The 72,089-nt window shown below is 35.0% G+C and overlaps 2 protein-coding genes and 3 long non-coding RNA genes across 6 annotated transcripts; 1 reads left to right on the top strand and 4 right to left on the bottom strand.

The window, feature by feature from the left end:
• Nucleotides 1-12,504: 12,504 nt before the first annotated feature.
• LOC110874617 lies at nucleotides 12,505-13,430 on the bottom strand. Its single transcript, XR_002556088.2, has 4 exons — nucleotides 13,374-13,430; nucleotides 13,223-13,290; nucleotides 12,915-12,957; nucleotides 12,505-12,794 (listed from the first exon to the last, which is right to left on the bottom strand). It is a non-coding gene; the product is annotated as an uncharacterized LOC110874617 (long non-coding RNA).
• Nucleotides 13,431-13,441: 11 nt separating this feature from the next.
• Nucleotides 13,442-16,166, bottom strand: LOC110874618. The gene is made up of 4 exons (XR_002556089.2): nucleotides 15,820-16,166; nucleotides 15,570-15,703; nucleotides 14,684-14,908; nucleotides 13,442-13,639 (listed from the first exon to the last, which is right to left on the bottom strand). It is a non-coding gene; the product is annotated as an uncharacterized LOC110874618 (long non-coding RNA).
• Nucleotides 16,167-31,963: 15,797 nt separating this feature from the next.
• On the bottom strand, nucleotides 31,964-34,632 carry LOC118482075. Its single transcript, XR_004867089.1, has 2 exons — nucleotides 34,397-34,632; nucleotides 31,964-32,203 (listed from the first exon to the last, which is right to left on the bottom strand). It is a non-coding gene; the product is annotated as an uncharacterized LOC118482075 (long non-coding RNA).
• A 1,166-nt stretch (nucleotides 34,633-35,798) lies between these two features.
• LOC110878457 (ACT domain-containing protein ACR6) lies at nucleotides 35,799-38,514 on the top strand. Of its 2 annotated transcripts, none has more exons than XM_035977546.1 (9): nucleotides 35,799-35,963; nucleotides 36,083-36,122; nucleotides 36,215-36,266; nucleotides 36,333-36,378; nucleotides 36,479-36,599; nucleotides 36,811-36,878; nucleotides 36,994-37,587; nucleotides 37,679-37,783; nucleotides 37,852-38,514. In XM_035977546.1, the coding sequence occupies exons 3-9, from the start codon at nucleotides 36,217-36,219 to the stop codon at nucleotides 38,167-38,169; spliced, it is 1,302 nt and encodes a 433-aa protein (XP_035833439.1). In that variant the 5' UTR covers nucleotides 35,799-35,963; nucleotides 36,083-36,122; nucleotides 36,215-36,216; the 3' UTR covers nucleotides 38,170-38,514. The 2 variants fall into 2 exon arrangements, with proteins under 2 accessions (XP_035833439.1, XP_021982453.1); XM_022126761.2 differs by having other exon boundaries at nucleotides 35,800-35,963; nucleotides 36,479-36,593.
• Nucleotides 38,515-40,319: 1,805 nt separating this feature from the next.
• Nucleotides 40,320-42,954, bottom strand: LOC110876238 (GRAS family protein RAM1). Its single transcript, XM_022124415.2, has 2 exons — nucleotides 41,962-42,954; nucleotides 40,320-41,639 (listed from the first exon to the last, which is right to left on the bottom strand). Exons 1-2 carry the CDS (start codon nucleotides 42,940-42,942, stop codon nucleotides 40,521-40,523), a joined length of 2,100 nt encoding a protein of 699 aa, XP_021980107.1. The 5' UTR covers nucleotides 42,943-42,954; the 3' UTR covers nucleotides 40,320-40,520.
• Nucleotides 42,955-72,089: the final 29,135 nt, after the last annotated feature.

Consider the following 72,089-nt stretch of genomic DNA (forward strand, 5'->3'; position numbering starts at 1 on the left):
AATCTTGTATGCTTTTGCAAAACTTGCATGTCTTTCCCGCCAAAAAAATTGATAAAAATGTAAAGCTGTAAAAATTGAGGGTCATGAACTCACCTTGATATTCTTGTGTAAGATAAATTGACTTGAGTCATAAGCTCGTTGGGTGTATGAAAATATAAAGGCATCCCTAGTAAATAGCAGAAAGATAAGCTTTTATCGGAGGGGATATGGTTATAATGTTCGTCACCGAGCTCTACCGAATCATTAACCAAACGACTCTATGAAGGTGTTATCTTGATTTGAAACAATAATGCAATACTTGTTTAATCCCATTTATAGTCGGGATATATACTAAGTCTTGGAAACAACTTAGTTTCCGAGAGATTAAGGATATATATATATATAATGGTGGAAAGTGTGAGAACGGTGAGAACGCTTATGGATCGTCCTATCAAAACAATCTATGGACTAGATTGGCGCGGTGGCGTTTTCGTAAATAACATCAATTTTATTACGTGGACGCGCTTCATTAAGGGTAAAAGCGTCTTTTGACTACTCCAAACAAAACGCCATCTCATGAAAATAAAACGCCAAACAAAAATCACACACCATTCTAACTAAAAACGCCATTAGATATAAAACGCTAAATTTAATTATAATAAAATCCCGCCTAAAAAAACGGCCAAAAAGTCCTATATATACAACAACTCAGACCTTCAATTAAAAACACACACAAAAACCCCCAAACGCCATATTTAATATATACCATTCGTCTGATAAACGCCAGAAAACCCAAACATCAAATATCTTGTTGTCAATAAAGTTTAGCTGTATGGGGTGGACAACATTGTCAGTTATCTTTCTTAAATGAGGATTAACAATGTTGTCCATCACTATACAACAACACTTTATTGATTTTAACATTATCAAATTTACAGTTTTAAGATGGTTTGTTTAGTGGCGTTCTTTTTCTCGGTAAAACGCCAAAAAAGATAACATTTTGGCTGAAAGGGTGTAAACTCAATAACATTTTGCTGCATGAGATGGACAAATATTATAGAAAAAGAGGCTGATTTCAGACTTTGTGTTTCCAAACAGCAACAAAAAAACTACTTTAAAAAACAAAAATAAAAAAAATCATACGAAAGTCGAAACAGCCAGTGAAGATGCTTCAAAAGAAGAAAGAGACCGGTGGCAGTGAAGATTTGGAAGATCAATATTTATTTTGTTTAATTTTCTTTTTCAGTTGATTGTTATATAATAACAACGCCATATCTAATAAAAACTCCAAAAAGCCAAATGCTTGTGAAAACGCCAACATGCCATAAAACGCCACAAAATTACCAAACCATCATAAAATTACTTTGGACAAGTATTATAAAAAACCAAAAAAATAAAAATAAAATAAAATAAATAAAAAACAAACTTGAAAATGTAACTAGAAACAGTAACTACAAATTAGTAATACCGAAGATAGGGAAAATTTATTATATTAGAATCTAAAACGCCAAACTTGAAAGATGAGACGTGTTACAGACTTCAGAGATAAAGTTTGTCAAAAACAATAATTACAAACAGTAACTGAAAAGACGAATACTTTATTATAATAATGTACCGTCTAACTTAGGAGCCAAAAAGACATCCTATAAAATGATACGTCTCAGCAACTTCCATTTGATCAAACCAAAAAAACAAACGCCAATACTACTAAATACCACTCACTGTAAAATGCCAAAAAATATAAAAAAATCAAAGATGGCTAATATGCTTTCTTGGATATTCAGTATTGTTATTCGTGAAGTTTTTCACTGAATGAATTATTAGCAGAGGCGAGTAACTCAGTAAGATTTTGCTGCATGAGATGGACAAAAATTCAAGAAAAAGGTACTAATGCCAGTCATATGGCATTTTGTATTTTTTGTTCTTGAAGAAGGCTTGGATGAGGAGAAGAGATCAATGACACTGAATAGTGGGATGATTATAAAGATGAAGATCAACATGAAGAAAAAGCGAAAAACTCACCCACACGTCATAGATCTATGTCCCCAAACATCCACAAAAAAGCCACTTCAACAGACGAGCAGGCAAAATAATCAAACCGATGGGTTTGTTAAGTTTTACATAAAACGCCATATTTTTGTGACAGTTCTTATAATATTAAAAGAAGAGAGATACTAATGACAGTGAAGATTGTGAAGAGAGATCCGATTACGATTTTTAATTTATTTTCTTCGCTTGTATTTTTTTCCTGTGGCTGAAATATAGTCTAACAATTGTAAAACACCAAGATACCACAAACGCCAAAATGTATATAAAAATAATAGAACAATGGGCCATCTTGTTTAAAACGCCTTGAAAAACGCCATTCAGATACATTTCCTGACCCCCCCTGGGTTCCAATGGCATACAATTTGAAAAACGCCATAAACGCCAAAATGTTAATACGATGAAACCATTAAACGCCATTAATTATTGAATTTGGTTAACGCCAAAAATCTTAAACCCCAAAAATTAAAACAATATTGGGAAAAGTGGAACTGGAAAAGCAGAAGATGAAAGGACAAAAAAACCCCTCCGCCCTTCTCTATGTCGCGTGACACGTGTTGGGTCAGGATGCGTTCTCACCGTTCTCACACTTTTGAGCGTTTTCTCCTGATCCCGTTTCTCTCTCTATATATATCCAATACTAATAAAAGGAACTACTTAATGGCACATGTCATTTTCATACTAATAAAAGAGTCTACATAATGCCACATGGCATTATCCTCCCCTTCAATTCACTAATATTATTATTATTATTAATTAATTAATACAAAACAATGAAAAATTCCTTAACAACTTAATACTAATAAATGTTTTATTGTCTACTTAGATATTGATCATTTACTTTTGAATTATCTAAAATATATAATTAGTTATTAGTAACAATTGTGCTTATAGTAAACAATTTCAAATAATGTTAATGTGACAACACCTTCTTATTCTTTAAAAGGAATTTGTTTACTATATGTTTAAAACATCTATTAAATAAATTATTATTTTATATTATAATAATAAAAATGGTAAAGAATAGGTTAATCCGATATATGAAAACCGGTTTACTTCCATGCTTTAAAAACACTTTTAGTGTTATTAGAATCGTGTAATACATGGGTTTAAGGATAGAATATCTTCATAATAATTTTGATGCAAGTCTACACTCACTGGATGTCCTAAATGGAGTTATATTGATCGAAAGAATAGTTTATGTAATGGAACTCTACTACAGGTCCTATAACTGGGTGATTAGTTTACTGAGGCGCTCGTATTATCCAAAAGTAATACTGGCACTCGAATGTTTATCCCTAGATTTCGTTTAATACTGCCAAACTGAAGGATTACATTTAAATTGAAAAGAAGACAGTTTCCTCTCGCCCTATGTTTTGCCATGACGATAAATAAAAGTACAAGAAAATTTCTATGTAAAGTTGGTTTGTTTCTAAAAGAATTGGTTTTTATGCATGACCAACTCTTGCATCATCTGTGGTAAAAAAAAATCACTTATATAAATTGTTGGGATTGAACCCTAACAGAGGAACAGATAATGTAAAGCCAAAACCGGATCCCATCAGTGGACTCCTAATAAGCAGCAGTTTACTCTAATCTCTCCCCTTGACAGTGGTTATCTAACAGCTGATAAATGTTAAGTGCTGCTCAAATACAACAACTGATAAACCAAACTCTGATGATTACCTAACAACTGCTGAAGACAAACTCTGTTGCTCTATCTACTGCTGTTTCCTAAGTGCTGCTGAAGATTCAAGCACTGCCCTCTCAAAGACTAATCACCTTTGAAGAAAGCACTGAAGACTCAACATCTGTGCTAAGGCTACAACAGTGGAACGTGAAGCAGTAGTTTCCTTATGTTTTGTATGTTAGTGAATATCAGATGTTACATAACAGTAGTTTGTATAGGACAGTATTTGTAGTTTGTTAGGTCGTTAGATGTCACTATCATGGTGACGTCAGCTGAAGTATATCAGTAGTTTGGTTTGCCTATAAGTATGACAGTACTCTGTACTGTTACACTTGATCGTTTTGAGTGAGTTCTTCTCCTCAATTCATCCTTTCATCTTGTGCAACCAACTCTGGTGTATCAGGCTAGGGGGAGTTTAGATTGTAAGCTTTTACTGTAATATTTTGCTTATTTGTAAATCATTTGACTCAATGAAAAGCAATTGTTTATCAATCTATACTTTCCTTTGTTTGTGTTTACAAAGTTTGCTACCCATTTCCGCTGCACTTCATCATTTTATGCAAACTAACACAAATCATGACAGCCTCAGATCCTAACAATTGGTATCAGAGCTTGGACAGTCAAATTCGATCTAACAATCAATTTGACATAACAGTTCAGCTCAAAATTCATTGATACTAAGGTTGGTTGCATTCAGTTGAAAAACAGAGTAATGAGCAAATCATGATCAAAATGGTTATTCAAAAACTCTGTAAATCAACCAAGGTGTCATATGACACACAAATCTCACACAACAAATGTTTTCATACATATGTCACTTATAGTTTTCAGATTTGCAAAATATCTGATAAATTATGAGTGTTAAATGTTTAAAAATGACTTACAATTGTTGTTTCGATATTTGTGATGTGTGTTTTTAATAAACACTAAAGTATGTACCTCAGATCAGCAAAACTTGTGTTCATCTAAAACACCTGCATACTGCTGATATCAAAAAGAGGGAGAAAAACTTTAGTCAAAATCTCTCATGTGTTCAAAGGCATGTTGAGTGCCTACAAAAGGACCAAATCAACCTTGTCTAACACATATTGAGAAAAATAAAATGTCAAAACAGTCCTAATCATAAGTAATGTGAAATCTGAACTAAAACATGTTCAAACATGGTCAGATCTCTTAAAACATTGCTTCAAAATGATTATGGACAAGGTATGTTCAAAATATAATCTCCTAGTGAGTATTTCTGAACATATGAATAATAAAGGTAAAAAGGGAAAAGGGATATAAAGATCTCAAAGTGTGGCTATCTCAAAACTTTTGAAATCAAAAGAAAAGAGTAGTAGCATAAAACACTTGAGAGGTTAGAATTAGATCTTCTGTGGTCATCATACAACTGTGTGCATTCATCAATACAGAAATTGTTCTGGTAACAATGGCATATCCAGTGATGGTGCTTAAAGGAAATTTACAATCAATTGACAAGAAAATGACCCAAACAATGGTCTGAATAACTTGGGAATAACTTGATCATTTACTTGAAAAAGCTGTCAGATCCTTTTGATTATCTCCAAAACATCCTTTAATTTTTCTAAGGTGTTTTGCCTTTTTAATAAAACCAGATGCATTTTAATTTCTATAAAATGTATTTTGTACTTTTACTCATTTTTAATAGTAAAAGTTCATCTCTGGTCAGGATGTAATCTCCTTATTTTTTTGTGTGAAATTACTATCCTTAAAACTGGTCAAAAGGAAATGACTCACACATCAAGGTCATGTTAAGCTCAAGTTTAGTTTGTCACGGATCAGAAATTGATTGTAAATTCATTTTTAAACTACTAAGACACTCATGTTCTAGTAATTAGACATAAAATGAGTTGTTCTAAGTAGAGCAAGACTTCATAATCTGGGATGCTAAACCACTGTCTGAAATAATAGACAGATGGCAAAACCTTGAACAAAATTTCTGAAAATAACTGCTGACAACTTAATCTTGATATAATACATCTAAAATGTATTTTGTTAAGAATAGCATTTTTGGTGCTCAACAGATGATAGATAAGATATTGTGTTTCCACAAAGACAAAAATCAATATCTACATCTAAACCAACAGATGCTAAAATTATTTGTCAATAGTCAAAACACTGCTGCACAAACAGTTGTTAAACATATGATCTTCATTTTTATCCACTGCTGTATCTAAAATGCTGTTGTGCCTTAACATCTGCTCTCTAAAGTCTGTCCACTGCTAAAGTGTCAACCTTATTCTTCAAAAACACTGATGCTCAAAATCATTGTTTTTTCCACTGCTTCATTTTATTACCGTTGTAACTACTGATGCTTGATTCATCAGTAGTTGTTAAAACAACTGTCTTCCATCATTTACCATTCCATCAGATGTTTGACACGTGGTCCGTTTTTAGCCTTCAGATCAAAATAACCGCTGCCACATCAGCAATCACTTTTTCCCTAAATAAAACCCTGATTAAATCCAAACAGAGGATTACACTGTCGAATTAAATTCCAAACATTCTCTTCACAAAACAGTTTCCCTCTCATAACTCCAAAAATCTTCTTCGATATTCATCATCAAAAATGACGAAGCCAAAATCGAAATCAAAAACAAAACCAGCATCTTCTTCCACAACAGCAGATGCCACTCAAATGGCTGCTGAAACACCGAAGATTCGCTACAAATCTCCACACAACTATGTAGGTATACTCAGAAAACCTACCGATAACCACACCTTCGATTCCATCCTGGACATCCTTTCTGCATCAAAGTACAAAACTTTGATAACAGCAGACGCTCATAGTTACCTTGATACCCAGAGAGAGTTCTGGAAGAATGCCACCCTTGAAAAACAAGGAGATATCATCGCTGCCATCAATTCCTCGAGACAGGGTAAGAAGGTAAAAATTTCTCCGAAATCCATCTCTGAAACCTTTAAACTCGATGATCTAAATGGAAAAACCTCTTTTACAAAAGACGAGTTAGTAAAGGATTTCATGAACAGGGGTTATGCAGAACAACCAAAGGTAGATACCCTACAAAAGGGTTACTTCCCTTCTGCACCCAGATTTTTATTTCACACACTGCTCATGTGTGTTTCTAATAAAACAACGTCCTTCAATGAGATACCAACAAAAATCCAATGCCTGGGGTATGCAATTTTAAACGATAAAAACTTTAATTACTCCCAGGTAATATTTGATGATTTGGTAAAGAACGTTGATAATAAAGCTTTTCTGCTCTTTCCGAGATTTCTAAGCTATTATTTTGAACAAACATTTGTAGAGAAAGAAGCAGAACTGCCCAAACAAGGTGTCTCATTCAAAATAAACTTTTTAACAAAAGAAACTTTTTCAAGAATGATGGCACCAATAAAATTAAAAACAAAAGAGGCAGAGCAGGTTTTAGAAACTGCCATTGACCCTCAAGAAACCACTGCTGAGCCCACTGCTCCAGGTGATCAGAGTAGCAGACCCACTGCTCTGAAACCCACACCTGCCACCACCAAAAAGACCAAAAGAAAACCATCCAGAAAACCCACCAAACCCAAAACAAAGGCAACTCTGGAAGATGAGATCCCAGAGCAACTGCCAGTGATAACACAAAAGTCACCGAAAACCACTGCTGCTACTTCCTCACAGCAGTTGGTAGAAAGATCTCAACCCCAGCCTCAAACTCCTCTTGCATCCTCACAAAAGGATCAAGTTGTAAGCACAGGGACACCACAATATGAAGCTCTAGGTCCACTCGGATCTATCTTCCACAGTCCTGATCCCAAGGACATGTCTCTTTCTACCCCCACACCCTCACCAATAATATTACCACAATCAATAATGCCCCTGTTGCATGCAGTTGATCTGGCACAGACACAAACCAGTTCCTCTCAATCACCTATTACTGAGAGTATACCTCCACAAGTGACTGGTTCTGATGTGCATACCTCTGCTATCCCAGCAACAGTTGAGGAGGTTACACCCCTTGAGTTACAAGTAACTCTTGGTGGTAGTTCAAGTGGAGCAGCAACTACAACTGATGGATCAACAGATCTTCAGTTGGACAGTTGTTTCATTAGTAAGACTCCCTTGAAGGCAATTTCTTCCATAGCACCAATAAAAGCCACCAGTGAGTATGTTTTACCTACTGGTATTTTCCAAAGGCTAACAAGTGCTGAAGAAAGAAGTCCCCAGTACCAAGAACAAGGGGCATCAATGAATGATTTTTGGGATTCACTTCCTAAGTCAAACATTGATACAACCACTGCTGGTGGGGATTCAGATGATCCTGTTAATTCAGGTGATGATTCAAGATATAATGAATTGACGGCCAGAGTTGAAAACCTGGAATCTTCTGTTGCAGAAATAAAAGATATGGTGCAGCAGCTGTTACAAGCTCAAATAGCCCAATCATCTGCTCCTCCTGCTCAAGCACCTGCTCCACAAGCATTTGCTGCAAATGAGCTCTGGAACATCCTCCAACCACTGCTTGAACAACAACAACAAATGGCTGCTAAAAAGCATGCTCTTCAAGTGCAAATGTTGACCAACATGGTTGAATCTCGGTTCAAAGATACTCAAGCTGATATCAAGGCTATAAAGGCCAGCATTCAACAGAATGCTCAAAGTGAGAAAGCTCCATCTGCCATTTTCTTAATGGATACACCCCTGGCAGATAATGCCAAAAAGGGGGAGAAAAACAGGTTGAAAAAGAAAGGTATAGATGATGGGATGCACATTGAACCTGAGAAACCCAAAACAGCTGATACACCAGCAGTTACAAAAACTGCTGCAAGTAGCCAAACAGCTGCCATCTCATCAACACACACACCTCCAACACACACCACCTCATCACACACCATCACAACTACTGTTCCACCACCACCTGTGTCTACAACACAAAAATCCTCATCAAAACCAAAAACCACCAAACCACCATCATCCAAAGCCACACCACCACTGCCTCCTGCCATAAAGCAGAAGACAGCAGATGTTACAACATCTGCTGTAGTGACAACAGTGATTGAAGCACCAGTTGTTTCAACCACTGTTAGTCAATCACAATCCACTGCCATCCAATCTCAAACCACTGATCCACCCAAAACATCATCAGCCTCTTCTTCAAAAAGGAGAAGGGTCTTCATTCCTGATGATGAGTCACCACCACCATCACCACCTTCAAATATCATTTCCCATTCTCCATCCCCTGCTCAAAAGCAGAAGACAACAACTGATACATCAGTAGTTGTAATGACAACAGCAGTTGAGACACCAGTTGTTTCAACAGTTGTTAGTCAGCCATCCACCACTGCTCTATCCTTTCCTATATCTCAACCTAAGCTCTTTAGCAGAAAAAGAAAGCCAATCACTGCCAATGAAGGGATACATGATCCAAATGCTGCACAGTATCCACTGGAACTTGAAGCCATTAAAAATGAGATGAGGCAATTTTACACAGAAGAAGATCCCTCAAAAAGAAAATTCTCTTCACTCATAGGCTACATAGCACCAGAAGATATTAATGTTTATCTCAAGATAAAGGCAAGGCAAGCTAAAGTAAAAGCCAAGGTTGACAGTGAAAAGGAAAGTCTTAGCGAAGAAGGCATTGCTAAAAGACTGGAGTTCTACCTTGCAAAGGTAAAGCAGATAGAAGAATTTGCCCAAGAGCTAGAAAAGGAAAAGGCTGATCAAAAGAAAAGGTTAAGAGAACAACTTCTAGCCTTCATCATGAAAGAAAAGTTCTATCTTGCTGAAGAACAACAGTTTAAGAAAGAAGAGGGAGTTGGTGGATGCTAAGATAGGCACTGCTGAAGCCATATCAAAATGGTCTTGGCAACAAACTGATGAAGCTTATGAAAGACTTGAGAAGCAGAGGATGAAAGCCACTAACTCTCCTAAAAAGTCTGACTACAAAAAGCTTCAAGAGCAAGTCAAACTTTTCGAAACACAGATCAGCACAGCAGAAGATTTTGTCACAAAGCTCCGTAAAGAAAAGAAGGAAATGCTATCTGTTGGAGTAGATAAAAAGAAAGAAGCTGAACAGATTGAAGAAGCTATGAAGAAAATAGCTTCAGATAAAGAAAGATTGGCTAAACTACAAATCCTTGCCAAAAAGGTTAAAGTAGTAAGCCAAAAGTCATCAGCAGGCATCACAGACAGTGAGCTGATTGACAAAGAAGTTGAAGCAGATATAGCTGAAGCCAACAAGATCATTGAACAAGCATTCATACGAGTGTCTGAAGCTCATGATGCTGCTCTTGACTTCTTCAGGCCAATCACTTCAAGTTCATCAGATAATAAAGCTCTCCCAAGAAACCCATTGAGTTCAAAAATACTAAAGTGGATGTCTGATCAAAAGACCCACGTATTGACTTTGCTCAGATTCAATGGTGATGTGAAGCATATATCAAGGAATCAGGCACTAGACCTAGGTGCTGAAGATCTACAGGATCTCCTTGAGCTTACACTGTGCAGGGATGAGGATGATACAAGTTCCAAGGATTTTGAGGAAGACTTTAAAAGAAAAGCAATGGAACTTCTGATGAAAAATAAAGGTCCTGAATAAGGAAGGGTTTTGGCATTATCTGTTACAGGGGGAGATTGTTGGGATTGAACCATAACAGAGGAACAGATAATGTAAAGCCAAAACCGGATCCCATCAGTGGACTCCTAATAAGCAGCAGTTTACTCTAATCTCTCCCCTTGACAGTGGTTATCTAACAGCTGATAAATGTTAAGTGCTGCTCAAATACAACAACTGATAAACCAAACTCTGATGATTACCTAACAACTGCTGAAGACAAACTCTGTTGCTCTATCTACTGCTGTTTCCTAAGTGCTGCTGAAGATTCAAGCACTGCCCTCTCAAAGACTGATCACCTTTGAAGAAAGCATTGAAGACTCAACATCTGTGCTAAGGCTACAACACTGGAACGTGAAGCAGTAGTTTCCTTATGTTTTGTATGTTAGTGAATATCAGATGTTACATAACAGTAGTTTGTATAGGACAATATTTGTAGTTTGTTAGGTCGTTAGATGTCACTATCATGGTGACATCAGCTGAAGTATACCAGTAGTTTGGTTTGCCTATAAGTATGACAGTACTCTGTACTGTTACACTTGATCGTTTTGAGTGAGTTCTTCTCCTCAATTCATCCTTTCATCTTGTGCAACCAACTCTGGTGTATCAGGCTGAGGGGAAGTTTAGATTGTAAGCTTTTACTGTAATCTTTTGCTTATTTGTAAATCATTTGACTCAATGAAAAGCAATTGTTTATCAATCTATACTTTCCTTTGTTTGTGTTTACAAAGTTTGCTACCCATTTCCGCTGCACTTCATCATTTTATGCAAACTAACACAAATCATGACAGCCTCAGATCCTAACATAAATTTACGAAGATAACATAAAATTAAATAAGTTATAATTTTATATCTTTAAACCCGTGTAGTACACGGGTCTAATAATCTAGTGTGTGTGTGTATATATATATATATATATATATATATATATATATATATATATATATATATATATATATATATATATATCTATGTGTGTGTGTGTGTGATAGGGTTTTAGAGTGAACACTAGGTTAAGAGTGAACCTTGTGAACTGATCTGGATCGTTGATCTACATAATCTTGAGATTTTAATTCAATGGCATGATGGTAATTATGGGGTTAATTTATATATTTAATTAAACCAAAAAGGGTAATTTTGTACATATACATCATAAAAAAGGGAAGAAGGGAAACTGAATAGTTTCCATTATCTCTCGAATATATATCAAATTTCCTCTATATTCGCACTTTCAGTTAATATAGTCAACTTTATTTCAAAATAATTCCTTTTCTCTTCCCATTCGTTATCATTATCAAAAAAGAAGAAAGCAGAGGACTGCTAGCGACGAAGAAGAAGAACTCCCATCGACGAATAAGATCTGGAATTTGCATACGTAATCCAGCCACCAAGGTACATCTTAGAATGAGTATTTGTTGTTGTCGTTCCTAATACCGAAATCTTCAATCTAGGGCTTGTATTCAATATCCGTATTTTTTATCTACTGGTGTATTAGGGTTCCTATTTAAGTTGTTTAGTGTTTATGTTTTGCAAAAATTTGTTTCGATTACACATGTGTACATGTTCCTTTCATCTATTGTACTAGTTGTTTAATCACAAGTTTTTGGTCCGATGTTATGTTTTGATCAACCATTGTTCGATTACATGAGAAGTTGTTTTAAAGGATACGGTTAATTTATCAAGATTGTTGATCTTACTCTGTTTTTAGGCATTATATGCGTCGCATTTATATGTTGTGATTTTGTTTAATGTGTTGTAACCTCGGTGATGTACACTTGTCTATATCGTTCATAGGAGTTTCTAATACATTGAATATACACATGTGTATATTAGTAGCTTATGTGATATTTCAAAAACGTGTGTGTAATGTTTATGTAAATTGGGTATACACATGTGTATTCTGCTGAGTGTTTATGATTTGGGTAAAAATGTGATTTTTTATGTTGATAATGATTTGGGTAAAAGTCATAAGATGTACAAGTTCATATAATTGTGACGTGGTTGTGGGTTTTGAATAAAATTCTTGATTTTACTCTGTTTTTTTTTTATTTTCTGCATTATCATCATCCCGACAATATTTAGTTTTTTGTAACGGTTTGTTACCACGGCGATGTACGCATGTGTATATTGATTTGTATCTAAGTTTGATAAATATATGTCTGAGATGTAGCAATGCCAACAGTATTTAGTTTTATGATAGATACTAGGTTATCACCCAGGATTGCTTCCTGGGCTCGAGAAATTTACTTTATATTTAAAACTATTTATGATTAATACATAATTAAAATCATACAAAAAGTATCATCCATAAATATCATCTCGATACAATAGGTTCGATTTTTATTGTTATTCACCGGTATCCTCCATAGACTAATTATCTTCCCCTTAATTGCATACTCGGTTGTCAAGATGTCCGGTTCATTCAACACAATTATTACCAACTCGTGGGGAGCGTGTTCCACAAGTTCTATTAGATCATCCACGTTTGCTTCCTCATTCTGAATCGACACAAATTTGGAAATAAATATACGTAATGTAATAAAAACAAAAAGATAACTACAGTCAACAGTGAAGTTAATGATAAAAAGATAATGGTGTTTCTAGATAGAAAACAATACCACTCTTTTTGAATACTCTTGTGCAATTTCACCGGCCAAATTCCTGCAAATATGACATAATTAGTGACCAGACATTCGGACCAGCTAATCAAGTAAAATAAAGATCTCAGAAATCTATAATTAGCATAGTTGATTATTAGATATCAAGTATATCTGTAGCAACACAACAGATGACATGCTAATGCAGAACCAGTGAAAATGAAAGCAGTGTCGCAGGATAATATTTCACATATAACATTGTGATATATTGCCTTAATTATTGAAGTAATCATTAGGTTTTAAAAATATAAGACAAATAAAGTGATTACCTAACATACTCATGACCCCAGGAACCGATATCACTTTCAGAACCCAGCAATCAATACTTCAAACTCTCCTATATATGCAAAATGCGGAAAACACCATTAGAAAAAAACACAATAATCAAACAAGAACTTAGTGTATGCCTGGGGCCCTTACCCGATCACCCTTTGCATACATTGTCAAAGCCACAAAACTGATAGTATATTTGCAAGCAATTTCTGCATTAAAAACATAAAGCCTGATCAGAAAATTGATAAAAAATAAGAATTTATCATTTATGTTAATAAGATAAAAGAAATATCTTTAAATCAGAATCTGGCATAGTCTCGTAATACGATTTAAGAGTTCCATAATGTGGACGCAAAAACTTCAGTGGCTTTGGAACTGAAGTCACAGAAGTTGTTGATGTCCTAATTTATTGCCTACAATCAAAGAACAAAGATTGTTAGCACCATAAAACTTCAATGATTTTCACACAAATATGGTAAAGTAACTTTAGAATAAGCAACAAAAATGTAACCCGAAATTAGTAATACAATATTGGTCTAGTAACTTGAAACTCCCATTAACCTTCAACATAACTATCAGGGACAATTTCATATACACCCTTTAAAACTTCCATAATATCATATTCAGCCAACCAAAATATAATAATAATATCAATAATCAAAAAACTAAAAGTTTCATATTGATTCTCGTCATTAGGTGAAATTTCAAATGTTACCAATATACCTTTCTGCTTCTCCTTACAGTTCAAACTCTAATAAGTGATAACCTAAATCCTTACATAACATATAGGTATAAATGTCATAAATATGAAACTAAATATTTGTGATATTAGGTTTTGAGGAGGATATACAATATTATCCCTAATTATAAAGCTTGTAACCCTAACCTCCTTCTGATTATCAAAACTAACATATTCCTCAATTAACACCTTACAGCAATCTTAATCCCTAACAGATCTCAAACATACTACACCAACACCACTACCAAAACATATATTCACAAAAAACCAATACTTTCACCAAAAACAAAATCACAAATAACACAATCTAATATCAGCAAATGGTAACTCATGCTCTCAAGAACAACCATCTGTGACAATGTTCACATATTTGATCGTAGTCTCCGGTATTGTTAAGCACCATAATTATCAAGCTTTTGTTAAATACTATTTACTTGGCAATTATTAGATCTCAACTTTTCCACCAAAATCGTCCTCGTTTGCTCGTCTTTGATCTACTATTCGGATTACATAATGATAATTAATACAAAATTTATAAGAGTTAATGTCCTGTTACCTACTCGAAAAAGACCTCTTTATGGGTCCACTTACCCCTAAAAAACTTGCCTGTTTTGGGTCCTTGTATAATCGTTTGACCCGCCAATTTTTTGACATCTAGTCCTTTCAGTTAATAAACCAAGGTTTATAAAAAAAAAGCCAGTTAGCAGAGGAGGGTTACCTGAGCTTCATTTCCAACAGCATACATATCGAGTAACGGGTCATTGCATAGTTGTTCACTTGTTCCAAACTTTCAAACTACATTGTGACTCATTTGACCAAGCTATTTCATAAAACCAGACCATTTGCTATTAAAACATATATGGATCGACCCATTTGACCAAGCTATTTCATGGCCATGACCCATATATAGTTCTAGGCGTACATTCAAACCGGTGTTCATTTTCTGCAGTAGAGAAAGGAAACATATTTCAAAATTATCATAAATTCAATTATATATATATATATATATATATATTGCCCATTTGTTTAAGCATACATTTATTCCAAAATCCCCGAACCAGAATTAGCGAAAAACTCGAACCCGACCAGCCCAAACTTTCAGTGGTTCGATTATCGGGTCACTTTTTTCAGGCCAAAAACCCAAACAACCCGACCCAAAAAACCCGAAAAAAACCAAACATTTCTTGTTTTTTTCTTATAGAAATCCTTTGGTATGGAGTCTTTAATATATAGAACATTAAGTTTTTAAACTTTTAAATAACATAATAACTTTGATGAGATTTTTAAAGTAGCAATATGAATTTTGATTATATTTCGTAAAAAAAACATTTATTTTCATTTTACGTCTATAACTCGAAAACCGAACATTATTTTAATTATACAGCTTAATAGATGGGCATGGTAAATGGAATAACTTGACATATTGGTGTTATTATCGGTATAAACAATTAGGGATCCAACTTACAAGTCATGCAAAGAATAGCTAAATCCTTAAATACAAATATGTAATTTTTCACAAATCTCAAAAAAAAAAAAAAAAAACAATAACAAAACAAAACAAAACCAAAAAAACATATGCGAAAATAAATCGATCCATAACTTACATCTCATGTGAATAATCTTCATCGTTTTTACTCACAAATCTTTCTGAGAAACACAAAATCTAACCATAAAAACACAATCTAACCATATATTGAAGAAAAACAAACAAATTTTTTTCACCCGTTGATGTTTTTTCCTGTACACAAACACGAATAGGAAGATCGAGAGAGTCAATCATGAAAAAGAGGATTGAGATAGAGTTAGACAAAATTAATATTGTATAATCAATGTAAATAAGGAAAATATGATTACCTGTTTGTAGATCTTTCAAGATGTAACGAAATCAACAGGAAAAAGATGAATGATAGAACAATGATTGAACCGAATTAAGAAAAAGCAGAGGAAAATGTTGGATTTTAGGGTTTGAGTTACGAATTTGTCAAGAAGAAGATCCATCCTCAAATTCTATGTAAAGATTTAGCAAGAATGATAACCGTACCTTCAACACAGAAATGATAAATTGAAGATGATGAATGGAAGATAGTGGGAGAGGAAGGCCGATTAGAGGAGTACAGGAGAAGGAGAAGGAGAAGATTTAGGGTTTTTTTTAGGAGAGAGAGTAAAGGAGATGGAAGTTTGGGCGGGAAAAGGAAAAAAATGTAGCCCTCTTCTACTGACACGTGGCTCAAATCATTTTCATTTATTATATATAATAGAAATAGATATGTTTGCAATTGGATAGGATTAATTGAAAAAAAAATTGATTTTACTCTATTTTTTTTTATTTTTTGCATTATCATCATCCCGACAGTATTTAGTTTTTTGTAATGGTTTGTTACCACAACGATGTACACATGTGTATATTGATTTGTATATGAGTTTGATAGATATATGTCTAAGATCTAGCGATTCGTTTTTGTAGGTTAGGGTTAGTTGAGTAAAAAGTTTTGATTTTACTATGTTTGTTTTCATCATAATCTTCCCGACAGTATGTTCCTTGTTATAAAGAGTTGTTACTACCGGGGTATGTTGATCTCGGCGATAAAACACTTGAAGACATAAATATTAGTAAAGGTATAGATTTGATAAAATATTTCTATTGTAATGCATTTATGTTTTGAACCACTGTGTAACCCCTGTTTACATTGTGGAAGTTGTTGGTGGGGCTGATAAGCCTGTTGGAAATAATGTAAGAGATCGGAACAAGTGTAAATTAATTATGCAAGGTATAAATTGTTGCATTTGTTTGTGTTATTATAGGAGATGTCGGTAATACGAAAACTAAACATGAAAGGTTAAAGAAAACTACTTTTACAAGGGACGGTGTTTGTTGGAAAAGATCAAACTTGTTAATGGATATGGAGAAGACATATAGTTAATAAAGTTTTTTTTGTCTTTTTGTTAATATGTTAGAACTTCAGAACTTGTTCCTTTGCTTTAACTGACAGGATAATATTACCTAAGCATCACCCTCCACCTATGCATAAAACCTCCCTTCGTGTCAGCCATGAGGTAAGGGGTTATGTGGGGTGCCATTTAGAGGGTGGGCAACTTACGGTTGCTATCCTTCTTCGTCTTGTTTACCGGTTTTCTACCCCCACAACTCATCTCGAGTTTGGTTTACAACGGCAATTAACATACACGCACGACTCCTACGAGGGGGGTCGGGACGTTAAGTCAGGGGGCCCTGTGCAGGGTTGCGCTAGTGGTTTAAGGACTTGCCCTTTCAAAATTTTCCACGAATGTAAAGATGGAAAACCGGGGTCTGGGGGATTTTTCCGCCTACTTGAACACATGCAAAGCACCCACCTCAAGACAGAAAACCGAATGCTATCTTGAAGGAGGCTATCTCCAAGGACTTGGACCTTTTTTTGGATATTGGGAAGCTCTTAGGGCAGCAGATAAATGGTTATGTGGAATTTGCATTGTGATGCATGCACTTAGTAGGAGGTGCAAGCATGAGGATGAGGTCGTGTCGTTTGCCATGGTCTCGGGGAATGTTGAAGATTTTATTGTTGGGATCAGGAAACCATGTCAAGTGGTGGTTGACACAAACCCACGTCACCCAAAAGGGCTTGGGCGTAGTGTTAACCTCCTCGAGCGAGTTTTTCCCTCCCTGTTCAGACTGTTAAAAGCATTCCTCTCAGTTGTCGGTTGGTGTTTACTCAGGTTTTAACACATGCTTTGCGCAAAGTGGTGGCGTCACCAGGTTTGGTCAAAAATTGGGTCCAATTGCTTTTGCTACCGCGTTACACCTTGTGGGTGGTCAGACCATCCTCTAGACAAGAGCGGAGATCAGGGAACATGAAATCTTTGCAGTGTAGTAACATCTTGCATGAGCTTGCAGTTTGGAAAGATAGGTCTCAGCTTAATGATTTGGTCTCTTCCCTATTGAATAACGTGGGGTAGGCGGGGGGTCATAGGGGAGAATGCAGGAGGGAGGAAGACAAAGAAAGGGACCCTAATATTAAACAATGTCTTCGGAAAGTCAGGGATGGACATTTCACGGTTGCGGTTAAGGTCCTATGCTCTAGTGGAGTTTGCCCTCTAGGTGATTCGACCTTGAAAGCTCTTATTGATAAACACCCAGTGGTGCCGCCTCGTCCTTGCCTTCCAACCCTCTGGCCCAACCCACTCTTGTTGTTGATGGGGAGTGTGTGCTCAAATGTATCCGATCCTTTCCTAAAGGGACGTCTTATGGTAGGGACAGGATGCAGGCCCAACACCTGTTAGATGCTATTGGGGGAGAGGGCTCAATGACTTCCTCGAGTTTGCTTACGAGCATCACTAAAGTTGTCAACTTATGGCTTGGGGGATCCTGCCCTAAGGTGTTGGCTAAGTTTGTTGCCTCGGCCTCCTTACCTCCTTATTAAAGCCTGATAAAGGAATTCGGCCTATTGCTATAGGGGGTATCTAGCGAAGGTTGGTTTCCAAGGTGGCGATGAAGAAGGTCGGGAAAAACATGGCCCAGTACTTGGGGGACTTTCAATTTGGGGTGGGGACGCCAAATGGGGCAGAGGCGGTGTTTCACAGTGCGAACAGGTTTCTCAACTCCTTTCATGCAGGTGGTTCTTTGGCCTTGCTTACTGTGGACTTCTCCAATGCTTTCAACACGGTCGACTGCACAGCCTTCCTCAAAGAGGTTCACCAGCGTTACCGTCAATCTATCGGTGGGTAAAATTCCTTTACGCTCAGCCTGCTCGGTTGTATGTTGGTAATGAGTTTATTGGGGCTACTACCGGAGTGCAACAAGGAGATCCCTTGGGGCTCATTCTCTTTCCCCTGGCCTTACACCTCCTTATTCTCTGGGTGCAGGACCGCTGTAACCTCCCATTTCATGCTTGGTACTTGGATGATGGGACGATTATCGGCAACACGTCTGAGGTTGCTAAGGCCTTAGACATCATCAACGAGGAGAGGCATCTCTAGGGCTTTTCCTCAACATTAAGAAAACATAGGTTTTTTGGCCGACATGCGATAGGCAGAAAGTTCAGGACGGGGTTTTCCCGAGAGGGATTGGCAGAGCAGAGAGGGGGGTTAAGCTCCTTGGTGGAGCTGTTAGCCGTGATCCTAGCTTTATTGGGGAGTTGGCAGGGCAGCGGGCCTCGGGGGCAGTTGACCTCATGAAACTCTTGCCCTACCTTAGGGATCCCCAATTTGAACTCCTTCTGCTAAGGTCGTGCATGGGGATTGCTAAGTTACTTTATGGGCTGCGGACTTGTCAGCCCCGTTTGATGGTCGACGTGGCATCTTCGTTCGATGACGGCCTCTAAGAGGCTATAAAAGACATAGTCATGGATGACGGCCCCTTCTTTGGTGACCTCCAATGGCGTCTGGCATCTCTGCTAATAAGTCTAGGTGGTTTGGGCCTCCTCTCAGCTCGAGATGTTGGGGTTTATGCCTTTGTGGCATCTAGAGCTTAGTCTTGGGAACTACAGGATCATATCCTTCGAAACAGTGCGGTCATCGGGCTCGACCCGGACTATCAGAAAGCGCTCGAACACTTAAATGTCTCTCTCCCATACTTTGATATCGTCGTTTTCTCTAATAAGGACACCGCCCCCTCGACGCCACAAAAAACTTTGGAGAATTCTCTGTTTAGCAAAATCGCTCAAAGCCTGGGAGAAGTTTTGATTTGTCATCCCGCCAGAAGGCGGTGTTCGAGTGCCTGAAGGGTCCCCATGCTCAGGATTTTTTGACCGTTATCTTGATTGAGGGGCTGGGACAATGCATGTCTACAGTAGAATATAGAGCCATCCTCAAATACCAGTTGATGATCCCTATGTACCCGGAAGATGAAACATGCTCGATATGTCGTAAAGCTTGTATGGATAAATATGCAGAGCATGTAGTTCATTGTAAAGAGCTCTCTGGGTTTAAATATCGGCATGACTGGGTGCAAGATGTTTTGTGGGACATCCTGAGAAGAGATGGGATCTCTGCTAAGAAAAAGGCCTCTGTGAATTTTCTCACGATCTACTCTGCGACCAGTGGATCTGCTTGTCTTTGGCTGGGCTGGGGGGAAACATGCATGTGTAGATCTCACGGGGGTTTCCCCTTTGGTTGGTTTAAGAAAAAACGGGTTTGTATTTGGACAAGCAGCAAGAAATGCAGAATCAAAGAAAGTGGATAAGCACGCTAAAACTTGCGTAGAGAACCAACATGTTTTTGTCCCTTTTACCTTTGATACATTTGGTTCCCTAGCGCAAGAAGCTATCCACTTCTTGACCAGGGTCTAACAGGTCATCCACAACAACTGTTCAGCCCCAGGGGGCAGATGTTTGTCTTTGGTAGGTTAGGGTTTGCAATTTAGAAAGGGGTGACAGCGCAACTTGTTGTCTGTCTACCTTCTGTTTTGATATAACTTGGCAAGTTTGAATATTGAATATAAGAAATCTTACAATTAATTTTAGTCACTCAAAAAGAAAAATTATGCAAAAATACAAATAATCAAATTATCATATTATTAATCTTATAATTTGATTTTTCAATAGATAATCTAGTTGTGGAATTTTTAGAACAATTGTCACATTTAATTTGATATTTTTTTATAATATATAGATTATATAATTTATAAAACTAGTTATACTATTTTATAAAAATAATTAATTTTATTATTTTAAAAATAATCAAAGTGACTACAATAGGACCACCTAAGTTGTTATAATTTCTTAGATGATGTTACTTAGAATTGAGTGGAATCAATAATCATAATATATAATAATATCTATTTATATATTATGTTATTATTTTTCTATAATGCTTTTAATCAAAAAACTCAGATATAATCATATATGGACTTATGGACATAACTAATTAATTATTGTATTTGGATTTATCTGGTTTTGTTGGAAAAGTTTATAAAGAAATTTAAGACTTGAAAATATAAATTAATTTTGAGTTATCACTCATTAAACTATTAAACTCTACTCAAAGTTACATTTATATATACTTAATCATTTACATATATATATATATATATATGTGTGTTTGGTTAAGAATACTTGTATATATTTGTTTAAAAATAATACTTTATACAAAAAGTCCCCAAACCTAAGAACCCGAATACTTAGTCCTATTTTATCGTTCCATTCGTTTAGATATTTATTTATATATTTTTAGGGTAACTTTGTCGTTGGATTTTTTTAGATATTTATTTTATTATGCGGACTCATTTATTGAACACTTTGTAAACCGTGAGTAAGTAGATCACTTTTCCCCTTTTTACAATTAAACTTTTTGGGGTGTATTATGTGTCATGAAAATTCACATATTTATTTTAAAGCAATTATCAAAGCATGCAAGTTCATGGTGTGGTTTATGTGTGGGTTGGTGTATTTGTTTGTTTCATTTATGTGCAACGGTTACTCAATACACAAGTGCCTCATTATTCTTAGGCACTTATTACAGTTGACTTTTCCTCAAGGCATGTGATGTTGGTATCACCTCATTATTCTTAGGTTGATATTTCCTCATGCTTAGGATGTTGGTATCACAATTATTTGATATGACTATAGGATGTGAGTATCGCCTCATTATTCTTAGGCTAAACCTTTCCTCATGACTATGGGATGATAATTGGTTATGTTATTATTATTGATTGTTTATTGCTTATGATTGTTGTTTGTGGTGATTGTTTATTGTTCGTGGTTATCTTATCAACACATGATTTGTATGTTAACATTTTATTTAAAAAATAAATAAATTATTTTATTTAAACAGAGATTTACTCACCAACTTTTTAGTTGACCAAAAAAATATTATACGCATAATACAAGAAATCAAGTTTGATGAAGCGAGGACGAAGACACATAGGATTGCCTTAGACAAATATACGAGAGTTATGGTATGTTTATATTATGAATTTTGTTTGAATTATTTGAACTTGTATATGTTAAATATGACATTTTAATTACGACATAAATAAATATTTAAACTTTTAATAGTGCCTTTAGCTTTGGACAATCATCTCGCTTCGACCGATAATCTGTCACGGGTCGGGGTGTGACATAAAGGACGATGCATGATGTTTATTTATTCATTTACTTGAAAAATAATATTATAAGCATCGGTCAATTGGACGAGATAGGGCACACGATCGCAATCCAAGATGGTATACTGTGGATGTTTGAGCAAGACGAAACTTTGGTATTGAAGGTACCTTGCTCACCTAATCGCATTTACAAGATTAATTTAAAGGTTGTATCTCAAATTTGCTTACAAACTAAAAATGGCGAGGCTGAAAATAGCGTACAAACAGTCTCTGTTGTGACAAATATTAGTGACCAAACAGAGCAATCAGACATATAGCGATCAGACTGACCGGTTAGCGACAAAATCTGACCAGTCAACTCAACGACACAATCTGATGAGTCAGTGACAACTTTTAGCGACCGGTATGTGACAGATCAACTTTTTAGCACTTCAGTGGGTTCAGAAGGTCCGAATCAAGTACATATTAGCTCATAACAGTTACCCTTGTCAAAACGGTTTGATTTAATAGTTAAAGGGATGCATGGTTTATGAAATCAAGAGACAAGTTTGAAAGTCGAGAACTTATTGCAAGAGCAAGTTAAAGTAGAACACATTAACGGGGATTTGCAACGGACCAACATCCTCACGAAAGCCATGCCACAACTAGAGATTATCGAAATGAGATATCTTCTTGGTACGTATTGTAAGATTAAGGAGGTAATTATTAGACTAATCTTACATATCTTGCGTAAGTTCGGGTAAAAAAGTGCCGGCTTACAAACCTCAGGTAAAAAATGACCGGGTTATAAACTCGGGGTTTTTGAGATAGTTTTTTAATCCTAGTTTAATTCAAATAGGTGTCTTATTGAAATTGATTGTTAAGCTTATATATAGAAAGAATTATGGTAAACCGGCCTAATTATCCAATCTTAAGGCCTTTGGGTATACTTTAACCTATCTTAACTTCACCTAAGTGACACATCAAATTTTTTTCCCATTTCACTTTGTCTCACTCCAAGGAAATGGTTTAATTCCATTAACTTCATATAACCCTATCTTTTAGTGGTTTAAAAAAGAAAATAATAACTAATTCAATCTCTTAACATTGGTTAAACATGTTAACATATAACCCATTTAAGGTCCTTTAACACAAGAAGGAGTGGTTTGCAATTTAGTTAACATGTCATGTCATTGTTAACACTCTAGATGTTAAAGTACAGCCCATGGTCTAATAGAATCAAGTTTTGTTTTTTTGTTCTTTGTTTGCATACGATAGCAATTGTCTTTCATGGCTAAAATTTTATCACAATCTGAAATTTATTCTACAACGAAGTCTGATCATAGGTAAAATCAGTGGCAGATCAAGATTTTTTTTAATGGGGTCCATTTTTTTGGTGTTCAAAATTTTCATAACAAAACGTTAAAAATTTTTGGGTCCGTCCTCATTCGGGTCGGGTCAGAGCGAGGTTTGAATAAAATTTAAAAAAAGCAAAAAAAAAAAAAAAAAAAAAAAAACAGGCTATACAAAGATTGACTCCATGACCTCTTGTTGGTAAAAAAAGGGGTTTACCATTACACCAGCTTTCCTTTTCTTTCTATACTGTCCACCTAATTGTATTTATGGGGTCCTTCTAAAATTTAATATACCGGATCTACTAACTTTTTAAAAACATTGGGGTCCGAAGACCCCGTCCCATTCAATATGGGTCCGCCCCTGGGTCAGATACACATGACCATACTAACATCTGCTTTATGTTGTTGGATCACTTTAAGAGTGTAACAACCATGTTGTAACAAAAAGATGGTGTATTTGTTTCGGTATATTATTTAAAATACAATGACGGTGGAATTTTCCACTGTCATCCCCTAAACTTTGGGTGATTTTCCACTATCACCCTTTCACTTTAAAACTTTTCATTTTTAACATATATTTTTATAATTTACATTTTTGCCATATAGAATTTTTCTTTTGACCTTCTACTTTTGTAACTTACATTTTTGGTCCATACTTTCGTAATTAATTTTCTTGCCCATATGCTTTATACAGACCCTTCAACTTTTAAACTTTGCATTTTTACGTTTCGACGTAAATTTGTTATACGCTTTCGTATTTGTATGTTTTCTACATACGAATCGGGTAACATATAATACGTTTTGACTTTATAGTATAAATTCGGGTTAGTCAGGTTGCATATAATACATTATGATTGTACGGTATAAACTCGATTTACTTTACGTTTTGATCCAATCGTAATGCAACTATAGGTTACATTGAGTTCAATCGGGTACGCCGAAACATGTGTTTTCATATGATTAGCACTTTGTATAATGCTAGGACTAATTCGTTCGACGTTTGCGATGTACCCGCGTCCCTACTTTTTTAAGCTTTTACAAAAATGGACCCTTTTGTTTTCCCATTGATCATACAAATCCTTAACTTTTGAAAAATGTAGTTTTAACCCCTACGCTATTACTCAATTTTACAACCCGCTAAACAACTATTTTTATATACGTTTTGATATAAATTCGAGTTGGTCAACGTTTCGACGTAAACACTTTAACAGGAATCAAGCCAGGTCAAATATAATACGTTTTCGTTAAATAAAACATTTTACGTGCATATTATTATGTACGTGCGGTATAAATTCGACTTGGTTCAACGTAAATATTTTTGTAAAACGAGTTAGGTCAAATATAATACGTTTTTATGTTTATTTTTGTACGTTTCGTAAATTTTGTTCTCAATCGAGTGAAGTCAGATTGTGATTTCTTTTTTTCACTCTAATTAATCCATATTGATTACACGTGTTTGTTTTTCCTTTATACCCATGATGTTTTCTATGTATGTGTAGGGTCACATATAATACATTATAATAGTACGACATAAATTCGGTTTACTTTATGTTTTAATTCAATCGCAATACGCGTTTCATACGATTAACACATCACATAACGCTTGAACTAATTCATTCGATATTTGCGATGAACCCACGCCACAACGCGCGTGGGCATTATTACTAGTTATATAACTTAAAACACAATGTCGGCACTCTTTTCATAAGTAACCCCTCCTTTTTTTTAGCTTTTACTCAAATTGTCTTACACAATTGTCCCTTACATAAGTGATCCCTTCTTTTTAAGCTTTTACACAAATAGTCCCCTTAGGACTCCGCTTAAAGCTTGAACCAACTTTTCCTCTAAAGCCTATTTCTCAAATCATTTGTTATCAAAATCACATTTTTATCTCTTGACATTACACTTTTAACCTAACTTTTTCCTTAATGCCTACCTAAAATATCACTTTGAGTTTAGAAATGTGATTATTTTTAACTAATTACGTATAATTTCATTGTCATTTCAACTTTTTTCTTAATACTTACGTAAGCCTCGCAATGCTTATAATTGTTACGTTGAGTTCAAGCAGATACGTCGAAACACGCATTTTTATATGGTTAAATCATCACATAACGCTTGTACTTGCTCAAAAAGAAAATAATTACCGGGCTAAAATAATGTTATATTTTGACGGTTGTTTATTGTAAGGAAGGGAAGAGCAAGAAAAGACACATATAATATGGTATATGTGTCATTCGAATAAAGGTAGATAGATATACATATCTGAATAATGAAATCAATACCAATTTTAATTCTACACAACTTGACCTCTTATTTATTCCAACTTGATGTGGAGTAGTGTGGACTTTAATTTGTCAATCATTATCTTTCGTTTTCTCAAACCATACCATTGTCTAATATCATTTATTACAAAAATAAGATGTAATTTTTTTTAACGGCAAATTTGGATCACTGACGAACCACTTGAGTATCATCGTGCCACCAGCGGAACTACCCGATCATATCCATCTTCACTAGGCATAATGCCTATAGGCCAATTCAGAAGGAAACCCAATAAATATGAGAAAACCCCCTTTGTAGGAATCGAACCCAGGACCTATCGGTCCCAAAGTCTTATCCCACCCCCAAGGTCCCAAAACTTTTTTTAGTTATTTTGTTAATCAATTTACTTATAAATTAGGCGATCTATACCTAAAACCATGTTGTTATAATATAATAAAGAGTAAATTACTATTTTGAACCCTATAGTTTAACCAATATAACCTCTTTTGTCTAAAAAATCTTTTAACATATTAGACTCTAAGATTACATTTTATAATGGTTTTGGTCTCTAATATTAACTCTGTTACTTTTTTCCAGTTAAATGTAAGGATATTATAGTCATTTTACGCCTTGGGGGTTGTTTATGTGAGTTATAAAGTTCTTTTAATATTTTTATTTGTGTAATCACCTTTTTTATTTAGTTGTTTCACGATTATTATTTAACGAAATACGTTTTAAATATACAAATAAATACATATTTTCTTTAACAATTTGTTTTTTTTATAAATGTCGTGTTTACAAACATTTAATTTTTAACCTTTTTAAAACCTTCTATAGTTTTTAAAATTGTTTCTTTTTAAACCTTTTGTTTTTAAAATCATTTTATTTAAAGTCGTTTGTTTAAAAAGAAAGAACAATTTATTTTTACCATTCTTTTGTAATATCATATGTTTTAAACTTTTTTTAATCAATTCATTTTTAAGGTGTTCATTGTAAAACAATTTATTTTTAAGCGTTCCTTTCAGAATCATTTTTGTAAAGTGTTCCTTTTATTTTTAAACATTATGTGAATCATTTATCTTTTTTAAAATTTTTTATTTTTTGGACCGTTCGTTTGTTCGAAATTCGTTCATCTTTAAACCTTTCATTTATTAAAATCATTCCTTTTTTTAAAATTTATTTTTAACATAATTTTTAACACCTTTTATTTTTTATAAATGTCGTTGTTTAAAATTTTTGAAAAATCGTTCGTTTGTTTAAATTTTGTTCATTTTTAAATTCCTTTAGTTTTTAAAATCCTTCATTTTTTGAAGTTTATTTTTACTAACGGCTATAAGTAAATTCTAGAATACAAAGTTTAAAAAAAATCTTTAAAAAAAGGTTTTAAAATAGACGATTTAAAAAAATAACTGTTTAAAAAAATTAATAAACAAACGATTTTAAAAAGAAAGGTGTAAATTGATTGTTAAAAATGCGAACGACTTTAAGAACGGTTTTAAAAATACACCACTTAAAAGACGAACTATTTAAAAAGAGTTTAATGAACAAGTGATTTAAAAAAAAAACGGTAAAAAATGAATGGAAGAAAAATGAACGAATTTAAAAGAACGAATTTAAAAAAAAAAACAAACAATATAAAATTGAACGATCTTAAAAAAGATGGATGGTTTACAAAAAGGTTGACAAACAAATGATTAAATAACGTTTATAAAAAATAAATTTGTATATTTAAAATGTATTTTATTAAATAATAATTATAAATAAAAAAACTTGAGTAATTACCTAAATAGTCTCTTAATTATTAAAAAATCTTTATAACTTAAATACAACCCCTAAGATGTAAAAGGACCATAATACCCTAACACTTAACTGGAAAAAAGTAACAAAGTTAGTGTTAGGGGCCAAAACCATTATAAGATGCAACCTCAAGGTTTGATATGTTAAAAAATCTTTTTTAAACTGAAAGGTTAAACTGATTAAACCACAATGACCAATATAGTAATTTATTCTATAATAAATAATGGACTCCTTGCGTTATGGGTATACAATTTTTTTGCTTCTAATATTTCACCACTTCGTATTATATTTCTTAATTTAAAAGTAACAATAATAACACAAAACATTTCCCAAAACATTCATTATTAACTATTTAAAAGTTTTATATGTAATTTCAATCATATCTTATCTTAAAATGTCATTTTTAATTACTTAATATTTTTTACACAACATTTGTTATACATGGGTTTCTAACCTAATTATATAAGACCGTCTGTCTCTAATATTTCATGCCTAGGGTATGAACCACCACCCATGTCGGAGCCACATCGACACCCTTAGTCCCTTCAAGCGTGACAGGGGTCACGCCTTCCCATCCACGCCTCCCTGACGCAGTGTTTAGGCTTTTTTTTTTTTTTTTTTTTTTTGCAAAAGTAGTGTGACCTCAGATTCCTCTATGCTACTGGGCATGAAATGCTACGAATAGATAGTAAATGATAGAATATATTTAGAAAAGAATATATCTTGAGGTAAAATTCCATAATAGTAAAAAAAAACAGATGAACAAAGGAATATAATATGACGTCGTAATAGTTATCAACATCGTGAGTTGCATGTTCTTTATTCTCAACTCATCCACTACCGACTACAACCATTGGAATATGGAAAGCTACCTCTGACTTCATTACAAATGCGTTTGCTCAATTCATTCGTCTTCTCTTTTCTTTTATTTTTGAAGTAAAAAAACTTGATTAAAATTGTTTTGATACAGCGTAGGGTAGAGGTATTTAAAAAAGTTAAATACTGTAAGAACCGTAAGATCGAATACAAAAAGCAATCAAAATTATTGTTATTTTAATATAAACGTCATTGTAATTAAAATACAACATTTAAAAAAGAATTTATTTTTTAAATAATTCACTTCTACTCTCAAAATCACTCGTAATAAATTCTTTACACATGTATATTTTTTCTTTATTTACAAATACAACGCAGTCGTGAGCTTTTCATGCATATATAATATAGACTCCCTGAGATCAACGGATTAATACATGTAAATTTAAACGTATAAATTTAAATTCGAATATTGTATTCGAATAATAATGATAAATGTATTTTTTTTTTAAATTGAATTGTTTTTTACCAAATTCTTATGTTTTTTTTTTCATGTATTCTCACGATTCTCGCAATATTTAGCGTTTCAAAATAACTCTTTCCATACAGTATGACAATTCCCTTTTTCCACTTTCATAGCGAAATACTAACCAACTAAACTAATGTATCTTTATAATAAGTTAACTTAAATTCATAAACATGTGAGGAAAGTGTGTTTTTTTTTCAAGTTATATATATAGTGTGAGGTTCATTAGGGAACACTAAAAAAGTAGAGAATCGACTCAAACGAACTCCGATTGGACTCATTCCAGTGGCGTTGGAACTGGCTCGTCGAACCCTAACTAGGATCTCTTAACCCTAAACCCTAAATCATAACCCCTAAACCCTAAATATATTAGGGTTTGGCTTTTAGGGTTTAGCTTTAGGGTTTAACTTAAGAGTTTAGGCTTTAGCTTTAGGGTTTAGGGTTTAGCTTTAGGTTTAGCCTTTAGGGTTTAACGTTTAGGGTTTATAGTTTAGATTTTACGGTTTAGCTTAGGTTTTAGCCTTATTTTTTAGCTTTAGGGTTTAGAGTTTAGGAGTTAGGATTTATGGTTTAGGGTTAAGAGATCTTAGTTAGGGTTCGACGAGCCGGTTCCAACGCCGCTGGAATGAGTCCAATCGGAGTTTGTTTGAGTCGTTTCCCCGCTGTTCCCCACTTTTTTAGTGTTCCCCAATGAACCTTCCCCTATCTATCTATCTATCTATATATATATATATATATAGGGAGCCGCTAGAATGAGAACCACCTCGAGTTGTAAGAACCGCGAGAACTACACCCCACGGAGCGCCGTTCGCCATGATTTTTTTTACAAGTAGATGTGTATATTATAAACACAGCCGTAAAAAATCATGGCGAACGGCGCTCCGTGGTGTGTAGTTTTTTACACCACAAGTTTGGTGGAAAAAAAAAGAAAAAAGAAAAAAGAAAAAAAATTAAAAAACACCAAACTTGTGGTGTAAAAAACTACACCCCACGGAGCGCCGTTCGCCATGATTTTTTACGGCTGTGTTTATAATACACACATCTACTTGTAAAAAAAAATCATGGCGAACGGCGCTCCGTGGGGTGTAGTTCTCGCGGTTCTTACAACTCGGGGTGGTTCTCATTCTAGCAGCCCCCTATATATATATATATATATATATATAGGGGAGGGTTTAAATGAGAACACCCATTTTTTGTGAGAACCATGAGAACAAATCTCAGCCACTCATTTATATCCCTTGTGTTTTAATGAAAAGGGTAAATTGGTAATCATACAATTCTCTATTCCATTAAAATCAGTATCATTTCAGAACCTAGACAAAAAAAAATCACGTTCTTACCAGATGATGAATCATAGAGATGATTAGATTGGTGATAATTAGGGCGCAAATCTGAAACCTTCAACGATCTCTTCAATTTTTTGATTTCTTCAACAATTTTAGGGCTTATAAAATCTTCAATTTGTTCTGAAGCTATATTCATCAATTTCTCAGTGATTTGCAGGTATCAATTCAGGTTTTTAGTTATCGTTAATTCAATTTTGATCTTCAGTGATAGTTGATTTTGTTACATGTTAATTGAATTTCGATTTTAAGTGATTATTGATTTTGTTTCATATATTCCACGATTTCAATTTGAATTTGTGTATTTTGTACGTTCTTTTTTGTTTCACCTAATGGCACATGTGTAACTGCTAATGGCTTGCATTCCATCTTGTTCAAATACACATGTTGTTCAATTTTATGTGTTGTTGATGTTAAGACTTTTAAGTATCATCCTGTTCAGATTTACACATGCGTAACTCTTGTTTTACACATGTGTAAGTGTTCATTGCGACTTTTTTGTTTATGATTTACATACGTTCAGGGTGTTACACATGTGTAAATATTGTTCCCTATCAGTTATACGTTTCTGTTTTACACATTTTCAGCTTATATACACATGTGTAAATAGTTGTTCTTACACAATCTTAACTGAATTACACATGTGTAAAAAGTTCCCTATCACTAATTTGGTTATGTTTTACCTATTTTTAAATAATTACACGTGTGTAAACTATTTCATGGTCACTTAATAGTTTATGTTTTACACATTTTCAGCTAATTTACACATGTGTAAATTGTTCCCTGTCAATTAGTTGTTTCTGTTTTACACATGTGCAGCTCATTTACACATGTGTAAACTGTGAATTAAACAAGATATTATCTTATGTAAAAGGGGACGACACCCCGTGTTTAACCAATCTTTCTCTACAGGTTACAACGAGCTAAGATCCAACGTTTCCGCGACCACTTGTTAAACAAATTAACAACAACTTTTCTACGGCCACATGTCCGACTAAGATCCAACGCCTTTAGTCTCGTCCTGGCCCGAACTAGTTTTAGAACATGTTTGATCCAAACCAGTTACCTAGCCCAGTCCGATCCATTTTACCCGGCATATGTCTACACAAGAACCCATAAGGTAAATAATCATCCTAAATTACAAAAATGCCACCAACAACGGTTCTAATTCGTGCACTTTATGCTGTTTATTATTTTTTTTTGTGTTTAGGGATTTCCATGGTATGTCAACGAAAGGGGATAAGATTTTGGCGGCTTTGATGATTGGTTTGGTTATGTTTGCGAATGTAGTTGCTATATATAGTGATGCATATGCATATTTAAGAGAAACCCGTCTCCTCGTGCTTGAGTTTTATGGCGTTGATGGAGCCAAACTTTGTATAAAATGATTGTTTATTCAAACATTTTTTGTTAAGTGCGAGAGAACTTGCTTCAGCACAATGTTTGTAATATATGGTTGTACTAAAGAATCATATTGTTGTTGAATTCATAGGCTTGCACGTTGACGCGCATTGAGAATACCTGTTTTGGAATGATCGGTTACACTGTACCGAGTTTTTTTCAAAGCGAGTCAACAAAACAATCAACTTTTTGGAAAACATACCTCCCACACCAATACAATCGCATAATACCTGGATTAAATTGAAAGTCATCCGACCCATACAAACACAAAGATAACAAGAATAATAATCTTACCAAATATCAACGTTAATGGTCAGAATTACAAAAGTTTTTTAATTCCCAAACCACGACAGCCAATGAAACCTATTTGGTATGCACGATAATATAAAAAACAAAATTCATACTTCAAAATATCAACTAGTTTTCTGGATCACAAATTCTCTGTGAATATTTGCTTTAGAAAGAAAAATCTTCACAACATATGTTTGTCTAAGGAAGCTCGATTATCCGTTTTTTTTTTTTGGATTTTCTCCATTTCGAAACCGCATTCCCAATTTTCACGCGACTTTCCTTATAGGTCTTCATGTGTCTCATTACAAATACTCCACATCAATGCCATTTTCCTTTGTTGCTCAAGCCAACTTAATTTTTTGAGGTTTCACAGATTCTATGTCTTTTCATTTTGTGTGACCCACTGATTTCAAGTAGACTATACACATGTGATCTGTTTCAACAAAGAACATCCATAAACACAAATTACTATTACACTAACTTAAAATAATAATAAAATAACCATTAAAGTTACTTAAAAAAGGACACTCGACGATACAAAAGACAGTAATGCAACTTCAAGGAAAAAACTTTGTCAAAAATCAAAACCAGGGCTGCACTTAAGAAGCTAAAAGACCGCTAAGACTCGCAAGATGCTGAAACAGTGTCGAGATGCTTGAATGACCAAGGTTAACTAAAATCTATACATACGAGGCCTAAAGTCCATATAAAACATCACTACAATCTTGACGAATAATAAAATCACTTCTAAAAATTAAAATAAAAAATAGAAACAAAAACATGCTTCAGGGTCAATTCATAGATAATAGTGTACTAGTTTTGACCCAAAACAAGCCCGTTTATTTTGCCACTTACCTTCCAAAACGTTTATTCAGAAGATTTTACAGATGTTTGAAATCATATTTCACAAATTTATTACCCAACCAGTCAACAAGTGGCAAATACTTGTAACCCAACCCATTTTGCTGGGTCAAATATAAAGAGTGTTACCTGCTTGGTTTTAAAACATGATAGGCGGACAAAAGCGACGGGGTCTAAAATTGAGGCGCGAAGAGCAAACCACAAAAGCAGTGGGCTTTTTGTACTCGAGGCGCAAGGTGTTTATATAATTTTTTTATATATCCCATACAAATCCCATAGGTTTTTAGCTTCTTTTAACCAAAATATAGCTATAAATAAGGCTTTTATACCATTTTACTTACATGCACAAGTAAAAAAAAACCCAAGGTACAACTTTTTTCTGCAGAAAAATGCCTCAAGTACATGAGGCGCGCCTCAGGCCAAAAATCCCCAAAAATCTGCGCATTTTGGGCGCTTCTTGTAATTACACAAGGCTCTGAGCGAAAAAGCCCCAGAAGCTGTGCCTCGGCCTAGGCGCGCCTCAGGCACGCTTTTTAAAACTAAGGGTACCGTACCGATCATTTTCGGTACCTGTATCTACCCATTGTTCCCCTTTTTGGGACCAGTGCAGCTATTTTGATTAATTTACTAGTAAATACTTGTATTGTACACCGGTACACATTATTGTCGTCTTTTGGTATCGGTATTGGTCCGGTACCCATGTTCATTCCTCGTAGATATGATTTACACATGTGTAAAATTTCATATTTATGCTTATTTCTTTTAAGTACTATGATTTACACATGTATAAACCTTTATATATATGATTTACACATGTGTAAACTTTCGTATTTATGCTTATTTTTTTTAAATATTATGACTTACACACGTGTAAACCTTCATATATATGATTTACACATGTGTAAACTTTCTTATTTATGCTGATTTTTTAAAGTATTATGATTTACACATGTGTAAAAACATATGGAAATCCTGAGACTGACCGAAACGCGATACCAACACACTTCCCGAGTTAATCCCAGCGTCAATATGCGTTAAACTCATACACATTTTTATCAATACATAAAAGTAACAATAACATATAGTTAAAAACAATTCATCAACTTGTAATCCTAAAACCTTAGTTGACCCATGAACATAAGACACTATCTCTATACTCAAATAAACCCAGTCTTTTAGTGTGGCGCTTTGTTCAATGAGAAACCCTAAGCAAGATTAGTATCAAAAAGCACTGGCAATAGATTAACAAATCGTGAATTGTTACTGATAGACGTTGCATAAGTTATGAAAAGTGCATTGGTACCTATAGATAATGATATGATAGCGTGATCGGAACTCAACCAATTCTCTCAACATTCATAACTAAAATTCACATCAATTTCCAAGCAAACCTAAAAATTTTAGACTTAAATTCAGTCATAGAAACCCCAATTCCACCAATATTCTATATACATAACTAAAATTTACATGAATATCCAAACAAACCTAACAATTTCATACTCAAATTTAGTTATAGAAACCCTAATTCAACCAATTCTCCATATACATAACTAAAAATCACATAAACGTCCAAACAAACCTAACAATTTCATACATAACTAACATAAACCAAATAATCATAATTCAAACCATCATCAAATCCAAATTACAACAAAAATCAGTACCTAAAGAAGACGAGCAAAGTTTCTTCGCTTATAACCACAGCCAACGAAATAATTATACTTCAAACCATCAATCAGATCTAAATCACAACAAAAACCAGTACCTGAATAAGAAGAGTAAAGTTTTTCGCTTATTACATTAGCCAACTGTTCATAATCAGTCAAATCGAAGATGACCTCAATCGAATCCAAATTGGGCGAGATTGATTCTTCGTATTCCTCTTTTGATTTTTGAAATCTCCAGCATCGTGATTTAGAAATTTGAAGGGTTTTTTACAGAGATGGTATTGAAGGATTTTGATGGGTTTTTTTGAGTTTTATGTTTTGATAATAATGCCCCTTTTGTCTTTTAATTTAAGTTTTCTCCTCATTTAAATCCCCTCTAATCTTAGCCCTTAATATATATATATATATATATATTGATATATATATTACGTTCTTTTTAATATATGTTTGAAGGTACTTATTAGGAGTATTTACGGTTCGGTTTGATAGTTTTAAAATCAAACCTTAAACCAGAACGTTCGTAACGGTTTGATCAACGGTAATGGCGAGCCAAACCGTTAAAAATTGAAAAAGAAGCGTTATTAATGGTTTGACTTCGATTTGGTTTAATGGTTTAAACTACTTACACCTCAAATAAAAATATAATATTCAAAATACATAAAAACAAATTTGATAGAACGATGATACTCGGTTGATTTTAGCTAATTAGATAATTAACGTTAATTTAACAAAACACAAGTAAATGTCGTACTTAATTCAACCTAATACACACGCATTTGTAGGTAATACATAAACAATTTAACAAATAGTAGAGTAGGCATAAACGTAAACCGTTTTTGTATCAAACTCAAAGAAAAAGGTATAAGTTTATCATATGATTCTCTCAGTTCTTATCATATTTTTAATACTGAAATGATGGAGATTGCCTTTCAAAATATCATAAATTCTAAAATATGTATGCTTCACATTCTGATTTTATGTTAAAGTATATCACATATCGGGAGGTGTGTGAGTTTGTCGTTAAAAAAAGATAAACATAATATTATTTTATGTTAAGTAAATCAAATGCTAGTGGTGTGTAAGTTTGTCGTTAAAAAGAAACTCAATCTCTACCATCCATATAGAAATCCTATGGTTGAGATTGAACGTTATATAAAATAACTGTTTAAAAACATGTTACAGACCGATAAAAGTATGTGTAACATCTTTTTGTTTTTCATCTTTCTCTCTGACCCATCGTTTTTTCACTTTTCTGTCTGACACACTGCCATGTAATAGGTTTGTCTGTTACACTAATTTTTTCCTATAAAAACATATAACATCTTTTTAAATGCACTACACATTGAAAACTTGTAAATTTTAAGTTCGAAAATATTACCTTCCATAAAACCTACAAAATTTGCTCTTGAAAACCAAAAGAAAAATGTAACATCCATTAACTTTCTTGAGTTTTCCTCAATAATTGCATATCAATTTATATCGTATAAAAAAATCAAATGATATTAAAAAAAGTAGGCAATCTTTAAACATGAATATTAGTGACATTTGGCCTGTACCTGGTCACCGGAGGCATAAAAGATAGATGGTGATGGGGGAATGACCGGCGAGGTCCCCCGGATTCACTACCGTCATTGCTTACGCACCCTCTAACCGCCGCTATCCTCCGTACGCTGATCAACACCCCTATGCTAATTATATTCCACATATATCTATTTTTTTTTAAATATCAACAATAGGACGATGGTGCTAATTGCTGAATCATCATTCTACTTTTTTAATTCCAGTCCCCACTCTGCTATTGCTTCCTTAGATGTTGGAGACCTGGTTCGTTTGTCTTCCATATATATCCAATCTTTCTTTCTTTATTCAATTATTATTATTATTATTCTTGTAATTTTTTTTTATCTTGTTATTAGAGATGGAAGAAGATGAATATGCTAAACTTATCAGAAGGATGAACCCACCAAGGTACTTAATTACTTACTATTTTTCAAATCTGAATTTAACTTATAATTCTTCATTTGGGTGTTGCAGGGTTACAATTGACAACAGTTCCTCTGCAGATGCCACTGTTATTCAGGTGTGTTTAGTAGATAATCTTGATTGTAATTGTTCATGTTAATCAGCTTAATATGTTCTGTTTTTTTTTTTTTTTTTTTTTTTTTTTTTTTTAATGTTAGGTTGAGAGTGTTAACAAGCCTGGTATTCTACTTGAAGTTGTCCAAGTTCTTACTGATTTGAATCTAGTTATCACCAAGGCTTACATCTCGTCGGACGGAAGATGGTTCATGGATGGTAAATGTAACACCTTAGGCAAATCCCACATCGTTCTTTTATGTTCTGTCCGTTAAAGAGATAGCAGGTCGTAAGGAATGCCCAACCTCAAATATCACCAACAAATCCGTGAGCTCCTTGTGGGCAAAGCGGATAATACTGGTTGGTATGAGAGGCCGGATGTTATAATAAAAGTATTCAATATTTTTAATTTTTTTTTTTGACATTTCTGTTGCAGTTTTCAATGTGAAACAACGAAACGGAAACAAAGTTAGAGATGAAGGGGTGATCAGTTATATAAAAAAGGTTAGGAACTTTCTTGTTATGTTTTTAATTATATCAGTCTTTTTGTATGGGATGATGTTTTTGTGTTCATGAATAAGTTGATTTTCGTGTATTTGATATAATAATATTACGACAGGTACTTGAAAGCGATGCCTTTTATGTTCCGTCACTGGAAAGTTCAGTTGGGCTAAAGTCTTCTTTAGACTACACATCAATTGAACTAGCTGGGGCAGACCGACCCGGGTTACTATCCGAAGTGTGTGCCGTTCTTGCTGATCTTAGTTGCAACGTGGTCAGTGCCGAAATATGGACCCACAATGCTCGGGCTGCAGCTGTGGTGAATGTGACTGATGATATGACGGGATGTGCAATTGAAGATCCAGATAGACTTTTAACCATTAAAAACCGCCTTTGCAATGTTTTTAAGGGAAACAATGACTTGAAGACTGCGAAAATGACGCTTTCGCCCCCTGGTTCTATGCACCGAGAGAGAAGATTACACCAGATCATGTTTGCTGATAGGGATTATGAAAAGGTTGAACACGAAGACGTTACTGGATTGAAGGCAGAGGTTAGTGTGTTAGATTGTGTCGAGAAAGATTACACAGTAATTACCATGAGATGTAAGGATCGGCCGAAACTGTTATTTGATACGGTCTGCACCATTACCGACATGCAATATGTGGTTTATCATGGAGTAGTACATACCGGGAAGATGGAAGCTTATCAGGTATGCTACATACGCACAAAAATAACTCGTTAAAAATCAATTGATATGGGATTTTGTTTAGAAAACTAACTTATTCGTCGAAATGTCTTAGGAATATTATATTCGACATGTTGATGGAATTCGTATCAGCTCAGAAGCAGAACGCAAGCGGGTCATGAAGTGTCTTGAAGCAGCCATCGAACGAAGAACATCTGAGGTATAGTTATTATACACATGAGACATGAATCGACTCATTAACATTTCAAAGTGGTTTTTTATATGTAGGCGCTAGAGCTAGAATTGTGTGCGGAAGATCAGGTCGGGCTATTGTCTGAAATAACCAGGATATTCAGGGAGAATAGTTTGTGCATAAAGAGAGCAGAGATATCAACTGAAAACGGGAGAGCAAAAGACACATTTTATGTGACGAATACGACCGGTGATGGCCCAGTGGACCCCAGGACTATCGATTCAATTCGTAAGCAAATCGGGAAACACACCGCACTCGATGCTAGATGGAACTTGAGCCCACAAAAGCCGACACGTGAAGAAACAACAATGAGCTATCTCTTTGGACATTTCTTCAAATTTCCAATTGGTTAGATCATACTCCTAATGCCATCATCATTATCCTGATTTGTATATAGTTGAATGAACTTGGATACGAACGTTGTAAATATCTAGAAATAAAAGTATAGCTTATAGGTGGTAGTTATGCTGAAAAACTTGTAGATTTAAGCAAGATACAAGGGGATACAGAACCTTGTGGATATCATCAGTCAGCAGTAGACAATAAGATTCTCAACACAGTACAGAGCTTGATGTTTAGAATGAACTATGATGGATTCTGGTTCATAAGTTGTAATTTATATCCTTGGACTACTGAACTCCATTTCAGTACACAATGTATGTATGTCATATTAATCAATTATTGTAGGTTATATGGTAGTAGGAATGTCATATAGTATTGACTGTTGATAAGTACCAAGGATATACCCTATGATCTACTACAGTTAAGAACCGATAGTTGCGTAAAGTGCTATTGGTCCAAGGCTTGATACAAAACTACAGTCGAGCCGGGGGTCTCACTGGAAGCAGCCCCTCTATTCCTACGGGATAGAGGTAAGGCTGTCTACATCTACCCTCCTCAGACCCTACCTTAGCTTTGCTAGTGGTGGAATTTACTGAGTATGATGATGATGATGAGTTGTGTAAAGTGCTAGAACAAACTAGATCCTCTCATATTCCCACGATAGAAGAAGGCTGGACGATATTGACACGCATGAACACTCTAAAACCATGAAGCAAACCCTGATTCAATCTTACATATGACTTACAATTGCTTAAGCACAATTTAAGAGACGTATCATGCGTTCGCGATATCTACAATCAACCCAACAATGAATAGGGAAAACTTTAACAAACTCTTGACCCTTTTATGCAGATCTAATCCTAAGGTACCATACTGATTCTACCAATTATATCTCTGAATTCATCAATTACCCGTTAATGTTTCGTGCCCTAGATCATTAACTGAGAAACTGTAACCTGAAGAAAGCCTAAGTCACTTTTAAAGCACATGCCTTTACTCTAGAATCAACTCAACAACATGAAACATGAATATAATCAATATAAACATGCACACATATACATAAAGAAAAATAGAGGTTTTACTAAAATCACACAAGTTCATACGCAAAAATCAACTGAAAAGTCAAACCATATCAAAATCATTCTAAACCTAAATTATTACAATTTACAAAGATTTAGTTACTCAATCGAAATAACAAAACTCGGACATGTTCATTGCTGAAATGAAACAAAAACAGAAAACAAATGTTAAACCAAGTCGGATAACGCGTTTAAATGTTATCCGAGAGCTTTTATCTTCAAAGGTCTTCAACTATGCTCCAAAGTTCTCCAACATCACCCTTAGTTTTATGGTATTAGTAAGTTTGCGAGAGGATCCGAGTTCAGCCATCAAAAGATGTTTAATTCCGTTGTTAATAGTTGTTTGAATAGTTGATATTTAGGGTTTCCTCGTTGGTCGACATATGGACCGTATCCCACTAATACGGACCGTATTGACTTGCTGAAAGGCGGTGGTCAAACTCGTACTAGAATCTTTGTTTCCGCCATACAAACTGTATGGGTGTGTGCTGATTCGTCTGGTCTTCAACCGTCGGTGGTCAACTGGTCTATGTGACATCATCAATACGAACCGTCAGCTATGAATCATCAACTGGTCTTCAACCCTCGAAATCTCAATCGGAAAATTCAAGAACTAGTATGTATGATCCCATTATGAAGTATGTGATTTCCGTTTCACAGGCTATGAATCATCAAACGTTTTGTTGAAACTACACAACTCTTCATGGATCAGTGCGTCAGTTTGGTGGTTAAAACGGTTAACGGTTAACTCTGCTAATTGGTTACCAACGGTTCTTAGTATTAGCTTAAGTAACTGTTGATGATTGACTTTTCTCAGTAGTAACTTACTCACTAAGCACTAACAACAGCTACTGCTGGTTGACCAGTTCCTAATGTTTGTACTAACCGCCAGGGGCTCTTCTCCCTGAACCCCGCAAAGGGGTGTTGTCCCCTTGAACTCGTTGTTAGGTTGAGTCGAAAATCAGATTAGTCTTTAACGAACGTGCACTCTGCATCTTCAAACTTGTAACGAAACGCATTCAAATTTCACATCTAGTCTCAAGTAAATCACAATTACCTAAAGTGATTTGATGACACTAAAATCACTAACAAATATGCAATGTAGTAATTTTATTTATCTAATATAAAAGTTGCACATTGTTTTCCCTTTTCATTTTGGCCTACTAATTTCCTCAATTCATAAAAGGCCGAAACTAAAAAAACAAAAAGGGAAACAAAACAAAATAAAATAACATTTACTCTGAAAGAAACTGAAGGTTGACATGCATGTAAGAATTGATCAGCTAGCATCTCCATGCAGAAGCAGCAAGAATTGATCTATCTTGCCATCCTAACAACAAACAACCTTTATCTTCTGTCAACCTGTAACCATCACATGAATACAAACTAAGTAATATCTTCGACTGAGTCACCGCGTTCTCACTCAGTGGTACCCCTTGGAACCCTTTTCCCTCCATGATCTTCCTCCATTTCTCCAGCCTCTCATGTCTCATCACTCTCTCAGCCCCTTCACAAGCCACAATGTTCCGTATCTCCGGTGCGAATATATACTGTTCCACCTTAGCGCGCTGAGGTGAGTCAGCCGGGAATGTTGCGTCAAGCGAGTCAAAGATCGCCGAATAGTAGTGTAATGCTTCCAAGAATCGACCCAAGAAGTAAGGTCCGTTATGGCTCGCTTCTTGCTCCACAATCGTCACGATATTAGGGGCTTGGTCTCGGATCATTGCTAGTAAGTTTCCTAGGGAGTGACCTGCAACTCGTTGAAGCCGGTTTACTGAGTTAACTGCAAGGGCTTCGCCAACTCTTCGGTTAAACATATGTGGTTCTAGGTCTTCTAACTGCTCACTCACTGGGTGGAACTCAAAGGGAACTTGGAGAGAGTGAGCTAGCTCTGACAAGCAACGTCCGGTTTCCCTAACGCTTTCTGGAGATGAACCGATGCCAGTGATCCGGAGAAAAGGTGGCCCACCAGGCCTCGCTGCGAGGGCTTGCATAAAAGCCGGCCACTGGTAGCCTTGGAGGATATCAAGGTCGATGATATGCACGCGTTCCTCCGCTTCAAACGCCTCAAAGATAGCTTGATTGGCAGTGAAATGAGCAAATTTAATGTAAGGGCATGCTTGGTAAACAATCTGATAGATTTTAAGGATTTCCATTGCATTGGGAGGGAAAGGGGTAAACTTTGGGTTGGATGAGGATGGTTTTGTTGTTAGGGTGGCAGCGAGACGGGCTGTGAGGGCCTCGGTGAAGCATGACGCGACACGCTGCATGGAGTCGCCAAGTGGTGAGACTACACGGTTGAGGTGGTGAAGGTATTTTCTAGCTGACATGAAATCCTCTTTAGCAACTGCTTCTGCGCATGCTAGAAGAAGGTGCACCAGTTGAAGTCCACTATCATGCTCCTGTTACACACGAGTTGTTTAAATAACGTTAAAAATCATAAATATCCGCATAGTAGTCGGACATATCTAGATGGACAAAGATCATTTTTTTTGTTAGTTTAGGTGGTTTTGGAAACGAAAAGTGTTTTCAGGTGGGTTTTAATTTATGTTGGTTTCTACATGGTCTGCTTGTTGAGGGAGCGGACTTTAAATATAATTAATTTCAAGAAAGTCTGCTCCCTCAACAAGCGGACTGTCTTAGAAACCAACATGAACTCCAAACCCACCTAGAAAAACTTTTGCATGTCCTAATACATAAAAAAATAAACATAAAAGAGCCAACCTCTGGGCCAACTGGGGGAGGAACCATGAGGTGGTTATGGCTCATAGGTTGTGACTGTGGTTGTGAAGGTTGCAGCCGTGACGGCAACTGTTGTCGTGGTTGTTGTTGCTGCTGCTGCAGTAGTTGTTGTCGTCGTCTATTTTGTTTTTCTTCTCGTCTCTCTTGCTCTAGTTGCTCCAATAACGGCGCATTTAAAGGTGCAGGTCGGGATTGATGATACATCTGATCGTTCTCGGACGACGTCCCTCCAACAACAACACCACCGCGCACAGTAGCATTAGCCTCATCATAAAATCTGGAAGGGCTAGCCGGCAACGTCAAACAATCTAACAAAGCTGGGATATTCGCTAGCGGATCATACGACTGATCCGAAGAACTAGCACCTGCAATATTACCATTAGTGGAGTAAGCCAAAAAATCATCATCCCCATCAAAATCGTCCAAGAAATTCTCAATAGCTGGCAACGAAATCGTCTCGACTTCCATGAACTGGTTGTTAGGGGAATTACAGTTACTAAAAACCCTTTGCAGGGGACTCATTCCTTTTGGTTTGCTACTATTATTATTGTTATTAAAAGGTGCTAACGGGGATGCTGTTCGAGGCGGAGAACAGCCAAACGAAGGGTGTGGGTAATAACCGAAATTTGAAGATTGAGAACATGAAGGAAGAGATGTTCTAACAGGAGAGGAGATCATGAAATCTGCCTCAAGATGTTCAGAGAAAAAGGTTTCCCACAAGGCATTAGTATCAGGAGATTGTATTTCCATATCACCTTGATCTAATGGTTCATATTTAAGGGACGGAAAGCTAACACCGGACTGTGCTAGATCCGAAGAAGATGAGGATTGCGACGGAGGTGGTGGTGGTGTTGTGGTTTTATTATTAACATGATCAGATTCTTGTGGGGAGGTGGGTTGGAGTTTTAAGCATGAGCTTTCATTAATGAGTGTGTTCATGTCATTTTGTAATGAAGTGGCCATGGATGCATGTATCATTGTGGAGGGAGGGTTAGTGTTAGAGGGTTGTTGAAACTTTGAAGCTGAGGCTATGGTGTGTGGTGTTTTAAGGGTGAAATGTGACAAGGAAAAAGACAATGTGGTGTTGGAGGGTAGTTATTGGTTGATGTAAGTTTGTCAAGATTAGCACACCTTCTTGTGCATAGGAAAATCCAATGACACTTTTGGATCTTGTGGGCCGGCTGGCTTTTGTCTTCCGATCAAAAACTTTGGCACATTCTTCTGCCTATAATTCCCTGCTTACTAAGAAATTGTTATATATGAAACTTATATGTTCACATAATTAGGCAATGGGTTATACCTTCATTACCATGCTCCATTCAACATTGACATTCAATATGATGACACCTTCGCCTCTCCATCTTTTTAACGTTTTATTATTTTAATACTATTTTATTTTACATTTAGTTCAGGTTTGTTTTAATAACTTGTGTTCGTTAACATTACAATGATGTTTGTTTTGTTTTTGACAACATTCTGATAATTTTTTTTTTTTTTTTGATGAAAAGTGAGTTGTAATCAAAATCAAGAATTTTTGGTGTCGTAAACCAGCTTTGACACATGCTTGGATTGTCATCTCGGTGGATAATGAATCCGGTAACCAGGTTGTATTCAAAATTAATTTTAACGAAAATCAAGTTCTTATGTTTAAATTTGATGTTTAATCATTTACTAGGTTATAACCCCGTGTATTACACGGGTTGAGTAAATAAATTTATATACTAAATAATAAAACATTATATCTTTAAAAACTTCATTTATTGCACTGGTTGAATAAATATAATTTTATGTATTAAATAATAAAAAGTTATATATATAAGAACCATATTGTACGGGTTGAATTAATGTAATTTTATATACCAAATAAAAAAATTATATCTTTAAAACCACATGTATTACACGGGTTGAATAAATGTAATATGGTTTACCAAATAATAAAATAATACATCTTTAAAAAATCTCATTTATTACACGAGTTAAATAAATATAAATTTATATACCAAATAATAAAAAAGTTAGTAAATGAAATTTTGTATAGTGAAAATAAAAATATTTAATATATTAATACAAAGTTTGGTTTTCGTGATAAATAATTTGTTTTATTTAAAATGTTTTAAATTAACAATTTACAATTTCGGATAATATTTTATTAGAAAAATAGAAGAATGGTATTCGAAATTTAAAGTAGGATACAATTTAATATTAGCTCATTATTCATTTAGTTATTTAATTAATATAAGATAAGTTTGGAAGTAAGGCGAGAAAATCATAAAATAAATACCTACAAAGAACGACGTGTGTCACACATTAATGTTTTATTATATAGTATAGTATAGATAAAAATTTAGATTGATATAAATAGATTATTTTGTTGTAGCAAAATTTGTTAACGAAGTCTCAATAAATTTAACCCATTATTTAAAACTCCGTAAATGTATAAATGATAAATAATATTAGTTAGAGTAAATTACGATTTTGGCCCTTGTGGTTATATCACTTTTACCCTTTTAGCCCCAAAAGAATTTCTTAACATCTGAGCTCTCAACGTCTTTTTTTCTAGCCCTTTTGGTCCCTAACACTAACTCACCCTATCCATTAAATGTTAGGGGCCAAAAGGGTTAAAAAAAGACGTTAGGGGCCAAAAGATTAGAAAAAAAGACGTTGGGGCTCAGATGTTAAAAATTCTTTTTGGGCTAAAAGAATAAAAGTGATATAACCACATGGGCCAAAATCGTAATTTACTCTATTAGTTAAATAAATAATATTATAAATGAGACGGAGATTAAACTAAGTAATAATTATCAATAAGAAATTAAAATAAATAATATTTAGTAGAAGGATTATCTATAATTAATTAAAAATTCTTTCTGAGCTAAAAGAGTAAAAGTGATATAACCACATGGGCCAAAATCGTAATTTACTCTATTAGTTAAATAAATAATATTATAAATGAGAAGGAGATTAAACTAAATAATAATTGTTTATAAGAAATTAAACTAAATAATATTTAGTAGAATGATTATTTATAATTAATTAGAAAAGATTAAACTAAAATAATAATTATCTATAAAAGATGGCCTAATATGATCACAAGTGTCCCCAAAATGGTTTCTTTTATTTTTACTCTTTTAGCCCAAAAATAATTTTTAACATATAAGCCCCAACGTCTTTTTTCTAATCTTTTTGGCCCCTAACGTCTTATTTTTTTAACCCTTTTGGCCCCTAACATTTAATGGATGGGGTGGGTTAGTGTTAGGGGCCAAAAGGGTTAGAAAAAAAGACGTTGGGGGCTCAGTTGTTAAAAAAATCTTTTTGGGCTAAAAAGGGTAAAAGTGATATAACCATAAGGACCAAAATCGTAATTTACTCTATTAGTTAAATAAATAATATTATAAATGAGAAGGGGACTAAACTAAATAATAATTATTTAAGAAATTAAACTAAATAATATTTAGTAGAAGGATTATTTATAACTAATTAGAAAAGATTAAACTAAAAAAATACTTATCTATAAAACATGGTCTAATATGATAACAAGTGTCCCCAAAATGGTTTCTTTTATTATATAGTATAGATTCTTATTAATATGTAATGTTTTTTAATTAATCTAATCTTTATACGTTATTTTTATTAAGTTATTGTATGAAAATATACCAATATTATTTGTTTAAGAAAATTGAAATGGTGAATGGTTGATGATGAGTATAACATAGGTTGAATGATGGAGATGAATAATAAAGGATGTAGCGAGACGGTAATGAATAATGAATGGTGAATGATGAATATATCAGATGACCTTTTGAACAATTCCTATATTCTAATGACTAGAATCGAGAAGATGTTATAATTCTCACACTTTTTTATTTATTTCTCTAGTGCCATGCTGAACCACTCTTTGCTATGCGAGATTGGCTAGTAAAGAATTTGAATCGGAACGAATTAAAAAAAAACCCGAGTCCACTTCAAGCCTAAGTAAAACCTTATTTAAATAGAAGCTTGAGTTTGAGCTAAAGCTTCATATATCGATCTGGATTAGGGATGACCTCGGTACCGACCGGTACCGAAAGTACCGGTACAGAAAATCCCCAAAAGTGGGTACTGGTACCGGTACCGGTACCCAATATACCCGGTACGGTACGGTTTGGTACCGGTACCGGTATTTGAGGGTAAAAACCGGTAAATACCGGTATCATACCGAACGGGTACCAAAAAAGTCAAAAGTCGGTACCGAATCGGTACCGAAAATGTACCCAGTTCGGTAAATTCGGTACCGGTACAGGTACCATTTTCTCATCCCTAATTTGGATTAGGATCGTGTGTCTAACCGTTTCTACTACTGGTTAAGTATAATACTTTTGTTGTATAATATAATAATTAGGAGTTAGATCATGTACAAGATAAGTTTATCATACAAAATGTAGGGATAACCTCAGCGTAACACATGTCAGTTTTAATTTAAAGTGAGAAGGGTATTATGGTCTTTTCATCGCGTGACCTACCTCGCCCATGATTTTCAAACGGTTATTACCTTTTCATACGGTAATATTTAAAAAAAAAATTACACTGTATTAACAAACATTTCATTCTCTTTAATCTGAGTAGGCTATTACTAGAGTTTTATTAATTTTTATTTTTTTTATTTTACAAGCTACAAAGTTACGAGATCGTGTAACATTAAGTGATTATGTTTCAGTACGTAATTACGTACCATATGTTCAAACAGTAATAAATGTTCAATGTAACTCTACATCTATAATCATGTACCGTGTGTAACAAATGTAATGTCACGTGATTATGTTTCAGTACGTAATCACGTTATTACAATTTTTGTGATTGTGTAATGTTTTTTTTACTGAAGTTATGTTTATTACGTGATTATACATTCCATATAATTCAATATAATGAGAACTTTATTGTTTTTATGCTATTACGTGATTAGATTTGTAATATAAGTCGTTACGTGATTATAGATGTAGTGTTACATTGAGCATTTGTTACTGCTTGCACACATGGTACGTGATTATTACATTGAGGATTTGTTACTTCTTTTGCACACATGGTATACATTGAGTATCTGGTACATTGAGTATCTGCGTCCTCCTTATTGATCCGATAATCCTGCAAAACAGAACACCGTTAGCCTCGTTAAGAGGGGAATATGGGGGTTTCCCTCTTAACCAGACTTCGACGTGAGAATAAGTATCTTCTTTGAGGAAATAAGTGTGTGGTAAGAGTGAGAGTAGAGGGAATAGAATGAATCAACCTGTGCATGGAGGTCCCTATTTATAGCCGGAGAGGTGTAAGAGGAGATGGGCTGATGGGCCTTGGGCAGGAAGGCGACAACTTAGAGGATATGCTCTTTGTCTCACTGGTGTCGACCATTACTGGCTTCTAGAAGTTCTCCGGTGCTGGCGCACCATGATTGGAGCCACGTGTCACTGTTGTCGGCCTTGTTGTCCCTCTGCCATCAGTAGGTAAATGGAGATCGTGGGGCAGGTGTCGCCGCCCCCTGATTGGTTCCACGTAGGCGTCCTTATGTACTCTCTGTCTCCTACACGTTAGACGATCGTGGAGCATGATTGAGCACAGCCTGGAGGACGAGGATTGGCTCTTTTCTTCTGCCACTTGTACCTTTTGTACCTTCTGTAGTGGCCTTGCGCGATAGCTCCCGCGCGACCCTTGTTGAGCACGTAACTAGCCCGCGCAGGATTATAGGTGTTGGAGGCTCTTATACAGAATGCTAAGTGTTGAAATTGATGCTCTTTCTTGTTTAGTCCTTACGCGAGGCCAGTCCTTGTTGAAGTAACCCGCGCGATGTTGAGATTGAACATCTTGCTGAATAAGGAGTATGGTCCCGCGCACGACCTGTAGGAAGGTCTGTGTTGGACCCAGTATGGCCTAAACAACTTCTTTTCACGTAATATGGCAAGTGATTTCAGTAGACGTGAAAAAGATGTGCGGAAATGGAAATCAGACTTTCAGAAACAAGACCTACAGAATTATCAAGTTTATATCACTTTGAAACAAAATAGTTTACAAGGTGAGTGTAAGATTATTATCTAATACAAATGAATCTTGAATTCTGTGGGTGAGAGGGCAATGGAGTTTATGTAGTATGTATGAATGCTAAGCTTCAAACTCAAGTATCATCTGCTTGGTGAGCCTTCTATTGATAGAAGGTTGGGTACATGAATAAACAATAGTTTATTCATGCAATAAGTCCTGCAAAAAGTAGCAATTTAACATATTCATTGAATCCAACGTTCAAGTTGCCTTTGTAATCATGATATCCAATAATGTCAAGTTGCTTCGGTCATTGTAGCAGGATAGAACTGAGTTTTAAACAAGTGGGGTATTTATCAGAATTTCTGATAAACCACTTCATCAGAAATTCTGGTGAACAAATCATCAGAAAATCTGATGATCAGAATCGTCAAAAACTGATGATATTTCATCAGAAATATCATCAGATCCATCAGAAATGACCTTCTCTGATAATCCAATTCAGCTCTTGATCAACTTGTGATTCTTTGAAGTAGATGCTATTCATTTCAGTTGTCTTATCCGATCTTCTTCTTCTTGTTGTGATCTTCAGGACTGTTATCTCTTCATAGATCCAGTTGATTATGATTTTCTTCAATACTTACAAATAAAGTTTCGTAGCAGTTTCCCCCTAAGTATTGTAAGAAAATGAACTATCTATATCTAACATAAACAACTTCAACTAATTCTTGAAAAGAAAAATCAAACAACTAAGTTCAGAAACATAGAACATAATCAAACCAACCATTGTTCAAAACAGATAAAAATAAAACATTGTTCAAAAATAGAATTTTAATCTCATCAATTCATTAATTGATCTTCACTCCACTTCAGTATTTGTCCCCTGGTTTCAGTCTTTACTTGTGATCAATTGCCTTTTGAGTTTCCTTGTACATCTCTTTGTACCATCCTCTTGATTCCATCCAGTTTTCAATGCAATCTTCAATTGTTTTTCTCAGCTGTTCATTGTTCTTTCCCTTCTTTTTGAGCTGCTCTTGTTTCTCATTCATGCAGTTTGTTATATATTTCAGAGTTTGATTTGAATACCTGCATATTTCACTGATTCTGAACAGAGCTTTCTCATCATGAGCATCTTTGAAGACTACACTCATTTCTGGTTTGTCAAAGATTGCTCCAGTTCTCACCAGTTTAGAAGGAATTTCAGCTGGAATTATGGTGTTGGGAGGAGGTATTAGCACCTTGTTGCTATACTCAAAATTGATACATAGATCAAAGTCTGCCAGTGCAGCCCTTTTGTATAACTTTGCTCCTGCACTTTTGAGGCTGTCAAGAGCTCTTCTGATCACAACTGAACTACTCTTCTCTTTATCAATGATATTCTTCATTTTAACTATTCCCATTGGGTGAATATCATCATCAACCAGATTTGCATCAGTAACCTTTTGTTTACTGTTATCTTTTCTGATCAGGGTATACTTGTTTTGTCCTTCATTACCTAAGATACCTCCTCCAGTGGTCAAAGTATCGATTCTTTCAATAGATACTATTGGATTGGTCATGTGTTTGTGAAGAATTTCCCAGCCTCCATTGTTTCTGATTTCAACAATACCTTTACTCAATGGGGAGAGTGGCCTTTTTGGGTTGTCTTTTGGACCTTTCCAGTAGTAGTGTTTTAGATGTTCTTCAGGTTACATAGTTGTGTGTAAATCACCTTTCAGCACTTCTACTTCTTTGATGTTTCCTTCTGAATCTTCTCTCATTACTTTTCTTGGCCTTTTTGAGGAGATTACTTCATGTTCCATTCTTCTCTTCTCTTTTGTATCTATCTTTATGCTGAACTCTGTTTCTCCTGTGAGAGCTGTGGAAGAAGACTGAATTGGAACAGGTTCTTTCTGTTGGACCCTTGAACTATCTGGCTTTGGGATGTTTGGTGGAGGACCCATGAATAACTTTTGTTTATCTGGAGGTGGTCCCATGGGCTGCTTCTGTTTTTGAGCTGTTGGAGTTTCTGTTTGTTGGGTTTGATCTTGTTGAATGGTTTCTGGTTGTTGTTGAGGAGTTTCTGATCCTCTTGCTTGTCTTTCTTGTGGAATTGGGGCTTTCAGTTCATGAAGGTCAACTTTTGCTAGTCTGGCAACATTATACTGCAATCTCTTTTTACTAACAAATGAACATTATCAAGAGTTTGAGTATTTGTTTCTTCTTGTTTCTTCATTTTCTGGAATTCCTGGTTTTCTTGATTTCTCTGTGCATTCAATTCCACCATTAGCTTCTCAAAAGCCTCAGCCATGCTGCTGTTGTTGGCTCTGAGAAACTGTATTTCTTCAAGAATTCTTCCTGAACTTGAGCTTTCTCCTGCAGTTGCAACTCCAGCCATCTGTTTCTTGATATCTTGCAGTTCATTGAGAGCTTTCTTGAGTTCTGATGAGCTCTCTCTGTTTTCTGATGACTCTTGTAGTTTGTTGAGGGCTGCAGTGTTGTCTTCTGTCTGCTTCTGCATAGCTTTGACAGTTTCTGATAAAACTTTGATCTCTGATTTTTTATTTCTGATTTCTTCCAGTATTAGATCAAGTTTTCTTTCTGTGGTTGTTTTCTCAGTGGCAGCTGTATCTTCAAGTTCCTTGTGAAGTTGTTCAGTGGACATAGATTGATGTCATTGGTAAATAGGAGGAACAACAGATGTTCCACCTCTAACACCAGCAGAAAACACATTCTCTGCTGTTCTGAGGTTAAGAGGATGGAAATATTCCATATTCTCTGTTCCCTCACCAGAAAACTGAAACATATTCAAATCTTGGTTTTCCTCATATCCTTGAACCCTTTCAGGTTCTCCATGAGTTGTTGAGAAACACTTAGTTTTCTCATCCAGGTTTCCTTGATCAGTAGACTGATCTCCACCTGTTGCCACCACATTTTCCTCCTCAGAATCTGATTCAGAAAATGGGTCTTTGGTTTCACTCACATCTTGTCTTTTGGAAACAGTGCCTTTGTGTACAATTTCATAATTTCCTTGAATTGAATCATCAGAATCACTCTCAGAATTATGAAATATATTAAGTTTAGAGTGTTGTGCACCTGTTCTCCCATATGTGAGATTTCAGCATGATGTTCTTCTGCCACAGGACTCATATTCATATCTTCATCAGCTGGATAAGGATCAGATTCACCCTGCTGCTCCATTCTTGGTGTGCTTGACTCTTGTGCATCATGCTCCATGGGGGACACACTTTCAAAAACTTCTTTGTTTTCTGGCCTTTTGCTCAACATCTTCAGGTATTCTGATCTGTATGGTGAATCTTCTGGTATCAGATACATCATTCTTTCTGACAGAGCAGGCACATCATAATCTGACTTCCAAGACCTTACAGTAGTCCAAGGTCTCATGATTTCTGTTTTCCACATTTTTCCTGATGCTGGAATTTCTAGGTTCCTTTCAGAAAATGCATCAGAAATTATGATTGACAGAAATCTGGGAAAGGGTAGATGTGAATCTATCCTTCCAGTGTGAGTCCGAATTGATCTTCTGATCAGATTAAATATTTCTGTTCCAAAATCAATGTTCAACCCATTAATGAGACTGAACATGATTGTTAGAATATTCATATTTATCTGATCTGTACCTCCAATTTTTGATGACAAACACTTGTTCAGAATTTCCATTAACACTTGCCAGAAAGCAGGTAGCTTGTTCCTCTTGAATTCATTGATTTTTGAAATTTTTGTCTTGTAACCCATTACAGCATCAAGTTGTGAGAACATATCTTCCTTTTCTGATGCCTCTTCATATCCTTGGTTTAAGGGTAGTTCCAAACATTCCCTTATTTTCTTCGGTGAGATTGTAATGAAAATATTTCCCCACACATGTGCTGTTAGCTCAATCTGATTTGAGACTTTGAGAGTTTTTACAACTTGTTGTAAGAGTTTTTCTGGTACTTCTCTGGTCTTTGTGAGAGCTTGAGCTATCGGGCTTCTGATCAGAAAGTTCAGTGAGAATTTGACACTTTATATCATATTCTTCAATATTGTCATTCATCGCTTCATTGTTGCTCTTTAATGGAAGAAATTCAGCTTCGGTGATGAAAGGAACATAGTGTTCGATTGGTGGCATGTTGATGTTGATAGCTGCCATTGAGAATTTGGGTTTTTGTTTCGGAAAAGGGTTTAAGGGTTTTGAGTTTGAAGGTTAAAGATGGAAGTCTCTGTATTTGAATCAGATATTTATAGTGAATAGAGACAGAGATCTTTGAGTGTTTTTCGTGGGTTGTTTGTATCCAAGGTGGTTAATGACACCTTAATGATGTTTTAATCCGTTTAGGAAGCAACCATTTTTGAAAAACCTTTGGTTTATCTCTAATTTAATGTAAATCTTTTTAATGAAAATCAGAGATTCCAAGGATTTAGCAGATAAACACTAATATCCAACTTGCACCTTTTCTCCATGTGGGACCCCTTTTGTTTCAAAAAGGTCCAATAAAAACATTTTCTGAGATTGTGTATCTTCCCAAGTTTTCCTCTTGATGATATATATCAGAAAATCTTTGAGTAAAGCTTTTGAGAGTTGGATTTCCTTTATATATCATCAGAATGCATTTGATTCATTTACAGAAATTAAATCAGCATTTTTTTTAGATGAGAGGGAATAAGTAGAGTTCCAAGATTTTTATTTACATTGCAGTTCTGAACTCCACACTTTTGTTCTGATTTTCAGGAAGTATTTGTCATATAGCTTGTTCCAGTCCTCAGAAAAAAAAATATTTTGAAAGAAACTTATTTCAAAAAAAAATAGATGGTCATAAGTTTCTTTGAATCTGGTTAAAGACAATGTTTTCTGATGTTTCTTTCTGCTGATTTGTCAAACTTCCTGGTTGTCAAGAGATTTTTCTGATAAAAAAAATTGATTTTCTGATATATTATCATATTTTCTGGTTATTTTGAGAATTTTCTGGTGTATGAACAGATTCTGATGGCTTAATGGGTTTTCTGAAAAATTACCAGATTTTCTGATTGATCATCAGATTTTCTGAGTTTCACTAAATCCTATCAGATTTCATTTGATATTCACCAGATTTTCCTTGTTTTTATCAGACATGTTGTCTTAGTTCCCCCTAGATCTATTGACATGTTTTTGTTGTTGTTTTTTTTAAGTTAAAAAAAATTGGCAAACTTAATATATAACGATAAAAAAAATTAAACACAAAAACAAAACAAAACAAGCAAACAACAACTACTCCTCCTCCTCATCCAGCACGTTGTACATGCACTTCACATATAACCAGAGACTGGTTATTCGTCCAGTGTGATTCGTTGATGGAACCAGGGTAGGATCTCTTATGTTTTCTTGAAGTGCCAACTCAGCCCTTGGATACCAGCTCCTCACTCCTCCGAAGTCCAGCTGACTGGTGATCACCTTGGTTACGAATCGTGGGTAGATCAGAAAAGGTTGACGGTCATGAATATTTGCTTCTAAGTCTCTCATGAGAAACTTAGTGTAGTTGTAAGGTTTTTACTGTACAACAGCATGAATCACCTTCATCATCCTATGGGACAGCTCGTTGAAGTGTCTAATCTTCTTAGAGAAGCAGACACTTAGCTGTGTCACCAAATACTGGAAAGGTGGTATAAAACCAAATTTGCTAACCTGCCTTGACACATTGTTTGAATGATAGCCCATTTCTGTCAAGGTTAGTTGCACATCTGCCTTATCCAGGAAGGTGTTTTCTTGATCAACACCCAACCGGAGGACATCTCTGAGTGTTTCCTCCTTTAGGGTAATTTTTACCCCTATAACCTTGGTGTCTATCCACATGTAGGGTAATTTTTACCCCTATAACCTTGGTGTCTATCCACATGGAAGTGCCACTTAAAACGATTTGAGCATTCCACCAGAATTCTTGAAGAAGTTCTGGATATATAGTGACATGTGTTGATACAGCAAAGCCCAAGGGACTTCGCATGATCATATTATACACATACCTGCAGTCCTCCCATGCAGGTCCTTCCAAGTTAGATCTTAGTCTAAGATTATGATGTCTGTGAAGAGGGAGAGGGAATTGTGTAACTTTCATTGATTTTGGGCGACCCATTTTAAAATAAGAAATTTCTGATGAAGAGCTTTTGAAGAGACGATTTTGGTGTGAAGAAAGTCCTTTTCAGGTTGTTAATATTTATAGATGAAAGTGATAGTTCCTCATAAATGATATTAACAACAAAAGGTTTTTATTTTCATCTCTTCAATTAAGACGATATCTGTTGCAGTGAATATGACATTCTACTAAGCCCCATGTGTGAGTAAGCATTTAATAGCTAGGCGGCTACTTTCATAGCTCCTAATCATTTTAGTGCCTACGTGTCTCTTAAACCTCTTATGAAAAATGACTTTGCATGCGTTGGTAGTGTAAGAATAATTCAATTTTCTGCAAAAATTTTCTTGTGACAGTTGATTTTTCTCTGTTGTATTGAATTTTATCTTAATGCATGTTACTTTTCCCCCTTTTTGTTTTTTTAAATAAAATATAAGAGAAGAAAAAAAATACAAAAACAGACTATACACAATTATGAATTTATACATATGGGATATGCATGAAGATGGAAATTTTTGATGATTAATGATCATCCTGATGTTTAAACAGAGTTTCTGATGTTGTACCAGAATTTTTGATGATTTCATCAAATTTTCTGATACTTCTTCAGATTTCTGATAAATCATCGCATTCATTGATGATTTAGCAGATCTTCTGATGTTCCACTAGATTGATGGATTTCTTTGTCAGAGTCCTGTTTAATTAATCTTTGATTATCAGAATTTTGATGTTCATCAATCTTGTTTTCAATTTGTGTCTTTTTGTTTTCTGAAAAATCTTCATCTTTTATATTAACCATGCCAAGTTTGCTGATCAAAAAATTATGTCTCTTTTCATCAAGAGGTTTTGTAAAGATATCAGCAATTTGGTTTTCAGTTGGAACAAAATACATTTCTATGTTACCTTTCTCCACATGATCTTTTATGAAGTGATATCTGACATCTATGTGTTTGGTTCTTGAGTGATGAACTGGATTTTCTGTTATTGCAATTGCACTCTTTGAGTCACATAGGATTGGTATTTTTGTCAGATTCACTCTATAATCTTTCAGTTGAGTTTGCATCCACAACACTTGTGAACAGCAACTTGCTGCTGCTACATATTCTGATTCTGCTGTTGATGTGGCAATACAGTTTTGCTTCTTGCTTGCCCAACATACCAATTTTTCTCCCAAGATCTGACAGGCACCAGATGTGCTTTTTCTGTCAATTTTGCACCCTGCATAATTTGCATCTGTATATGCAATTAATTCAAGGTTTGTATCCTTTGGATACCACAGACCAAGTTTTGATGTGCCTTTTAGATATTTGAAAACCCTTTTACAGCTTTTAGGTGGGATTCTTTAGGATCACATTGATATCTGGCCAGAAAGCATGTTGCAAACATAATATCTGGTCTGCTTGCAGTTAAATATAGCAATGATCCTATCATCCCCCTATAGTTTTTTAATATCTACACTTATTCCATCTTTATCAAAATCTAATTTGTTCCATGTTGCCATGGGAGTTTTTGAAACAGAGCAGTTTTCAAGTGAGTATTTTTGTAGAATTGTTTTCACATATTTTGATTGACTCAAAAATATTCCATCAATTCTTTGTCTAACTTGTAACCCTAAGAAAAAGGTTAACTCACCCATCATACTCATTTCAAAGTGGCTGGTCATCAACTTTTGAAACTTTTTACAAAATTTTTCATTTGTTGATCCAAATATAATGTCATCAACATATATCTGGACCAACAAAGTATGACCTTTGTGTGTTTTGAGGAAAAGTGTGGTGTCAATAGTACCCTTGGTAAACCCAGAATTGAGTAAGAAGTTTGATAATGTTTCATACCAAGCTCTAGGAGCTTGCTTCAACCCATACAAGGCTTTGTTTAATCTGTAAACATGATTTTGAAATTTTGGATCAACAAAGCCTTCTGGTTGTTGCACATAAACTTCTTCCTCAATTTTACCATTCAGGAAAGCTGATTTTACATCCATTTGATAAACTTTGAAATCCTTGGATGCAGCATAAGCAAGAAAAATTCTTACAGCTTCTAATCTAGCTACCGGTGTAAAAGTTTCATCATAATCAATACCTTCTTATTGACAATAACCTTTGACCACTAACCTTGCTTTGTTCCTGGTGATTATGTCATTTTCATCAGATTTATTCCTGAATACCCATTTTGAGCCTATGACAGATTTGTCATTTGGCTTGGGTACCAGATCCCATACCTTGCTCTTTTCAAACTGATCTAGCTCTTCTTGCATAGCTTGAATCCAGTCTGAGTCATTCAGAGCTTCTTTGACAGACTTGGGTTCTACTTTGCTTAAGAACCCAGTAAATGCACACTCATGTGCAGTTGCAGATCTTGTTCTCACACCATCTGCTGGATTGCCAATGATGTCAGAATGAACATGTCCTTTGATCCATCTTAACTTGTTGTGAAAAGTTGTTGGTTCTGATGGATTTGAAGTTTCCCCCTGAACAGTTGCTTCCGTTCTGTGTAATGTACCAGAATTTTGATTTTCTGATGTACTATTCACTTGTTCTGTAGGGTTAGTACATGAAATATCTGTTGATTTGTATGTGAGAGATTTATCATGTTCTAAGAAATCTTCAGTTATCATTTCAAAGAGATGTTCATAGTTTTCTTGTTTGTCAAAAAAATTCATTTCTTTCATGTATTCATCAGAAACCTCTGTTTCTGATGAGTCATCAAATGAAACATACAGACTTTCTCTGATTGTCCTTGTGTTAAGAATAAAAATTCTATAAGCTTTTGAAGACAAAGAATAACCAAGAAAAATAACTTTTTCTGCTTTTTTGTCAAATTTTTCAAGGCTTTCAAAATCATTAAAAACACAACATCTAAAACCAAATGTATGTAAAAATTTTACACTTGGAATCCTTCCATTGATAATGTTGTAAGGTGTTTTGTTTAGCCTTTTGTTGATTAGGGTTCTGTTTTGAGTAAAACATGCATTTGCTATTGCTTCTGCCCAAAAATGAGTGGGCATTTTAGCATAAGCAAGCATTGTTCCGGCAGCTTCTACTAAGGTTCTATTCTTTCTTTCAACAACTCCATTCTGTTGAGGAGTTCTGGGAGCAGAAAAATCATGAGAGATTCTTTTACTTACAAGAAAGCTCTCAATTTTTGAATTTTTAAACTCTGTCCCATTGTCTGATCTGATCCTTCTGACTGTTAGTTTTAACAGATTTTCAATTTTCTTGATAAAATTAATGATCAGATCAGGTGTTTCACTTTTCTTCCTTAAAAATTCGACCCATGTATATCTGGAAAAATCATCAACTATTACTAGTATGTATTTCTTTCCAGAAAAACTTTCTGTACTTATGGGTCCACACAAATCCATGTGTAAAAGTTCCAAATTTTGTGTAATAGAAGACTCAGAAATTGATTTGTGTGAGCTTCTTTTGGATTTTCCCATCTCACAAGCATCACAAATTTTATCCTTCTTTGAGGATATAAAAGGTAATCCTTTTATTAGACCCTTGCTTGCTAGTTTGCTTAGGTTTTTGAAATTTAAGTGGGCCAACCTTTTATGCCACAATCAACTACTTCCTTTGTTGAGTTTTGAAAATAAACATAATTTTGGATGTTCATTTTCTTCTTTGAAATCAAAATAGTATATTGATTGTCTTATTCTTTTTCCACTTAAATAGATTTTGTTATCATCCATACCTATCAGCAAGCATTTTTCTGGTAAAAAGGTTACCTGAAAACCTTTGTCACAGAATTGACCACAACTTAGCAGATTATACTTTAAGCCTTCAGCATAGGCTACTTTCTCAATGGTCAAGCATCCATACCTTATGCACCCATATCCCATGATCCTCCCTTTCACTCCATTTCCAAAATTTACCAATTTACCCAGCTTTGAAACAAAGTTGCTGAGTAAGCTCCTATCCCCAGTCATGTGCTTGGAGCTTCCTGAATCGCAGTACCAGATCTGCTGCACATGATGGTCCTGAAATAGAATGATTAGAGGGTTTTTGGTACCCAGGCTTGCTTGGGTACTCTTTCTGATGAGATTTTAAACAAATTATTTTCTCTTTTTGTCTTTTCATTAGAAATTCTGTTATATGGTGAGCCATAAACAGATTTTGCATTTTTCTTTTGGAGATGGTGCTGAACAAGCTTCAGTATGTCAACACACATACAAGATTTATCAGAATTTTCTAATATTCTTTCTTGTGATGGAATGAGTGGATAATTTTGAAAAGATGAGTGAACTGCTTCTGGAGTCTTTAAAGATTCTTGTTTGCATTCACTTCTGTTTGGTTTAAAGTTGGGTTTTTCAAAAGAGTATTCAGAAGAGGTTGCATTTGTCTTGCAAGATTCAGAATCAGATTCTGATGAAAATTTATCAGAAATATGTTGAGTTGCTTTTACAAAGACAGTAGGTTTACTTTCTCTTGTTTTTACATAACCCAAACCCTCTCCTTTGTTCTTTGGTGTGGACTCAATGAAGTTTATGAATTCTTTGGCTTGTTGAAAACCTCTTACATTAATTTCTTTATCATTGATTTTCTTGTAAAGATCTTTTCTTTCATTTTCATAGAACTCAATTTTAGCTCTTTGATCTAAACTTTCTTCTATTAGTAATTGATTTTCAAGAATGATTTTGTTCATGGTCCTTTGCAACTCATCAGATTTTTTAATATCTGATTCATGTTTATCTTGCAGATTTAGAAAATCTGACATGAGCTCATTTAGCTTGTGTTCAAGATCAAGATTGTCTAAATTTACCTGTTGTCCTGAAGTTTCTGGTATGTCATCAGAAAGTGCCATGAGGTAGAAGTTGGCCATTTCTTTTTCTTCTTCATCAGAAGAGTCATCAGATAGCCATGTATCTGTCCCAGCAATTAAGCTGACTTGCTGCTGCTGCTTCTTAGCTTCTTCCAGCTTCTTCTCATAGTAAGCAACATCTTTCAGCTTCTTGGTCTTGCATTCTGATGCATAGTGACCTCTTTGCTTGCACTTGTAACACACAACCTCAACCTTCCCTTTATCCTTAGATCTAACTTCTTCCTTAGATCTTCCATCCATCCTCCCTCTGTCACTTCTCTGGTATCTCTGACCTCCTCCCCTCAACCTCTGCTCAAATGTTTTGGTGAGCAGTGCTATTGCTTCAGCAAAAGCTGAAAAATCTGACGATGTATCAGAAATTTCATGATTTTGGTTGTTTGATGATTGTGGATCATTGGTAGGTGGTATTCTTTGTAAGGTTGAGATAAGAGCTAAAGATCCCACTCTTTGAATGGTTTCTTCAAATATTTCTTCCTCTCTGGGGATCAAGATGCTGTATAAGTCATGAAGACTCATATTCCCTAGTTCTAAGGTTGAGGACAAAGTCATGGTTAGACTTCTCCATTCTCAAGGTAAAGCATCAAGAAAATTTTATGTTTCTTTCATCATTTGATTTTGTTATACCAAATTTCTTTAGCTCGTTTAAAATTTTTGTAAATCTTTGATATGTATCATTTAATCTTTCATTTGGTAAACTTTTAACCCTCTTATATGAGGAAACATTGTTTGTTCTCTTGTTTCTTTTCATCCTTTCTCCTCCTTCACAAAGATTTTCCAACTGATCCCATATTTCCTTAGCTGATGCACATGCATCAACTTGTGAAAATATGTCATTGGAGATGACCATTGTTAAGAGTGACTTTGCCCTTTCATCCCCAGCCACCAGATCCTTGTCTTCCGCGTTCCAGTTTAATTCACTTTTGGGAGCACGGGAGCCAGGGATTCCTGGTGATTGGTCAGTTGTTGGAATAGCTGGTATTCCAGTCATTGGTATATGTGGACCCCTTTCAATGGATTGAAACAGAGCTCGGTCATGACCATTGAGGAAAATGACCATCCTGATTTTCCATTGGGGGTATTCCTCTCTGACCAAAGTCGGAGGTTTAGACATAGAACCAATATTAAAAGCATTATTCCAGGATTGAAAGCTGGCCATATTTAGAGAAAAGAAGATGAGCGATTGATTGTTTGAAAATAGTTTATTCAATATGTTCTGATACCAATTGTTGGACCCAGTATGGCCTAAGCAACTTCTTTTCACGTAATATGGCAAGTGATTTCAGTAGATGTGAAAAAGATGTGCGGAAATGGAAATCAGACTTTCAGAAACAAGACCTACAGAATTATCAATTTTATATCACTTTGAAACAAAATAGTTTACAATGTGATTGTAAGATTATTATTTAATACAAATGAATCTTGAATTCTGTGGGTGAGAGGGTAATGGAGTTTATGTAGTATATATGAATGCTATGCTTCAATCTCAAGTATCCTCTGCTTGGTGAGCCTTCTATTTATAAAAGGCTGGGTACATGAATAAACAATAGTTTATTCATGTAATAAGTCCTACAAAAAGTAGCAATTTCACATATTCATTGAATCCAACGTTCAAGTTGCCTTTGTAATCATGATATCCAATAATGTCAAGTTGCTTCGGTCATTGTGGCAGGATAGAACTGAGTTTTAAACAAGTGGGGTATTTATCAGAATTTCTGATAAACCACTTCATTAGAAATTCTGGTGAACAAATCATCAGAAAATCTGATGATCAGAATCGTCAGAAACTGATGATATTTCATCAGAAATATCATCAGATCCATCAGAAATGACATTCTCTGCTAATCCAATTCAGCTCTTGATCAACTTGTGATTCTTTGAATTAGATGATGTTCATTTCAGTTGTCTTATCCGATCTTCTTCTTCTTGTTGTGATCTTCAGGACTGTTATCTCTTCATAGATCCAGTTGATTATGATTTTCTTCAATACTTACAAATAAAGTTTCCTAACAGTCTGCGCGGCTTCTGGGGACCATACCCCTTCACTTCCCCATAATGATTATATTATAAAACTAAACTAGGATTTTACCTTGTGCGTTTTAGCAGTATTGGTAAAAAATAAAATTATTATAGTTCAAGTGTAAAGTTCAGGGGTAGCAAAGTAAATTGGTTAAATGAAAAGAAATAAAATTGAATGGTTAAAGTTACAATAAAAGACAAAAGATTTACCATTCTTAATTTTATTTTGTAAAAAAGAAAATGTAAAGTTGTATAACAAGACCACAGTATAGCTATAAAAATGGTTAAAAATAACTTTATTCAAGTTTAGGGGTTGTATGATAACTTTATTAAAGTTCAATGGTAGAAACCATAAAATGGTCCATCTAATACGGACTTGTTTTGGGAATAAAAGTCCATCTAAAATGGTCCTTTTGCCCAATTATTCTCATAGAAACCATAAATCTACTGGCTTGATCAAGTTTATGTGGTTTCGACCATAGTTTGTACAAATTGACTATAAACAGAAGTGATGCGTACGTTACTAAGCTCGTATGCTCCGATTCAACACTTTAGAACCTTGATACCTTGATCAATTCATCTAACAAGTGTGATAAAGTTTGTAATGTATGACTTGAACGATCAGTTGACGAACTATTTATAGCCATATCAGTCGGATAAGTTCGTTTTGATGTTCCAACACGTATTAAGCATGACGAGGATCAAAATTGGATGAGTATTTGAAGGTTACACGTTTCGGAGCTAGATTATAGACGAACCCCGTCACAATTCTAAAACGGGCCATTTCAGGTTGCCATGTTTTTTTTCCAAAACGGTCCGTTTCAGGTACACACTGTTTGGCCTTGGAAAATGGTGACCTCATACTCTATGCACCATGTATAACTCTATACGTGGTGTATAGAGGCCTCATTAAATGCAGTTGTATACGACGCCCATAGTACTATGTGCGTCATATAAATAGTGTCTAAATAATAAGAGAGGTGTCTAAATACCATCACCCTTTCTATTAATGGAGCTACAAGGACAGTCACAAACTAACAATGCCTCATATTTCAATCAGTATCCAATGTCTTACCAGAGACAAATTTAATTTTCTATTTATGTTTTTATTATTATTTATTATATTTAGAAACTAATTATTGTTTGCATCATTACATTTAATATTATTTATATAGTATGAATTTGTAACATACTTTTACTTCCACTGGTTGTACCTCATGGATTACCTTTTTTCGTGCTACTTGGGGTGGTAACTTGGACTTTGTGGGTTGTTTTCTTTAGTAGGTATTTAAGTGGGGTTTTACTTCACTCTAAAGTTTCCACCATCTTTCTCTCTCTCTCTCTCTCTCTTTGACCGGCGGACTCTCACCGCCTGTTGGATGTACTCTACCTGCGATGATCGGAATCGCTCTGATCATTAGCCTCCTCGATATTTACAAGTAGATTATTGGTATTGTTTTTTTCTTTAGGTCTTTTTACATTTTTGTCACATTGTAAAAAACGATGTATTACGCTTCATGTTTTTTTTTACTTTAATGTTGGGGATTTTGTGTATGTTTTGACGATTTGTGTTATGCTTCATGTTTTTTCCCAGGGGGAGTTCTTCCATCGTTGAAGACGATGACTTACAATTCGTGGTTTGATTTTCGATTGCTTGGCTTAATGTTGGGGGTTTTGTGTGCATTTTTACGATTTGTTGTTGCATGGTCTTTTTCGGGTGGGGTTCTTCCGTCGTTGAAGAGGACGACTTATGATTTGTGGTTTGATTTTCAATTTTCTGTTGTAGGTTATAGTCTATGTGAATGATCTATTAGTGGATGTCTTTTTTATGTCAATCGAGGTCTGGTTTTTGAATATCCAATGTTGTTAAATCTTTATTTTTGTGTACAGTTGGTTTTTGGATGTTTGGATATGATCGCTTTGAGTTTTTTAAGGGACTGTTATGGTGTAACCATGATGTTCACCAGAGATCCTTTGTGATTTACAGTTGTTATTTTTTATTGTAACTTTCGGTTGTTGGGTCCATGAAGATGGCCTATGGCTCATCGAAGACCATTGGCTATGATGTTGCGTTGTGCTTGGCTTGGTAACTTATGTTGCAGCTGTCTGTTTTTTATGAGCTATGTTTTATGTTGTTTTGATGCTGATTATGAGCATTTAGCTTCTATTGTTGCTGGATGATGTGCAAGTCACTTAGCCTTAGTAGCTCAAGACAATCTATGATGTGCCTTTAGCCTGGGCTTGGTAACCTAAATTGCAGATGTCTATTGATTAAGCATTATTTTCTTTCGGTGTTCATTTTAAGGGTCTATGGAGGTTTAAGGATAGTATTAATTGTAGTTTCTGGGTTGTTTTACAACCGATGTTAATTATCTTTGTGATGTTTGTTTCTTGGATAGATGGAGATGAATTATGCCTCATTCGAGACCATTATCTATGAGGTTTCTTAGGACTTGGTTTGGTAATTTAAAGTGTGACTGGCTATTGCTAATGGGTTTTGTTTTATGGTTGTTTTGATCTTTATTATGGCCACTTGGGGTTAACAATGTTATTTACATGGTCTTTGTTATTTAACTCTTCTGATAGTGGTCATGGTTGTTTTTGCATATTCTGTGCATTGTTGACCATGGTCATGTGCTTTGTTTGGCTTTCACATTGTCGTCGTTAGGTATACCGCCATGGCGTGTTTGTCCGGTTGAGATAATACGTATCTTGGCTGGGCATACGACCTAGTGATGTTATTGTGTAATGTGTGATACCCGTGTTAATTGTAAATAGTTTGGCTTATTGGGACAATTTGATATAGGTGTTTATGCATACAATCGAAAACTTATGTGTTGTGCATGTGCCAAAGTGGTCTTCATTCTTTGTTTCGTCTATTTGATGTTGCAATATTCGTTTATTTCATTTTGCATCAAAGGTTGCCTATGTTTAAATGTACTTAATGATTATTGTTTTCTTATATCATGTTGTAGTTTTTGGTCTCTCGCATTGGTAGCATTTCTACCTTTCAACAGTGTTTTCTATGTGTATGTTTATGGAGTTCAATGTGTGGCTGTTGTGTTTGCCTTGGGTCCAGCCACATGGGGTAAAAAAGGCAGAACGTTTAGGTTGAATCAAAATGAGCTTGCTTTCTTTTTGGAAGGAGAAGGAAGGCTGGGGTCTAAATAGAGAGAAGTGGCCAAATGACGGCTGGGGTCCAAAACGATACCGACCAGCTAGATAACTTGGAGGACCGACCGCTTAACAAAGACAGGATAACCAGCTGTGTGGCCAATATGCATTAGCATAGGTTAGACGTATTAGGTTTAGTTCGTGTATTGTATGAAAAAAATGTTGACGTACTACCTTTGTAAAAGTGTTGACAATTTCTTTCAATATGTTGTGTTTTATTGGCCTTTCTTTAATAGCAATTTTACTTTGAATTTGTTGTGTTTACCAGTTGTTGTTGTTTGTGTCGTAATCCCGCCGCAATGTGGCGAATACTAATTCTAGTTAACATCATATGGGTATTTTAATTAGTAGTAGTAGTGGTAGTGGTAGTGGCAGTCGCAGTCGCAGTCGCAGTCGTAGTAGTAGTCGTCGTCGTCGTGGTCGTGGTCGTGGTCGTGGTCGTCGTGGTCGTCGTGGTCGTGGTCGTGGTCGTGGTGGTGGTGGTTTCGATTGATGATTTCTCACTATATATGTGGTCTTACTTGTTAAAGGAAAAAAGTGGAGCATTTGAAACAATAAAATTTTTAAGGCGATGGCGGAAAAAGAGACGCGTAATTTGCTCAAAACCATACAAACCAATAGAGGTGGAGAGTTTACTTCCCGAGCATTTAATCATTTTTGTGATGAAGAGGGTGTTACGAGATGCTTGACAACCTCTTATACATCACAACAAAAACGCGTGGTCGAGCGTCGAAATTGAACAGTTATGAAGATGGTTCGGAATATTATGAAAGCAATGAAAGTTCGAACTATTTATAGGGTGAAGCGGTCAGACATGCGACTTATCTGATTAACCGGTCTCCTACGCGTGCATTGGTGCTACTCCGTATGAAATATATAAAAGTAAACAACCAAATTTAAAACATGTTAAAGGTTTTGGTTATATTGCTTTTGCAAAAGTCGAGACAAATATTCAAAAACTCGATGGTCGGTCTAATATTTTGGTGCATCTTGGAAGTGAACCTGGGTCCAAAGGGTACCATTTATATGATCCAAGAACTCGACATATTGTGATAAATAAAGATGTGGAATTTGACGAAATAAGGGGGTGGAAGTGGAATAAAAGTGCTGAAACCATACCGGAAGTGAAACTAAAACAGGTTATTTTACCATTTACTAGGGCAGTGTAATTGATACTAGACTTGGTTCAATAAACCCATGCCCAATGATGTCAGAAAAATCTCAAAGCAGCCAAGAAATAGTTCAGAGTAGCCCAGAATTGTAACACCCCAAATTTCTTATGTCATGACTTGTAACACCCCGATATTTATTTACTTATATTAAAGTATTAATTTTCGGGTGTAAAACTTTAGGAAGAAAGTTGTAGTGTTTAAAATAAAAATTTACTAAACTAGTAAGATGCCTATATGTGGGAAGGTAGTAGTAAACAAACTAAAAGGGGTAAAAGTGATATTGTATGAAACTTGATATTCTAAATAATAAAAAAAAGAAAGGGTAGGGAGAAGTGGGGCGACGGCCAGGAGGAGAAGGGGAGAAGCAAACCAATTTCACCCTAATTTCTCTCAAATCACAACAATTAGTGGGAATTACACCTTGAATTCACTTGCATTTAGCTTAATCATCATCATCCATTCAAGTTTCAAGCAAGTAAGTTTCAATTTTTGCCTTGGTTGAACACCCACGTGATGATTAGTAAGAATTCGTGATTTTGATGGGTGTTAGGATATGTATTGACTGAATTCATGTTTTGAAGTTGTATCGATATGTGTGATGTTCTATGTCTTGTGGAAAATTTGGATAAAATACTTTTAAAGCATGAAATTTAGTTGTTCTAGTAGGTTGAGATGATTAAAAAGATATTAGAAGTGTTTCATGTGTGTTATTTGATGAAATTTATAGTTAGGATTGATAATGTAGTATGAACATGGTTAATTTATTTGATGTTAATGAATTGGATATGACAATGGAAGAAAAGTGCATGATTTACTTGTACCCATGGCTGAGAATTTTGTACGCACGCCATGTGCTCGATAAAATGTCTAAAAGAGCAATGAATATTATTATGCATACATAAAGTGTTGCAAGAATGTGTAGTATGTGAAATGGATGAATAAGAATGAACGGGTCGTACTAATCGAATGTATGTTGGAATGTTATGTAATCGAACCGTTTGAACGGGTCGTAGTAATGGAATGTATGATGGAATGTTATGTAGTCGAACCGTATGAACGGGTCGTACTAATGGAATGTCTGTTGGAATGTCATGAAGTCGAACCGTATAAACGGGTCGTACTAATGGAATGTATGTTGGAATGTCATGTAGTCGAACCGTATGAATGGGTCGTACTAATGGAATGTATGTTGGAATGTCATGTAGTCGAACCATATGAACGGGTCGTACTAATGGAATGTATGTTGCAATGTCATGCAGTCGAACCGTATGAACGGCTCGTACTAATAGAATGTATGTTGGAATGTCATGTAGTCGAAACGTGTGAACGGGTCGAATTAATGGAAAATGTTATAAAGTTAGACGGGTCTTGGATGAAGTCTTAGTGTGCGAACTTGGTTTGATCATAAAGACCGGTTAGATGGAAAAGTATGTATGATCAAAAACAAAAGAATGATAATTGTTGAAATAAAAGAATGATTATGTTAGATTATTGTTTTGCATATTTAGTTGACTTGTTAAGAATGTTGTAGGTAAATAGTTCTTTGGAGCAAATCTTGGACCGGAGGAACGAACACACATCTTGCTGTTTAATTTCTTCCGCTCGTCAAGTTCTAAAGGGTGATAGTGTCTTTTAGTTAATGGATGTTTTTATTATGATGTAATGGTTACAACTTTTACGTCTTTTGTAACGTGTCACAGAATTTAGTTTGAATGATGATTGGTAAAAGCAGGGAATCACTTATCATACGAACGGGTCATGCCCATTTTTTGTTAAAATTAATATGTCATTATTATATTATTCGAATGTGAAATAAGGGCGTTTCAAGAATCAGCTCCGGGCATCCCAGAAACTGCCTAGAGTAGCCTTGAAACTTCAAATATTGTAACCGAAGATGAATTTTAGGTTAGGTGTTCCACTCGTCAGTCTGTTTTACATGTTAAATATAATGACTACGAATTAAATACGTATGAGTTGCTTTTAATTGATGACGAACCGACTAATGTTGGAAAAGAAAAATTAAAGGGGTAATGGGTTAAAGCAAGGAGAGAAGAAATTAATTCAATTGAACGAAATCAAACAACATGGAAACTTGTGGATTTACCAAATGGCGTTAAACAAATCGGTTTAAAGTGGGTTTTCAAAATTAAAAAGAATGCGGATGGAACAACTAATAAATACAAAGCGAGACTTGTAGCAAAAGGGTACGTGCAGAGATAAGGTATTGATTTTGATGAAGTTTCTGCACCGGTTGCGCAAATCGAGACAATCCAATTTCTTATTTCTCTTGCAGCCGTGGAGAGTTGGGATATACACCATTTAGATGTGAAAATGACGTTTTTTAAAATAGTTATTTGGAGGAAGATGTTTATGTACTTCAACCAGAAGGATTCGTTAAACTGAAAGAAAGTCACACAGTTTACAAGCTTTTCAAAGCATTGTACGGGTTAAGACAAGCACCAAAGGCTTGGAATATCAAGTTAGATTCCATGTTGAAGACTTTGAAATTCCATTCGTGTACTAAAGAACAAGCTGTGAGCATTTTTGGCTAAGCTTTTCCAACCAACTTATTGACTTATTGACTTAATCAAAAAGCCGATAAGGAGTTTTAGTGTTTGGCAAATGCAAAAGTCCTTTTCAAAATGACTTTTTGAGAAGGAGAAAAAGTCATCAAAAAGTCATTTTTGAAAAGTTAGAATGTTGTGACTTTTTGAACTAACTTATTGACTTATTAGCTTTTGGTCATTTTACATCAATAAGTGTAACAACTCTCATCAAAAGTTATATTTATTTAAATAAATTGTCCAATAGGAAACCCTAATTGAGAAACCCAAGTGATTCTGAACAAACCCTAAAATTTTCAGAACATTTGGAATCAGGATCAGGGCCCCTAAAAATAAGGGGGGGTAAACCCTAAGTGATAATTATCTACAGAAAACGCTGTCAAAAATTCGAAATAACACGAAACCAACTCAGCAAGCCTAACTGGGACACAAGGCTACCCTAGGGTAGATTGTTACCCCAGGCGAGTCGCGACAGGACCAGGGACATCTTCCGCGACACGCGGGGGAACCCATTTTCAAGTATAAATAGAACAGTCTGTTTCATGCAATTGAGTGTTCGTTCGACGTTCAAATTCGAATTGTATGTTGAGTTATAGCATAAACAGTCCTAAAACACACACGAATCCCGAATTGCTGCCACAAAACAGGGTAATAACTCGATCGCTATTACGATTCATTTTCCGACCGATCAATATATCCAATGGATGTTTAAGTGCCGCCCACATAGGGTTATACTTTGTCGTTCGTCGTTAAATCGATGAATGTTTAAGTATCGCACTTTGTCGTTCGTTGTGAGAATTTGATCTCGTGAGTTATCGTAAATGCTGCATTGATTACTAACCCGGTTTTGTGTGCATTGCTATTTAAATTAGGTTAACAAGGCTAAAACCATATTCTGTCCGTGTTAAATCTGCAATGTGAGTCATTCTCTTTTTATCAAATGTTTGCAATACTCCAAATTATTTTCAGAATTATAATTACAGTGATTAAGTTTATGTAATCACCAAATTACAGCCAGTATGTGGGGTATTGTGCACATTACTACTGTTTTAATCACTTTAGGTGGGCGAACCTAAAATTAAGTGATATACGTCATTCATTGGGGCAGCCAATGGTGATATGACCACAGTCACAGATCCGGTCGAGTGACAAATACTGTGGGTAGTTGGTAGATATCAGAAACATATGTAAAAACTCTTAATACTGTAAATTATAATAAACGAGTCATTTTAGTAAACTGAATGATTCACTCAGTATTTCCCGCTGACAAAAACTTTTTCAAACATGTTTCAGGTGATCTATTGTAATTCAGGAAAAGTGCTGGGGAGCATTTCAAGCTTAAGATAGTGGCTCATTATAAAATAAAGAAATATGTTTTGTAAAAATAAAGATTTCTCAGTAAAATCTTGTTATTGTAAATTATCGGGGTTTTATCCCGAATTGTGAAATAAAATAATCGGGAAGAGTTTTTAGCTTTAAAACGATCCTGATGATAAAATTCCGCTGCTAAAATCAATTAAATAAATATCACGGGATTTCTGTACCGCGGCTCCTGAAACGGGTCAAACCGGGTCGGGGGCCGTGACAATAAGCTAAGCCAAACACTTTTTAAAAAAAAATTTATTGACTTATTGGCTTTTCCCACCCCATAAGCTAATCCAAACACTTTTTTAAAAAACTCATTTTTAAAAAGTCATAAGTTAATAAGTTTTTTTCCCAAAAGTCCTTTTTAACTTAAATAAGCTTAGCCAAACATGCCCTGTGTATCGAAAGATTATAGGTAGTTCTTTACTAATCTTAGCCGTGTATGTTGGTGACTTATTCATTATAGGTTCAAGTTTGTCATTTATTAATGAGTTCAAGAAAGAAATGGCGAAATGGTTTGATATGTTTGATCTTGGAAAATTAACGTATTATTTGGGCATCGAAGTTTCGCAAGGCCCGAATGAAATTAAAATCAAAAATGAAGCATATGCCTGTAAGATTTTAAAAGAAGCGTGGATGTACGAGTGTAATTCGGTTATTGTTCCAATGGACCCGAATTTGAAGTTATCGAAAGCTGAAGACGAAGCAACCAATATGCCAGATGTATCCAGATCTCGCTTATTCGGTTGGCATTGTAAGTCGGTACATGCAAAATCCAAGACGGAGTCATGCAGTAGCTTTTAAACAGATACTCCGATATTTGAAGGGAACCGCGAGCTATAGGATTACTTATCCAAGAAAGGCATATGGTGTGTTATGTGGCTATAGTGATAGTAGTTACAATATCGATGTTGATGATGGTCGAAGTACAATGGGACACATGTTTTACTATGCTTGTGCACCAATTACTTGGTGTTTGTCGATAAAGGTACAGTGATGTTATCATCATGTGAAGCTGAAGTTGAATACATGGTAACTAGTTCAACAACTTGCCAGGCTATTTGGTTGCGAGAGTTGATAAGTGAAGTTACCGAAAGTCAACCGCAGAAAGTGATGTTAAAAGTGGATAATACTTCAGCGATTGCCTTAGTGAAAAACCCAGTGTTCCATAATCGAAGCAAGCATATAAAGTCTCGATTCACTTTATTTGGGAATCTGTTGAAAACAACGAAGTGGTCGTTGAGCATGTAGTTGGAAATGGACAAAGAGTGGATATATTGACAAAGCACTAGGAAAATCAAGTTCAAGGAGATGCAGGATCCACTTGGCATTGAAGGCATCCTGCATACGACTTAGAAAATTAAGGGGTGAATATTGGGAATTACCGAGTCGGTCCGCGGTTCCACCGAACATGGGACAACTGGGATAATTAAACATATATTAATTAATTAGTGGATTGCTATCTAAGGTTCCTATTCGTGTTGGGTTAGGAAGCGTCTTTGGGTAATTATCATGTAATAAATTAATAGGTTTCCTAGTTATAGTCTAATGCGATTGTTTAGCTATATATACCAATCAAATTAGTGGGGAAAATTGTAATTCAAGGTTTTGTTTCCTTGAAAATAAAGATTTGTGGGTGTTTAATTGTGAATAGTCGTGTTCAGATTTGTGTTCATTGTTTTCGATTACAACATTTTGTACCAATTAATCTTATTAAGGTACGTGATGTTTTATTTATTTATTTTTTTTTTTTGATAAAAAGGGTACATGGTGTTTTATTTTGCGTATAACAAATTGTATATGGTGTTTTATTTTGCAGGAACATCGTGTTTTATCATACTTAAATAATTGTCTAATTTATTACCTTATCTCATTCACCCTTAATTTTACTTAGTGTCACATGTCTAAGTCCTATGGTTTTTTAGTCTTTTATAAATTTTACCCTTTGTAGAGTAACTATTACGACCGCCACCGCTAATAATAATAATAATAATAATAATAATAATAATAATAATAATAATAATAATAATAATAATAATAATAATAATAATAAGGTAAGGGTTTATGTAAAAAGGGCATGTCTCGTACAAAATGTATGAAGTCTATATAGACATAGGGTTTTAAATTTTCGGTATCATGTTTTATATTCTTTTGGTATAGCATTATATAAAAAAACAAAGTGATGACATATGATTGTGTTATAAATTGTTTTTAATCTGTGTGTTTTAAATTAAATGCCTAGAATACATATGATTGTGTTATAAATTGTTGTCTTTGATGTTTTTCTATCTTATACCATATCCAAAGAATATATAACACCATACCTAAAATTTAAAACACAATGCCTACATAGACTCTTACACTTTGTAGGAAAAATATCCTTTTCACACTAACCTTACCATAATAATAATAATAATAATAATAATAATAATAATAATAATAATAATTTATTCTAAGGATGAAAATAACGTTTGAGGTATATCCCGCTAAGCAAAGTGATGACGAGTATAGCATTATTTTTTTATTGTTTTTTTGCCACATATTTCAACAAAAATATTCGATTAGTTGCTCAGTTTGTATCTTAGTTTAGTTGAGATTTATAAGATATTGTATTTTTAACTTATAAGTTGTCATAATGTAACAGCAGATCCTATATAGACCTTTGGCTTGTAAGCTTATAAAAATTAAAACGCGGTCATTCTCCATGTTACAGAACAGCCAATTTAAACTATATGGTAAAAGAAGTGATAAAACATTTTATTGGCTTTTGTGGATTCTATCAGAGAATCCCTGAATCAATTCCTCACGCTTTCATAATCAGCACTTCAAACACCAAAATCTTCATATTCGACAAGAAGAAATTTCAGAAATTCAGGTTGTTACTCTCCATTAATTATGTGAATTAAATTAAAGTA

Source organism: Helianthus annuus, chromosome 9 (assembly GCF_002127325.2).
Source record: "Helianthus annuus cultivar XRQ/B chromosome 9, HanXRQr2.0-SUNRISE, whole genome shotgun sequence".
NCBI classification, from domain to species: Eukaryota; Viridiplantae; Streptophyta; class Magnoliopsida; order Asterales; family Asteraceae; genus Helianthus; species Helianthus annuus.

Bases quoted from the DNA above. Each gene is read 5' to 3' on its own strand.
- LOC110876238 (XM_022124415.2), bottom strand. From the start codon at position 42,942: ATGGCCACTTCATTACAAAATGACATGAACACACTCATTAATGAAAGC. The intron at 41,640-41,961 runs GTTGGCTCTTTT...CGTGTGTAACAG, and splicing joins CTCCCCCAGTTGGCCCAGAG to GAGCATGATAGTGGACTTCA.
- LOC110878457 (XM_035977546.1), top strand. From the start codon at position 36,217: ATGGAAGAAGATGAATATGCTAAACTTATCAGAAGGATGAACCCACCA. The intron at 36,267-36,332 runs GTACTTAATTAC...TGGGTGTTGCAG, and splicing joins AGAAGGATGAACCCACCAAG to GGTTACAATTGACAACAGTT. The intron at 36,879-36,993 runs GTTAGGAACTTT...ATATTACGACAG, and splicing joins TGATCAGTTATATAAAAAAG to GTACTTGAAAGCGATGCCTT.